The sequence below is a fragment of the Platichthys flesus genome, chromosome 7 (assembly GCF_949316205.1).
Source record: "Platichthys flesus chromosome 7, fPlaFle2.1, whole genome shotgun sequence".
Lineage (NCBI taxonomy): Eukaryota > Metazoa > Chordata > Actinopteri > Pleuronectiformes > Pleuronectidae > Platichthys > Platichthys flesus.
The window spans coordinates 11,466,001-11,536,255 of NC_084951.1; the positions used below are offsets into that span (position 1 = coordinate 11,466,001).

General features: G+C 42.4%; 7 protein-coding genes across 7 annotated transcripts in view; 3 read left to right on the plus strand and 4 right to left on the minus strand.

Moving 5' to 3' along the window:
* The first annotated feature begins 573 nt into the window (after positions 1 to 573).
* LOC133957021 (uncharacterized) lies at positions 574 to 25,105 on the plus strand. The gene is made up of 26 exons (XM_062392424.1): positions 574 to 664; positions 794 to 828; positions 4,379 to 4,576; positions 4,724 to 6,965; positions 7,054 to 7,257; positions 8,067 to 8,187; positions 8,804 to 8,897; positions 9,252 to 9,338; positions 9,961 to 10,077; positions 10,204 to 10,302; positions 10,937 to 11,088; positions 11,712 to 11,850; positions 12,095 to 12,217; positions 12,297 to 12,494; positions 13,041 to 13,645; positions 13,805 to 14,254; positions 15,723 to 15,972; positions 16,231 to 16,320; positions 17,378 to 17,704; positions 17,811 to 17,981; positions 18,099 to 18,276; positions 18,370 to 18,486; positions 20,760 to 21,041; positions 21,404 to 21,642; positions 22,584 to 22,642; positions 23,076 to 25,105. The coding sequence occupies exons 1-25, from the start codon at positions 574 to 576 to the stop codon at positions 22,620 to 22,622; spliced, it is 6,648 nt and encodes a 2,215-aa protein (XP_062248408.1). The 3' UTR covers positions 22,623 to 22,642; positions 23,076 to 25,105.
* A 759-nt stretch (positions 25,106 to 25,864) lies between these two features.
* Positions 25,865 to 35,775, plus strand: LOC133957418 (protein-glutamine gamma-glutamyltransferase 2-like). Its single transcript, XM_062392980.1, has 15 exons — positions 25,865 to 25,973; positions 26,315 to 26,500; positions 26,933 to 27,166; positions 27,367 to 27,485; positions 27,629 to 27,757; positions 30,211 to 30,379; positions 30,542 to 30,674; positions 30,830 to 30,933; positions 31,490 to 31,578; positions 32,145 to 32,298; positions 32,964 to 33,052; positions 33,770 to 33,953; positions 34,178 to 34,338; positions 34,823 to 34,959; positions 35,273 to 35,775. Exons 1-15 carry the CDS (start codon positions 25,964 to 25,966, stop codon positions 35,418 to 35,420), a joined length of 2,046 nt encoding a protein of 681 aa, XP_062248964.1. The 5' UTR covers positions 25,865 to 25,963; the 3' UTR covers positions 35,421 to 35,775.
* A 354-nt stretch (positions 35,776 to 36,129) lies between these two features.
* Positions 36,130 to 42,317, minus strand: rprd1b (regulation of nuclear pre-mRNA domain containing 1B). The gene is made up of 7 exons (XM_062392398.1): positions 41,654 to 42,317; positions 40,948 to 41,077; positions 40,069 to 40,202; positions 39,454 to 39,575; positions 39,208 to 39,334; positions 38,549 to 38,724; positions 36,130 to 38,177 (listed from the first exon to the last, which is right to left on the minus strand). The coding sequence occupies exons 1-7, from the start codon at positions 41,802 to 41,804 to the stop codon at positions 38,028 to 38,030; spliced, it is 990 nt and encodes a 329-aa protein (XP_062248382.1). The 5' UTR covers positions 41,805 to 42,317; the 3' UTR covers positions 36,130 to 38,027.
* Positions 42,318 to 43,980: 1,663 nt separating this feature from the next.
* Positions 43,981 to 48,129, plus strand: LOC133956932 (taste receptor type 1 member 1). The gene is made up of 6 exons (XM_062392302.1): positions 43,981 to 44,283; positions 44,425 to 44,731; positions 44,812 to 45,582; positions 45,677 to 45,895; positions 46,179 to 46,299; positions 47,111 to 48,129. The coding sequence occupies exons 1-6, from the start codon at positions 44,093 to 44,095 to the stop codon at positions 48,031 to 48,033; spliced, it is 2,532 nt and encodes an 843-aa protein (XP_062248286.1). The 5' UTR covers positions 43,981 to 44,092; the 3' UTR covers positions 48,034 to 48,129.
* A 3,828-nt stretch (positions 48,130 to 51,957) lies between these two features.
* Positions 51,958 to 53,150, minus strand: her12 (hairy-related 12). The gene is given in 3 exon segments (XM_062392425.1): positions 51,958 to 52,870; positions 52,978 to 53,096; positions 53,099 to 53,150. Coding segments are annotated over 3 exon segments (600 nt in total). The 3' UTR covers positions 51,958 to 52,441.
* A 3,622-nt stretch (positions 53,151 to 56,772) lies between these two features.
* On the minus strand, positions 56,773 to 59,121 carry LOC133956245 (transcription factor HES-5-like). The gene is given in 3 exon segments (XM_062391144.1): positions 56,773 to 57,906; positions 58,021 to 58,108; positions 58,110 to 59,121. Coding segments are annotated over 3 exon segments (684 nt in total). The 5' UTR covers positions 58,277 to 59,121; the 3' UTR covers positions 56,773 to 57,477.
* Positions 59,122 to 59,761: 640 nt separating this feature from the next.
* Positions 59,762 to 70,255, minus strand: part of LOC133957295 (uncharacterized) — a 10,582-nt gene continuing 88 nt past the window's right edge. Inside the window, exons 1-4 of the mRNA XM_062392798.1 lie at positions 70,127 to 70,255; positions 67,732 to 69,973; positions 67,440 to 67,643; positions 59,762 to 61,291 (exon numbers count right to left, since the gene is read on the minus strand). The exon at positions 70,127 to 70,255 is cut by the window's right edge and continues 88 nt beyond it. Coding sequence (XP_062248782.1) covers positions 61,266 to 61,291; positions 67,440 to 67,643; positions 67,732 to 69,574 — 2,073 coding nt within the window. The 5' untranslated portion in view covers positions 69,575 to 69,973; positions 70,127 to 70,255 and the 3' untranslated portion in view covers positions 59,762 to 61,265. The remainder of the gene's footprint in view (positions 61,292 to 67,439; positions 67,644 to 67,731; positions 69,974 to 70,126) is intronic.

Here is a 70,255-nt window from a genome sequence, read left to right on the forward strand (position 1 = left end):
GACTATTTCTGTTTCATAATGACACTGGACAGAGATATTCAAACTGTCTTCTGCTCCCACACTGGGACATCTTATCCACAGCAATGTGAGCGTCGTCATTTATTTCAGTGGCTGAGGGAGAGAGATCCTGGTGTTTATATAGAGCCGTGTGAATCTGCAGCAGCAGTATGTCGCCCGGGGCCGAGAGAAGGGTTCATATACGACCCCCTCGTACACAGCATACCGGAAATAGAGCCTCAAATAAACACTTTATTAAAATACACTTATACACACATAACAAGGCATTAATGGTTTCACAGTGTTACATTTTCAAGTCTGCCTTTAAATCTATTAGTGTGAGCAGTGACCAGTGCTGCTTGCCACTGACTCATATCAGCAGAGATAATCAAATTAAGATTTCACTCTCATATTTTTGAGCTTCAAGCCTCTGTGTGTTTAGTCATTGTGTTTGCATCACTGCTGCCAACAGACAGTTTCCCTCTTCGGCCACATCCACATTACTGACCCTGTGTGAGTTTGAAAACTCCTGGGCAGCGTTTCAGTCTACAAGCAGAAACGAGATGTGTGGAAGCGATGGACGGTCACGAGGTGGCCTTCGTCAGGCCGCTATCACATGACCCTCTTCCAGGAGACAACACAACCACCATTAACCTTGGCTACCAGGGTAGAACCCAACATGGGTGATCAATTACAAGGTTGCTGACCCCTTTGTCTTTGCAGCTGTTGTATGGACCAATTTAAATGATTGGTCGGCATACCTGACTGTCACTAACTGACCCGCCTGCCTGTGCAGACCCTGCCGTGCTCTCACTGTATGACCTGAGAGACGTACACTTCCAAAATCATTAAAGGTATATGAGCTGTGAGTGGAATTCGCATATTATTCATTTTGTGCTTTTGAGCCGGCAATCATCCTCGTGCTTCCGACTCCCTCCTCCTCCTCCTCCTCCTCGTCCGGCTCCTCCTCCTCCTGCTCCAAGTTATCACAATGACCATCGCTGTGTTTGGTCCCAGCAGCAAGGTGTGGCAGGACTGACCACAGACCTCTGAGTTACTGTGGGGGCGGCACGCTGGCTCAGGGTCCAGCGTTTTTAGAAGATACTGTAACAAGATAAGACCGAGAGGGTGGTGATGAGCATTGTTGCTTAAGAGACAAAAAGAGAGAGAACAGGCTGTAGGACATACTTAAGAAAAACATAACCATACAGGGACAGAATACAAAGTCATATCATGCAGTGACAATCCTGCACATCTTAAGGCCAGTTGAAGACAGAGAGTGCTGTGCTCCTCCTTTCAAATGTGCAGAGGAGGAGATGAACGACAGATAACACGGCTGGAGAGGCCGTCTGCCAGTTTTTGGTCTGATGGGACACAATACATGAAGTACCCCCCCTCTCTGTTTCCATCATCCATGTCCATGTTTGTTTTTCTTTGTCCATACAGCTGGGAACATGCGGAATGATTTATCCAAACAAAACCGGAGTGGAAGATAAAAAGGCGATTTTTAACTTTTTTTAATACGAACTGGATACTAGAAAATGTTAATTCACAGTTTTGAGAATTTTAAGAAAAGATCGATAGCACTGTCCTATTTGAAAAGGAATAAATGAACGGCTCTTGAACCTCGGAGCATTTCCATCTGGCTACACTGCCTCTTTCCTCTGACACGGACATTGGTGTAATGTCATACAACACACACTGCACCTGGGAAAGAAGGGAACCGACATTCATACTACAGTGCCTTGGATAAATATTCACCCCCCTTGTACTTTTCTACATTTTGTCATGGTATAACCACAGATTAACATTTATTTCATCGTGATTTTATGTAATGGACCAAAACAAAATAGTCCATCATTTGGAAGTGGGGGAAAATATTAAATGGATTTCAAAATTATTTACAAATAAAAATCTGAAAAGTATTGAGTGCATATGTATTCACCCCCTTTACTGTGAAACCCCTAAAAACAATCTGGTGCGACCAATTGCCTTCACAAGTCACATTTGCAAGTCACATACTTAGTAAATAGGGTCCACATGTCTGCAATTTAATCTCAGTATAAATACACCTGTTCTGTGAAGGACTGAGAGTTTGTTATAGATCATTTCTGAACAAACAGCATCATGAGGATCAAGGAGCTCACCAAACAGGTCTGGGATAAAGTTGTGGAGAAATATGAAGCAGGGTTAGGTTATTAAAAAATATCCAGAGCTTTGAGTAGCTCACGGAGCACCATAAAATCCATCATCAGAAAATGGAAAGAATATGGCACAACCGCAAACCTACCAAAGCAAAGCCGTCCACCCAAACTGAAGAGTCGGACAAGGAAAAAATTAATCAGAGGAGCAACCAAGAGGCTCATTGTTACTCTGGAGGAGCAGCAGAGATCCACAGCTGAGGTGGGAGAATCTGTCCACAGGACAACTATTAGTAGTCTACTCCACAAATCTGGCCTTTATGGAAGGAGGGTGGCAAGAAGAAAGCCGTTGTTGAAAGGGAACCATAATAAATCCCATTTAGAGTTTGCCACGTGGGAGTCACAGCCAGCTTGTGGAAGAAGGTGCTCTGGTCAGATGAGACCAAAATTGAACTTTTTGGCCTCAATGCAAAACGCTATGTGTGGCGGAATCCCAACACTGCCCATCGCCCTGAGCACACCATCCCAACAGTGAAACATGGTGGTGGAAGCATCATGCTGTGGGGATGCTTCTCTTCAACAGCTACAGGCAAACTGGTCAGAACTGAGGGTAAGATGGATGGAGCTAAATACAGGGAAATCCTTGAAGAAAATCTGATGCAGTCTGCAAAAGATTTGAGACTGGGACGGAGGTTCCTCTTCCAGCAGGACAATGACCCTAAACATACAGCCAGAGCTACAAAGGAATGGTTTGGATCAAAGCTTGTTCATGTCTTAAAATGGTCCAGCCAAGGCACAGACCTAAATCCAATTGAGAATCTATGGCAAGACTTGAAAATGTAGGTTCACAGCCAGTCGCCATCCAATCTGACTGAGCTTCAGCTTTTTTGCCAAGAACAAACATTTCCATCTCTAGATGTGCAAAGCTGGTAGAGACATACCCCAAAAGACTTGCAGCTGTAATTGCAGCGAAAGGGGGTTCTACCAAGTATTGAGTCAGGGGGGTGAATACTTATGCACCTAACAGACGACAATTTTTGTTCTCATTATTGTTTGTGTCACAATAAAATATATTTTGCACCTCCAAAGTACTATGCATGTTGTGTTGATCAAATGGAAAAAAGTTTATTTAAGTCTATTTGAATTCCAGTTAGTAACAGTACATAATGGGGAAAAGTCCAAGGGGGGTGAATACTTATGCAAGGCACTGTATGCGTTGACATTCACACATCACCCTTCCTGCTGCCATATATCTCCCCAGCAGAGTCGCTGCGCATGAATATACATTAACCCCTGAGGCCTGTTACTGTGGCCTTTGGCGGGCTAAATAAAGCAGGGCCTAAAAGTGGGTAGCGGGCCATGAGTTCAGGTCAAAGGGAATGTGAAACCATAAACCGGGAGGCTAGCTAGCCTTGAGACCAGCCATCACACACTGTGTTTACTTGGATGTTTGCTGTCAGGCGGGCGGACTATATGTTTAATGATGAGCACGGATTGTTTGTGTCTGCGTAGCTATTCTCTCAGCAGTCGAGGTTGAGGACAAGGCCTCTGTAATGTACTGTAGGACGTGAGTCAAATGAAAGTGACTCACTTAGTGTCTTGTTGTTTAGCATTGCCTTACATAACAGCGGATTTAACTAAATGGATTGTGTTGAGATCTGTGGTAAAAAAATTATAAAGACACAATTTATTTGTAGAGGAGAAAAGACTAGAATGGCACATACCGTTAACACCAAGGCCCAACATTCTCCTTAAATGGCACACATTGATAAATATCAATTATTTGGCCATACCTAATTTATTTTCACGTTTATTCTGTTGGAAATTAGTGAAAATGTCAGAAAACGCCCTTTCTGTCCCATCCGTCCAGCAAATTTCGTGGAAATCAGTTCAATAGTTTTTGAATAATCCTTTTCTGAAAGAAGAAAACTATTTCACTAAAGCCTCAAGACTGACTTTTGCTCCTTACTGAAGATTGTGCTTATTAATTCTTGTTTTTTTTGGAGCAGGGAATGACAAACACTTGATAAAAATCCAAAACATTTAACGAATCTGAGTGATTATCATTATGTGTTATGAACTCTTATTATATTGCTGTTAATGAAAATGATATTGTAGTAGTTATTGATATTGTTTTGTCGCTCAGCCCTGGATGTAATTACTGACTATTGCACATCTACCTTCAAACTGATGAACAATGATTTCCTGATGCCTCTTTTTTCTCCTTCCTGTGTTTCCAGAACTTTGATTCTCTGGAGGACTCGATCCAGAACCTGCTGTCGGTGCTGTACCCCCCCTTCGAGGCCACCGCCCCCACACTCCTCAGCCAGCTCTTCCACATCATTGATCGTCGTTATCGGGGAGACGCCCTGCGCTGCCTGCTGGACTTTCTGGTCCCAGCCAAGCACATCTTAGACACTGTGCAGCAGGCTGCATGCGTAAGTCCCTGCCTTGTGCACTGTGTGAGACTAAAGAGACAAAAAAAAACATCACAAAGCCGAACAAAGATCTTATTGTTGGACTTAAAATGTATTTAAATATATTGATATACTTTCTGAAACCACATCCTTTCCTTGTCTTTTTAGGCTCAGTACTCTGATGCACTCTTCTGCTGTGAGGGCTGGCCTCTGTGTTTGCGTGACCAAGTTGTCATCCACCTAGCTCCCATCAACCCCCTCATACTCCTGCCTGGTGACTTTTACCTACAAGTGGCCCCATATTGTGACCAATCCGCTCGCATCGTGGTGTGCAGCCTCCTGGAAGAGGAAGGGCTTAGAGTGGAAGTAGTTGAGGAGACCCCGATCCCTGAAACTTCCTACCCTTGTATATTCAGCTGTGATTGGTTAAAGGAGATCAACCAGGGCCGCCATGGAACGCCCCTGAGCCGATGCCTGCTTGCCACCCAGCAGGGAGTGGTGAGGTTACCATGGGAACGGGTGGCCACGCCTGATTTGGTGGACGTACCACAGTGTGCTGGGAGTAGTATGGCCTCTGTTCCTCCTTCATATCCTCCTTTACCACCTCCTCTTCCTCCTCCACTTCCTCATTCTTCTGAGAAATCTTCGTCGAATCGTTCATTTCTTCTTTCGCCTGCAAAGAAATCTGCACCAAAAGAGTGTAAAGTTAACCTTCAAAATTCAATCCCAGTATCTTCCTCACATCCCAACGCCTTCTCTGTGGAGACAAGAATATGTCCAGGGAAGCACGGCATCGCTGTGTCTCTCTGCCGGGTGGATTCCACTGCTGCCTCCTCATCTAGAGTTGTCAAAGTGAAAGAAGCTGAAACAGAGCACAAGCCTATTGGCTGGGTTTCCCCAAATACATGGGACAGCCGCTTTACTGGGTCAGGTTCAGACACAGCGGCAAAAACAAGTGCTGCTTCAGGTACAAATACACACAAAGCTGCAGATAAGAGTCTGATTGTTTGTGAAAATAAAGATACAAGCAGAGGGGAGCCAGCAGGCCAAGCTGCTGCTGAGGGGGAATATATTGATATTTTGCAGGCAACTATGCTTTTTTCTAAAGCTCAGTCAGTGACACAGGAGCAACAGAAGTTAGATGTACAAAGGCAACCACGCACACAAGTCGAAGCACAATTGCCAAGATATCCACAAGGACGTGGACAAATGCAACCACATGCACAGATGGAGTCTTTCAGGCAAACACAGAGGCAGCTAAACCCACAGACCTCACAACCTCAGGCAAGTTCACCACCTTGGGTGCAGATACCTACAAAACCACAAACGCACAGTCATTCTAGATCAGACGCTCCAGTATCACGGACACCGAACATGGCTGCAGAAACAGGACCTCCATCTGCTCCCCACCATTCCCACCCTGACTCCCTGGATCCCTCTCAGTGTGTCCGCACCCTGCACTTCTCAGAGAAACCCTGTACTCCGTGCATGAAGAGGAGACAAGGCGGACAGGTCTCCCGAACTCAGGAGCTGAGGTGCCGATACAGGGACTCCTACCAGGCTGCTATAGAAAACCCTGTCACCTTTGGACAGGAGAGAGAGAGAGGGAATATGTTAGCTGTGGTGGAGGAGGATGGTGATTTCTCACAGTGTGACGACAGACAGATGCCACCAGGGACTGAAACAGAGGATCCATGGTGCAATGTACGAGGAATGTGGTGTGATCCTGGGATCCAAAACCAGCCTCCCTCATCCGTCGGTGGAGCCATCTGTAAAGAGTCGGGAGAAAAAAACACGGTTCCATATTGGAAACCAGGAGATTCTACCACTGCCCCCCTTATGGAGTACAGGTGCACCAATCCTTTAAAATATGTCGGGGTAACAGAGCAGCCGGCCGAAAAGAACACTGTGCCATTCAGGGAAACTGGGAACACACACACTGCCAAACAGGGGAACGGGAAACCTTTAGCAACTGGAGCGAGGATCAACAATCAAATTTTGTCCGATTCAAAGGATCCTCAACAGCCACACGTGACCTCTGCCAAACACCATGGATTGCAGTGTGGTCCAGGTGAAATGTCAGGGACGAGCCTGACCCTCAAGCCTCGTGAAAGATTAAGAAACAGAACCAGTTCCTCTGGGATGAGTCCAAACGTCACAAAGCCTCTCACAGCGTCACAAAACAGACGAGGATCCACGTCAGATGGAAGGTGTTCGTCCCTCTCCACAGCCGTGGTGGACACCTCAGAGAAGTGTGAACTGGTCATTGTTGAAGGTCAAAATGTCAGGAGAAGAGAAAATAAAAGCTCCTGTGCAGAGGTTCCCCAGCTGCATGTTGTCAAATGTAAAAACAGCACAGCCTTTGGGCTGGTGTCACCCAAGATCAACAGGAGGAAGATGGTCATTCCAGGTAGAGTGATGTTGTTCTCATTACATTTTACATGAGCTTGCTCTATTCATTCGGGCTCAGTTTCAGATTAAGCCTCCTCTCTCTTCAGATGGTGCTCAGCCCAGCAGTACATCATTAACCAGCAGACACTGTCACCAGAGGGAGAACCCGTCTCAGACAGATCCACCTCCAGCAGCAGAGACACAGAAGATCTCCCAGCATGCCTCTGCTCGTCCCAGACCCAACCACCTCCCCCTGGGATCCCCAGATCCCAGAGACCACCCCCTCTATCTGGGAGTAGCATCACTCACAGGTAGGTTAGAGTTAATGTTAAATACATCAACTGTCACAATAGGCATTATAATACAAATAGCTGGTTGGGCAGCTGTTGACGAGCCACATACAGTAGTTCTTTACAATGATTAAAATGAAAACTGAGGAAAATAAGATTAAATGATAAATAGGTATATAGTTAATACTGTGAATCACTAATAGACTAAATGAGTGCAGAAAGATGCTGATCATACAAAAATTTACTGAATTTAGAACAAGGTTCATTATATATTCTACTGATGTATAGAGCTCCCAAAAGGTCTAGGTCTCATGACAATATGTGTTATCTTGACTCCCAATACTTGTTTTCTATTCCTTCCCTTAACCTGAGAGAAAACTTAACAAGCCTGACGTGAATTCGGATGCAGTGTAACAATCAGTCCAGCCAATGTACTCGACCTGTTTTGAACCCTAATATCATTTTTAACTTTTAGCTAGAACCCAGCAAGGCCTGTCAGGTCCCGGTGGGCCCTGGTTTGGTATCCACAGTGTAATATGGAGCCCATTTAGTATTTGTATATGATGGCGGATTGCATCTTTTTACCTGTCGATATGAATCGAGGGAAGTCTATCTACAGTAAATACTTGTATGAATATGGAAGAGGTGGTTGGGAGGGAGGAGTTGAATAAACCAGGTGCTTGCCCTCGAAAGATTGATAAACTACATTTATTTCTCTTCTCTTCTTTTTTTTTAGATATATCAGGTGTTTGGTGAAAACCCTCACAAAGAGATAACAGCATTTGAGCCGTTCCTGATCTCTCCCCCCTCTCTCTCTTTAACCCCTGCAGGCGGCAGAGACAGGACAGGCCGGGCGATAGTTGAGCTCTATGGAGAGCACCCAGGCTGGAGATCAGCTGTAACAAGCCAGGAGATCTTCCACATGCTGCTCTACTTCCACTTGATCGTCAGGTAACCTGTACTCCTTGTCCATATGCCAGTAGATCAATGAATAAAGCAAGAAGAGAATCAGACTCAGATCCAACTGATCCAGTTAAAGATTACCAAAACACTGTATTTATATGCAAAACTGAAGGGCCGTATCTGTGTAGCTCAATTTTATCTTTCAATGCCTCCACACCTGGCGATACCTAGTGTCGCCAGGGGCCAGAGGCATTGTGTTTTTGGGTTGCATGTCCCCCAAAAGAATTTATATTGTGAACACTATATCTCAAGAGTGCCTTATGGAAATGTCTTCAAATTGGGTACAAATGTTCACTTAGACATAGGGATGAATTAATTAGAATTTTGTGGTTGAAGATCAAAAGTCAGAGTGACCTCCCAAAACATGTATTTGGCCTCTGGATCATGACAATTCATAGAGAATCATGATCAATCAATTATTTTATTTTTAGACAAATGGTCAAAATATGATCATTCCAAGATAAACTGATTCAATTCCAGTGCTCAAAGGTCACAGTGACCTCATATGAGTCTGGAGAAAAAGTGTATGTATTTTAAAACTGCGCAGGTTAGTGATGGTATACAACCACAGGGCAGTCATTTAATTTTGTCTCTCTGTATGTAGGAGGGAAATCAGAGAAGCTGGGATGACTCTTGTATTTGATGCGAGGAAGACAAACCCTCAGCCACAGCTCTACAAGGCCTTGATGACGCTTCAGGTAAGAAGCTCACACATTTTTGCTTTCAAGCAGATAAGATTTGTTCACGTTCACCAGTTTGTCAAAACATGTAATGATAGAAACACTTTGTGTATTTGTAGTCAAACATTTGTACAATATTATACAATATTATTGAATAATTATATGCAATGTGATGTTGATTTGAATGACAGAATATATAGCTCTTTATGTAAGTATGATAACATTTTCTAGCATAAATATCAATTTTAATTTAATTAATTGACTTTGGTTTTCTATTTTAATTAGTTTTTATGATAAATACATGTCTGCAACCCCAATTTAAACATATAAGATTGTGGTTGATTGGGACTACTAAGTATTAAACTGATGCAGGAGCAGAGTCCACTGGTACTGAACAGTTTGGTGATGCTGGTGGACAAGGACAGCCGCCTCCGGCCTGAGAGATGTCCCGGTGTCCAGGTGAGCTCTTCCACCCATCACAACATTTATTTTAAAACACTGCATATTGAGAATCCCCTCTGTCTAGTTCACTTTAAATCAGAATAAGCTTCATTATTGTCTCTGTTCAAAGTGTATTTCTAGTTTTGCGTTTTTTTCTGGCCGTAACTTGAGAAATTATAACTCTAAACGTTTGAGTGAATTTTTAAATTAACACGTTTTTAAGTTAAATTGAATTACAAGTATTGGATTAATTGCTATGAATCATATGGTTTTTAGAGACTTTTCTTTGCAAAATGTATTAATACCATTTAAAGTCATATCTTTTTACCGTCTGTTCTTTAAAATATAGCCTTGGTGTCTCGTTAGACTTATGGTTTCAATTATAAAGATTCACTAACAAGTAAAACAACGATTCAGATTTCAGGCACTGGGGAGCAAGGAGGTAATGTTTTCACTCCTATCCGTTTGTTGGTTGGTTTGTTTCTTTGTTTCTTTGGAACTGATTTTCATGAAACTTCCATGATGTGAAATGGGTCAGTGAAGAATCCTTAAATATTAGTGCAGATCCCCATCCTGGGGCGAGTGTCATTCTTGCAACACTCTGTGCTGGTGTTTCTCTGACGTTTGTCACCTTGAGCAGACGGACATGGTGACCTCGATGAAAGCCTTGCTGAAGCTGGTGGAGGGGAGTCAGCTGAGCTCCCGGCTGGACGGCACACTGTCTCACAGCCACTGTGACTGGATAGAGCTGCACCAGGTGAGAGGGTGACCTCAGAACAGTACATTACCTGTTCCTTGCTCCTCCTCTTTAATCAGGTGGGGTACGAGTTGACTCTTTTCACCACTCGCATATTAATCCCTGTTCACATCTCTCATCCCCTAGAAACTTTTCCCATTTGTTTCTGATCTTCACGAAGCCTCCTGCCTTCTTCTGAATGCCATCAGTAAGGTAGAGGAGCCCCAGAGGACAGACACTGTGCAGGTACTTTAAAGCTATAATTCTTCTTTTAAATGTCTAAAATCAACTAGACCTGTTATATATTTGATTGACCTGTGAACTTACGTTATCCAAAATGTTTCCATCAATAATTAAATTCCCAATTTTACTGAAAGTAAAAGAAAATTACGTTTTGTTTGCCTATGAACTGCATCATATCCACATTACCTGTAGCTTTGCCTGTCTCTGATAGAACTTGACGTATGACTAAGGAAAAACAACCTTGTTGTAGGTTCTACCAGTCTGCAGTTTTTCTTCCACTGTTTACTTTGGTCACTCTATTGGAAAAACAGTTCCTGCTGTTTGCTGCGAAACTTGAGTAAACATGAATTCATCACCTCATCTGTAAACATGTCCACCTCAGTCGCGTCAGGTAGATTTTCATTGGCAATGCTGGTTAAGATAATAACTCCCATGATCCCACACTGCTTCTGAACGTCCTCAAACTAGGTATTTTCTTATTGTTTTAACTGAGAGACCCTTAAGCTGTCGGAATTTCATATTCTACATTTTGTGCATCAGTTTCCACTGGTTCCACTGAAGGAAAAGCATTCAGGGTCATTTAAAAAGGAGTCACTGCATCATGTGCTGATGTTTAGATGAAATTTTTGTCTAACAGACTGTGCAGCAGTGCATGATGGATCAGAGGACTCTGATGAGGGACGTACTGGAGGACAGCAGATTGGTCGGCCTGCAGAGGGAGGGTGGGGCCATCTTGGCGAGACTGAGAAGGGAGAGTGACCTCAAATACCCTCACTGTGAAGACCTCAGGTAAACAGAGGAACTTACCTGCTGTAATTACATGTGCAGAAGAACCTGGTCTGCAGTCTGATGTGGGTTTAACTGTTCGTGTGGCCTGTTACTCCTCGTGATTCATCGATCTTTCTGCTGTAAAATAAGCCTCTGAGCGAGAAACTATTTCTGATAATACCAGACACGACACATGCAAACTGTAAAATTAAAGTTTACCACCAAAAACCATGACATGGTCCAGCAAGACTTGTTTTCAAATAAACCCAGGAACAACATCACATATGACTCTGAAGTGAAGTCAAATATAAAACTTAAAAAAATGAGTTTTAATAATATATGTTGCTCGGTAGATTTCTTTCAGCCAGTGATTGTCTTCCAGTTAAATAACAAAATAACAAATATGCAACTATTTATTCTATGAAACTTGGATTTTTTCTGAGACTGAGATTTAAGGGAGAACATAATTATATTGCAATATTTATTGATACATTATTTAATGACTAAAAAACAATAATACAGTTCGACAAAGTAGGAAACAGCATGAGGTATAATATAAATACAACTGCTGAATGACTAAATAAAAGGACAATGCTGTCCAAACTTCCAACTTTTAGCCCTGATCTGTCTTTCCCTTCACGCAGTGATGCAGTAGACTCTGTGACGAGTCTGTACAACCACATGGAGGAGCAGGCTCATGTCCTGGTGCTGAGGTCCAACGTGTCCCTGGAACACCTGGAGTACCTGCTGCAGCTCCGGGAGTTGGAGGGACACTTCACCCAGGTACTGCACGTGAAACTAACTGACCATCAAATGTTATAGCAAATGGTATATGACAATAGAGGTGGTGGTTTTATAATGTGAGGGAGAGAACCACCACTACAGTTTACATACATAGAAGACCTATTCAATTCATGTTCATTCATAATTCATCCAAATTAAATTCATGATTTTATACAAAGTAAAAGATTGTATATAGTATACGAACTAAATAAAACACATAAGAAGTGTCTTTCTGTCACTGCAGATGCATCATTGGTTTCATGTAGAAGGAGAGCGCCACCTGCTGGAGGCTGAGTCTGTGGAGGACTCTGGGGACAGAATGGAGCAGATCCTCAACAGCTTCACTGGTTTCCTTATTGAGGCAAATGTGCGTCTCTGCATGTGTCTGTGTTTGTGTCATTGCCGTTTGTCTGTCTGCTCTGAACGTCTCTCCTCTCCCTCCCCAGGACCGAAGGCACCACGCCATGTTGCTAGTGTCCGAGGCCGAGCGGCTGCAGCAGAGCGGCCACTACTACCCAGAGACGGAGACATTCAGGACTTTTGTCTGCTCCTTCAAGTCAGGCCTGGAGGAGTTCCTGTGCAGGGCCGAGGCCTGCGGCAGAGAGCTGCAGATCATGGTCAACGTGTGTGATTTTTGTGAGCAGGTTTGTATAAAATCTGTGTTCAGAAACTCTGGAGCCTTGTCTTTACAAGTTGACATCTTTGTTGGTGTCTTGTATGTCACCTTCTTTTTAGCCTGAGATATTTGTATTCTTTTTGGGGTGTTTTTACTTTTGTGTCCATCGCGTGTTGTCGATACAACATCATTGGTACGCCCACTCTCTGAATGTTCATGCATTTCCCTGCTGTACACTCACATGGGCTCACTCAGACATTTACTACACATTTTACTAGGGGTTAATTACTTTAATTAACGTAACATTTAAAGCTCTTAAGAGAAATACAAATATCTTGAAATAGTTCTCAAATAAATATACTTACTTACCAGAGATTCCGTGTGAGTTACACATGAATGAGACTTTCTTTGTAAACTTCCCTTGTTCTCATGCAAATATCAATCAACAGGAAAAAGTTTTCAGCATATGAACAATGTTACTGCTACATCAACATTTGAGCCGGTAGCTTTATAAAAACAAAGAAAAGGCAGTTTTGTTTTTTGTGTATTAAAAGAGAACCTCTCTTGCACACAGGCAGCAGCCCTGGCCGGCGAATGCATTGATTACCTGGACCTGAGTCAAACAAACTCTCAACAAAACCAACAAGACGGTACAACCACCAGTGCTTCACTGTCAGGCAACGACAGCGCAATTCTTCAGACTTTTCAAGAGCGGTTTCTCCAGTTCAGCCCGGAGAGGTTTCAGGAGGTGAAGGCTCAGGCCAGCGCCCTGCAGGGCACCAGGGGGATGCGGGTGTGGAACGTAGCCTGGCTCAGGTGTCAGGAGGCCAGGCAGCAGCTTCAGGAGAGGATGCAGAGTGTGGATGAACTGCACCACCAAAACCCAGAGTCGAGCAGCAGTTATGAGTGTCACTATGTAGATGTGGTGAGCACTAATATTCAGACGGCGTCACCCGGTGGACAGAATCTGGTGGTGCAATCGACCCCTGGTCCTCGGCACCCGCAGTGGGAGGGGATCGTGTCCGGGGCGGTGGATTTAAGCAAGAGAAAGCCGATCATGGGCAGCAACAGCACTAACTCAACCAATGTAGCTGGCTGTGTCATCGTGGTCAAACCTGAGGATCCCAGTGATGCTGGAACCAGCCAGGTGTCAAAGGTCCCTCCCCAGTCACCTCACAGGTAATACAACTCATTGGTGAGTGGACTCATCTCACGTGATTTGGATTCAACCAGAGTATTTCATTCAAACAGGGGTGTGGAGCCTTGATCTCCTTTTATCGTGAATCAATTTCTTGCTGCAGCACTTGTTTCCTGACTCGGCACTTAATTTTCGAATAGATCAGGAAGGAGACCAGAGAGAGAGGCTAGGAGGAGACAGACGAGCAGAGCGAGGAGAGAGCGGGATGCTGCCGCCCTATCCCAGTCCCACACCGTCGGCTGCCAGTGGTTTCCATGGGCGCGAGGCCTCAAAACGAGGTCGGTGAGCCAAGACTCGGGATCCACGGGGGCGGCGACGGCAGGGTCCTCCACTCCTCCGGAGCAGCGAGTCCGACCGCCGTCGTCCTGCTCCCACCACGGTCAGCCGTCCTGTCGGATTCTCAAGGAGGCTCAGAAGTTCCAGATCTCCCGCCACGGCAGCTTCTGCTCAGAGGACTCCTGTCTGAGCGAGCGGGGGGCTGCAGGTGGTGATGGGTCTTCATGCTCGAAACACTCCAGCCTGCCCATAGGTGGCAGATATGAGGGGGCCTTTTATTTGGCCAATCCTCAGGAGAGTGCCAGCAATGCTCTGTAAGTTCATCACATCTCCTCTGGGAGAAGATGGATTTAAATATATGAAAAATGAGAATTGAAAATTATATTTTGTTGAGAAATTCATTGATATATTTTCATTTCTCTAATGTTGTTGAGTCTTAATGAGATTCCATGCACTCTTTTCTGTCTCTAAGCTGACAGTGACGTGCTCCAGGTATCTCTTTGCTTCTCTTTTTTAATTCAGCCACATGGATGGATTATCTAACAGGCCCACGATGCACTATCCTGTAGCTCAAAGGTCTTTCTAACAATGAGATGTGTCTCTCTGCAAAGTGAACATGCTCAGTCAACAGTGAGAAGAGGCTTCACTAATCCATAGTGTTGTCCTGTAGGACTTTAGCACAGCTTTGCACTTAATTTAGGCCAAGATCAGGGGGGGGGTTTCTGGCTCTTTTCACGTACAGATTTCGTAAAGTTTTCACTCAAAACCCTGCGCTTGCAATGAAATATATACTGCTTCTCCTTCGATTTTCTTTGCTTCAGCTCTTCTGCTCGTGGATTTTTTTGTGCAAAGATTCAGTCAAAATTCCCCAACCAAAAGAATACAAGATGAATCGATGTCAAGTGAAGTTGTCCCAGGTTCTGAGTTAGATCTTTATAAAATCTTAACATGAAATCAATAAGTCCTGCCCTCAAAGTGAAAGAACTGATTTTAGATAGTATAAAATAAGAATATTTTTAAGGAGCCACAAACTGTGCAATAAGATCCCTCCTATTTGTGTGCCCAGGGACCTGTCATCTCGTAATCCATCCATGTTCAGCATGTTTCTTTACTATCACAGTGGGTGTAGAGAGAAAAGGACAATGTGTTGATAATGATGCATTAATTAAGTATATATCACTTCATTCTTCATTCGGTGTGGAATAGGAACAAATACTACTGGACAAAGGTGACGGTCACTGTTATAAAACATTAGAATTAGTGTGCTAATAAAAAAATTCTCATGGGATAAAATTATAAAAGGGTGACGTTTCGTATCAAATAGGTCAAAGGTCATCTTCACTTTGAAGTCATATGGTTTTGTGAAAACACTTTTCAAGGCATCATTCAAGTAAGAAACATAATGAACTTATCTCGTGCAACTCATTTTAAAACTCGTCCCAGGACCAGATAGCAGGAGAACATGGAGAAACTAACAGTAAGTTTAAAATGTTTTAAACTTATTAATTTATCAATCTTCTTCCATCAATGTTTCAGAAGACAAAAAAAGCTTATGCCGATCTAACTAATCAATAAGTTTCAACAAAGACAGGGAAAAAGATTTTAAATTAGAAAACTTCCTAGTATTATCTGGATTGAAATGATGCAAAAAACAACAATATGAAATTAATTATACTCGCTAATAAATATTTCATTAGGTATCATGTTGAAATGCTTTAATATGGATAAGGTTATTGTCTGTGTTTGAAGTTGAATAGATCTGGGTTGTGTTTGTGTCATCAGGAGGCTGAGGCGTGTCCTGGAGGAGCTGGTGGTCACGGAGAGGGAGTACGTACGATCGCTCAGCTACATCCTGACCAACTACCTCCCCCTGCTGGACAGACCTGACATCCCCCAGGACCTCAGGGGCAAGCGAGGCGTCATCTTCGGGAACCTGGAGAAGCTTTACAACTTCCACAGCCATTACTTCCTGCCAGAGCTGGAGGCCTGCCAGAGGGAGCCGGCCATGGTGGCCCGCTGCTTTCTCAGACATGTGAGTAGTCACTGTGCAACTATCATCACATCAACTGTGTATGTTGTATTAATTTTTTATTAATATGAAATGTAGTTTAATAATACTTTTCGTTATGTGAGGAAACAAGAAATAAACTCGTACAGTAGCAAGATTAGTCTCACAATGTCAATGAAGATCAATTAATCCATTTTATAGCACAAGAATACGTGGCTGTTAAATCAGGTGTTTTAAATAAAATGTGTTCTCTCATATTTCTGACGTTGGTTGTGTCCACAGAGCGAGAGCTTTGGCCTGTACGCTCTGTACAGCAAGAACAAACCTCAGTCCGACGCCCTCATCCTGCACCGACGCCACGACATCTTCAAGGTCCGATTTTGTCATCCTGTCTCTCTCTTAACGCAGCAATACAAGAGGTTTAGTTTTCCTTCTCCTCTCCAGCTTTCCTATGTTTTTAGAAAATCTTTCATTTCAAAATTTTGTAATTTGAAAAACACACTCTGATGAGAGCAGTCATTTGGAGAGGATGATCTCATTTCTTGTTAAGCAGTTTCCAGTTATCTATCACTTGACCACATACTTCTTTAGTGGATTCAAAGTGACATACAGTTTACGTCTTGTAGCTGCATGGGCCAGCACTACATTAAAGCTTTGATAAATGACACATTAGCTTACAGTACATTGAGTATATTAGAGATTGTGTAATATTCTAAACAAAGGCTGTGCCAAAAATCCATACGACAGACAGTTACTCTGTAGAGAGCAGTAAATTGAGATCATCTGTCATCACTTTTTTTATGCTACTGTAAGATGTGATGCAGTGCATTGTGGGATTATGGCAGAAATCCTTGTTCATGCCTTTACACATGTTTAGACAAAGTGAAATATGACACTAGCGTTTTCAGATCTTCCTCAAGCCCTAAAAATTATTTTTTATTCACGTTTTCTTTGGTGTATATCATGGTGTGTATAAAGAAGGACAAAGTCTCAGCCGTCAATCATGACATATCACCCAGTTTTTATACCAAGTAACACATTTAAACCAATCCTACTGGAAATAGTATCACTTGAACAATTAGCAGTGTGATAAGTCCACAACAAAAACGACAGATATCGTATTTGATTTCTTTAGTTTTTTTAGATTTTTTTTTAGTTTGGTTCTCCCATCTATTACCACGGAGGAGGCAGGGTTTATAACCTATATGGCGATTAGCCACCAGTGGGTGATCAAGACGATTTGGCTTCACTTTGGGGAGCTGTCATGTCGTCCATCTTGATAAACAGTTTATGGCTTCCTGCAGCTTCACCTGTTCCATTTCAATCGCCAGGAGTTAGTCCGTTTGTTGAACAGGTTCTGACCCTGTGAAAGCATTAGCGCCATGCTTCATCTTCTCAGCTTTGCAGTCTACTTTGTTTCCCCCCACAGAGGAAGCAGCAGGAGCTGGGAGACATGATGGATCTTTCATCCTACCTGCTGAGGCCCATCCAGAGAATCAGCAAGTACAGCCTCCTGCTGCAGGACATGTTGTCTCTGGCCGGCTCATACAGACCAAAAGACATGCTCCAGGACACACTTCTCGAATCTTCTGTGTGCGCACAAAGCGTCTGTGGCCAGGGTGTGTCTGTGCCTGATCTGACGAGCAGCGAGAGGGAGCGGGAGAGGTCTGAGATCCAGGCTGCTGCCGACCTGGTTCGATTTCAGATGCGTCACGGCAACGATTTGCTCACAATGGATGCCATCCAGGACTGTGACGTAAGATACTAAAAAGTTAGATCAGACATTGTTAATATACAGAAGTTAAATGAAGTTAAGCGTCTTTTCCTTTCTGCCCTGCGGCTGCTCTCCTCTGTTCTCGCAGATGAATTTGAAAGAGCAGGGCCAGCTGATTCGTCAGGATGAGTTCACAGTTTTCTTTAGGAAGAAGAAATGTGTCCGCCGCATCTTTCTGTTTGAACATCTCGTCCTCTTCAGCAAGACCAAGAGGACAGATATCGGCAATGATGTGTATGTCTACAAGCAGTCATTCAAGGTCAGCACATAGAAAGCCTCGATACTCAACCTCGATGTTTTGACATATTTACTTCTCATAGTTCTGAGTTACACTTCAGTCAGACATTTGAAGGTATCGTTGTGTTCTCTCTTCCAGACGAGCGACATTGGGATGACCCATAACTCTGGTGTGAGCGACCTGTGTTTCGAGATCTGGTTCCGCAGAAGGAAGAGCGAGGACACCTACACCCTGAAATCCACCAGCATGGAGGTGAAGAAAGCCTGGACCACCGATCTGGAGAGGATCCTGTGGGATCAGGCCACTCATAGCAGAGGTTGTTAAAACAACACCATACTGTATATTTTCTTTCATTTAGCAGTGCTTTGTAGATCTAGAAAACATATTGTGAATATACTTAATGTTCCAGAGCTTCGTATACAGGAGAGGGTGTTTATGGGAATGGCCAGCAAACATTTCATGGACATTAAACCCAGCGATGCTGCGATTTGTGACCGAGCCGTCAGCTGTGGCCTGCCTGGGAGAAGTAAGGCGCTGCACACTCAAAATTTTGCTCTTCAGATCCATCTTAGCTTTTCTGCCTCCTTGGTCTAAGATGAAATGACTTTTCATCTTGCGCCATACTCAGGTCAAAATTTGATTTCTTGATTCCCATCAGCCTCAGCTGTACTTTGTTTTGTGATCTTTTGCAAATGTAAGCATGGTCACATGCTTAACTAAAATGGTGAACACGGCAGCAACATTGGCTCAAATCTGCAGATTAGCATGTCATAGACTGTATATAAAGATGGACGACACATCTTCACTTCCTCCCACTGTCCAGAAGTATCGAGGATACAAACGCTACCAAGCTGGGCATCCGTGCAGTAGCTCTTTGGGCATGAAGCTGACATAGTGTGGTCACGATAATGCACAAGGTCGACCAATCTCGAGTCAGACTTAGCTGTCAGTCATGACACTACACCCTGTATTGAAAGCACCAAATAACAAATTAAACCAAATTTGGTTGGAAAATGATCAATTCAAATCAAATCAAATCAAATCAAAGTTTATTGTAACATGCACCATCGGAGCAGTGAAATTCTTATGACAAGGCAGGCAAACATCTACGCAGTAGGCGACTTTACAAAATGACAAAAAAATAACATACTATGTAACATAACATATAACATAACATTGTAACATATAACCAGTGTTGGGCAAGTTACTGAAAATAAGTAATTAGTTACAGTTACTAGTTACTTCTTTTAAAAGTAATTGAATTACTTCACCAGTTACTGTATATCAAAAGTAATTAGTTACTAGGGAAAGTAACTTTTAAGTTACTTTTATGTCTGCTTTTTGAATGTAATGAATATGAATAGTACAGAACAGTTAAACACAATAAACATATTTTTTGTAATCAACAGGGCAACAGGCCTTCAAATAAAGCAGTAGTACAAAAATCCCTTTTAATACTTAACTTAATACAAAATAACTGTCTCAGTCATTTAACAGTGTTTTTTTTACCACATTAGGCCCAATGAAATAAAAGTGAGGAGAGGCTTCTTAAAGTTATGATCTGAGAGCCTATTTCCTCTTTGGAGAGAGAATCAGGCTCACCTTGCGTAACTGCCTGTAGCTCTCACGGAGCGGACAGATTTAATAGACACGCCAACGCTGTCAGTGTTTCCCCTAGGTTTACAGCTTTTTTGGTTGGGGGGGGGGGGGCCGCGGAAGCTCTCTGTCCGCTGGTGGGAGTGTGCTCACCTGTGTGTGTGCGCATCGGGATGGAACTCCGCCGTGAGCGATACAGAGAGCAGATGAGTAATCTAAAAGCGCGACGGGGGGGGGGGGGGGGAGAGAGCGTGCGCCGGAGAGTCCTCATGACTGCCTCTTGTCCAGTGCGATCGCCCCACACTTCCCTCGCGGTCGACCGGTAGATCGCGATCGACGTAACGCGAGTAACGAACTCATTTAAATTTCAGTAATTGTAACTGCGTTTCAGTAATTGTTACTTGATTTAAAAAAATACCTCGTTACATGCTCGTTACCGCTAAAAGTAGTGGAATTACAGTAACGCGTTACTTTGTACTGCGTTACTTTGTACTGCGTTACTCCCAACACTGCATATAACATATAACACAGTCAAGTGAATATTAAATTAAGTAATATGAATATATGTATAACATATAACATACCGGTAGTCAAATTAAAGTCAAAGTTAAATGAGGCAGCAGTTTACAGGGTGAAGGAGTGGGGAATATTAAATAAAAGAATATGAATATATGTATAACATATAACATAGTCAAATAAATTCAAATGAAGCTACAGTTTTCAGGGTGAAGAAGTGGGGAATATTAAATAAGATAAGTATATGTGAAGTAAGTGTATTTGTATGATTCGGGAGCAGACTGTACATGGTTGTTGAACATGTCAGTGTGACAACAACTAGCTGACATGACAGGAACCATCTTTGAGAAAAAAATTTTAAACAGAGCTTGTGACCTATACTGCAGCCAGCCACCAGGAGCTGCCACATCGTCCATCTTTATTTACAGTCTATGTCATTGTCAGCAGAGCATGTTAGCATGATGACATTAGCATTTAGCCTCACTGAGACACTAGGCTTTTGTTGATTCTCATTCTTTTAATTGAACTACCTTTTGACAGATTATAATTAAAAACTTCATAAGTATTTTTCAAACTGGCTAACAAAGAAACTACATTTAACAAGTGTATTTGTGAACTAACTACAAGTCATGCTTGTGTCCTCATTGCTCACTGACCCAGCGCATCATTATCTATGTGTGTCGTCAGTCCCTGTGGCGTGTTGTTCTCACAGGGGCGTAGACTATCCACGGCCTCACTCCATTGGCTCTGGCAGCACGGCCTCCACCACCCTCAGCCAATCATCTTCCTCCTCTGGCCGGGGCTCGTTGCCCCCTGCTGGATATCCCGGGAACCAGTCGCAGGGATTGGACAACGGTCCGGCCATCTGCTCCTTCCCTGAGGCAGTGACTGACAATGAACTCAAACATCAGCATCTTCAGCAGCATCTTCATCGTAACTGTGAGCAGTGGAAAACTCATCATCCTCTATGTGAGTTATTTTTGTAGTCTTTATAGTTTTTAGAAGACAGTGGGGTCTGTTGGCTGTTGTATTCTTTCTGAATCCATTAATGTTTCAATGATAATCATTTGAAATTCAAATATGAGAAGGTTTTTGTTAATTAAATGTAGATGTGTTAATTCTTTGGCACTCTCTGGCGGTAGCAACAAGATTGTCACCTGCTAACAGAAAGACATGCACTCCCACTGATTTGTCCCCAATCAATCTATTTAGTGTCTGGACGATGTTATGGATCTTGAACTGATCAAATTGGATACGTTTTCTCATTCTTTCCAAAACTGCACAAGCTTCAGCCTTTTCTGTTTCTCAAAGTCTTTGTGTTTCTGTGTTAGTGGACAGCACCGAGTCATCTGGGGAAAACATCAATGTCTTGAGCAGTTCGGACCCCAGCTGCCTGTCTGCCATTGGTGGAGAGGCAGTGGAAAACTCCTCCTCCTCGTTCATGTCCCAGAATTCAAAGCTCCGCCTACCGCTCAGTCGGACGCCTAGCCTGAGGAGTAACAGCTCACCGGTGATCATCAGAAAGAATTTGGGTGTCGCACCCAAACCTCAGCATCTAGCTAATGCCCAGGTACAAGTGAATCCATGATAATGAAATCTGGTAAATTGATATACGTGCAAGCTGATGGCTATGGTCTCTGTCACATGAGGCTCTGCTATAATGTCTTAAAGTTTGAAAAAAAGGTTTCAAAACTTGCTCATGAATAAATTAAGTCAAGTGTTTGGGATTTATTGCAACCAACTGAATATCTCGTACGCTATCCTCCCCTTCCAAGCCGGTAGTAGGAGAACCGGTCCCGTCCTCTCCAGAGCCAGCGTTTGGTCTGTCTGCTCTTGACAAATGTAGAAACATGGGGGTGCAACATGACCCAGTTGAAGAACCGCGCTAAACTATTAAGTCTTAAACATAATAATTTTGAATTGTATGCACTTTCCCCTATCGTATCTTTCCAGCAGTAGAGTCTTGTTGAAGTCGATGTTTGAAGAGAGGAGACGCAGACCCAGTACTTACAAGTATAATGTTTATTACACAAGAGTATTACAGGTCAGTTTCCTAGAAAACTCGGAGATAACACACAGGCCGAATAGTGAAAATCCGTTTTATAGGGGAGTTGTTTACCATAAACCTAGAGATTTAATGACGTCACACAACCGGGCCTTCTGCCTAAATTTGGGAATGTGTCATACCTTAAGATTTAAGGACTCACTGAAAACCATCTCTCCTCTTATTATTCCATAGGCAGTTCAAGGATAGTTCAGACAAGGAGAAACACACTGAACACATCTTGAGATAATACTTAAAGGTTTGAACTTAAGATTCAAGGCACCTTAAGATATTAACATGTCATTATGATCTATACTTATGCTAGAGAAACTCAGTAGCTGAATATTAACTTACCATTTATGGTTTGTAACTGTGCTATGGATATATATTAGCTAAATGAATATACTACATCCCCTAAATCATAGTCACAGGTATTTTAATAACAAACATGTTATCTTGCATTTCAGAGTGAAGAAATTATAATCGTGAAATCAACAGAAGTTTAACCCCGGATTCCCCACAGAAGGTAAATATGTCCTAAATTAAATAATAAAAAAAAAAATATTAAAAGTATATAAAGTATCTGGTAAAGAGGTTATTCTACATCTTTATTGTGAGTCTTTGCTTGAGAAACTTAATAGGGAGAAACAATAAAAACAATAAATTATTTATTTGATTATAACAATTTTTTGTCTACATGTGTAAGGGTACCTTACCTACTATTGCTATAGTAAGTTTATTCAAAAAATGTAATCCCATTTTAAAAAAAAAAAAAAAAAGAAAAAGTACACTGTTTCACGAATTAATCCTTTCAACTTAAACATTTTAAATGGTAAGTTCATTTTACCAGTGCTTTCTATCCAGCTGACATGTGCAAAGTTTTTAAAATAGAAAGAAAGCCATATTTTATGATTATTATTATTATCAGTGAACAATTTGTGCTTTAAATATTGTTGCAGATTTTGGGACGGCTGGAGCCATTCAGTCCGGCACATCTTCTGGTCTCTGAGGGAACTGGAGGGCGCTCAGAGAGCATGTACCTCCACTCCGCTATTTTGAAATCGTCAAGAAAGTGAAGAAAAACAAATCCAGGATTTACGGCAAAATTGGTCCGATCCTTCCATCCCGTTTCGTGGAAATCTAGTCTGTCATTTTTGCATAATCCTACTGACAAACAATCAATTAAATCAAAGGACAGGGAAACACATTGTGTGGCCAAACAGTCATGAGACACAGCTTTGTGTGGTCACATGTTCTGGTTTGCAAGCCATTACAACACATTACTTACAATCTTAACCAGTATTCACAGTATATGTGTCTTTGTCCACAAAAGGTGCCTGGGATCTTTACTGCAGCAGAAATATATTCCATCCCCAGCCATTTTAATATTGAACCAAGCTGAAGATGAACCAATCGGCTGCTACAGCGTGAGTGGATTAAACATGAAGAACATAGTTTATTGACATACTCAGCCAAGGAACCTGTTTGTGTGTTCAAGCTAACCATGTGTTTTAGGTGGTTAGCTGTCATCTGTTAAATTTCAATATTTACTGACTATACTGTTGTTTTAGAGTGAAACATGTTCTGCATACACATACATGAGTATCAGGTATATGTGTCATGCTACAATAACACAGAATGAAAGAGTTTGTGGTCAAGGGATACATTAGGTAATGCATGTTTTTTTAATCTTTTGTACTGTATAGTCTGTACAGTTAGCAATGGCAACTGTATTTGAGAGAAGGAGTCTTCAGGTCTGAGACAAATATGAAGTGTCTCTTTGTGCTGCTGTGCTACTTTTCATTAGATTAACCTGCAGGCGAAGTGTTGCTAAAGAAGCATTTGTATCAGCTGGACTATAAATGTTTTGATTACGAGATCAGAAGGGAAATTGAGGTTCAGTTCACGGCAGGAGCTGTGGAGTGGTCACATGCCCAGGACTGGCTGCAGACCCAGACTTCAGGAAAGGAGAAACACGTGTACAGTGGTGTAATAATAAATTGAAATGAATTAAAATATTATTATTTCTACTTTTGAGCCATTTTTTTCTAACAGTAGTTCTAGATCAAGATGGACAGACCACTGGCTCATGTGTTTTCACATCTGGATATTAACCATTACAGTAATTCATTCTCTTCCTCAATGAAGCAACACAACAACTTCGTATTAACAGACAAAATACGTCCGTTCGATTACAGGCAAGCACCACTTCCTGTTATTAAGGGTCCACTAATTGTTCCATACTCATCAATGTTCCAGCTTCACCCAAATGAAAATGACCATTACAGAAAAGGTGTTTCTCTGATTATTTAAATACATTTTGTTGTATTTTGTTTGTTGTCTTTATTTTTTAACAAGTTATTGATGGAAGGCATAACTTTTAGGGGTTTATTCATGCTAAATGTACAATATGCAAATGATGACTCGATCTTTGATGGTCACAATGTCGACTTTTATTTATTTTTCCTAATAACCACTGACTTTTAATGACCTGGAAGATCCATGTGTTTTCTGTGCTCTGTAACTCTCTTAATTTATGACTTCTTCTGTTTGTGTAAATGCAGTGACGGTGCAGTTGTTTTTTCTTTCTTTCTTTCTTTCTTTTGTTGGATTGTTTTAGTGGAATTTGGAGAAGGTTGTTTGGTTTCTTCCTCTGAACTTTGCACTACCTGTTGGAGGTTATGTGACAGACTGCATGAGGATGTGGCACCAATGTGATGATGCTTCACTTCCTTATTCCACGGAGTAATTCTTCAGACAGACGGACAGCTGCAGACACTTGTTTCAAAACTTTTATTTGCCACTGTGCAGCTTTTTACTTTGGCACAAACACCACTACCAAAAATAGCAAATCTGTTTTTTGTATTCTTTCTTTTCTTTTGATCTGCAAAGGGATTGATAGGAACTGGATATAGTCGTGTTGCAGTTGTATCACCTTTTTCACAACCTCCTCCAGTAATAAAAAAAAAAAATGAAAGTGAAAAACTTATTCTGACTTGACAAAAATGTGTGAAGTCGTTTTCTGCCTATATTGAACATATTGAAACAAGTTTTCATAGTTGGACATGTTCCTGCTTTGCATTATAACATTTAAGCTGTTATGACTCATTTGAATTTCAACATTTTGTTTATGTTGAATCATAAAGTAATGTATGGCATAAATAAGCCATGTGAGAAAATAATTCGGGGGTGGATTCTTTTTCATAGTTACAGAAAACATTAAGCTGTATAAAATGGTTTCATTTAGTTGTGTAATGCTATATTTTGTTAGATTCATTCATTTATTCAACCTTTATTTTAACTTGGAAACAAATTGAGGAAGAGACCTAATTTGTAATAAGTGCAGAAAATACACAAAACATTCCATGACAACACAAATAAGTAACAGTAAATTAGCAGAATAGGAAGAGTGAAAATAAAAGCCTCAGGAATAAATACAATGCATACAATTACATTTTAAGCAAATTAATCAATTAAAACAGAGGAATATTAAGTATTTAAAAAAACTTAACAAAACAAAAATGTAACTGTGACTGTTCAGTGGCTGACAAAGGAATAATCTTGGTTACATGAGTTGTGAGTATTTCAGCAGAAAGTATTCACAGTTGCCCTAAAGGCTGTGAGCAAATAGGAGAATAAAGAGGAAGGGGTGTCTCTCTGCACGCCCCCTGACTAAAAACAGAATTACTGATGTGATGACTAGACAGATGGGGGCGTCGCCGATCCGGTTTCACATGCTACAAATATCCTTCAGGGGTCGTTATACTACAGGGGCATTGGCCAATAATCACAGACTGAAGCTGAAGTGTCACTTTCCAGAGGCCAAGCGAAGGACTTTGCTGCAGCCATGAGTCAAGGTATGGTGAAGAAAAGTAAATGATTTCTGTTTAATTTTGTAGTTTGCATGTTTTCACTGAATTGTATTAAAGTGCAAATGCAGTTTTCTCTGTGTTACTTCGGTAACACAGAGTCAGATGACTGGTAAGTATCAGATAGAGAGTGGTGTGTGAAATGTGACGAGCAGGAATGGTGGATGACATTAGATATGTTAGATCATAACTTGTGTAACACTGTATCTGTCTGGATGATTACTGGTGATTTATCATTTTTGAAGACATTTTGATAAAGTTATCAAGGAACTTTTTTTCGTGTGTCCATGAGATTTATTTAAATGTGAATGTTTTGTCTCTCACCACAGTCTTGGACATTGAGCGCTGTGATCTGAACATTAAGAGCAACAGCAGCAGTCATCACACGGAGCTGTATGGAGAGGAACGTTTGATTGTCAGGAGGGGACAGCCCTTTGTCATCACTTTACATCTGAAACCTGGCAGCAAAGACTTCAGACTGAGTGACACAAGCTTCTCACTCATCGTTGAAACAGGTGCACCCCTTTTCTCCCTGTGATCAGGTCTACTTGTGTGTGAGAAAGAAACATTCCAAGTGTGTGTGTGTGTGTGTGTTCGTGTGTGTGTGTGTGCTCGTGCATGCATGGGAGCTGCTGTAGTGGATTGGAATGTGTGTCTCTCATCTGGATGTAGATTTGTGATAATACGAATTGGACTTTATAAGTGATATTTTTAATAAGATGAGAGAAAGTAAACTAATTCTAAACCTGCAATAGAAAGGAGTTATGACAATGATACTAGGAGAAACATGTAATATGGAAGGGATGCAAATGATATTGAACATAGTATAAAGCTAAACATACTAGATTGGCACATGAATAGTTATATTGCACGTTTAAAAAAAACAGCTACCATTGTATTGGTGTTGGCATCATTTTTTCTCAGATGTACTTTTTGTGTCTCTCCAGGTCCGTTGCCCAGGAAAGAATCAGACACCATGGTCACGTTAAATCTCGGTGACACCACAGTGGATGATGAATGGAGCATGTCGGCTATAAAAGATCCCTCTGGAAACACAGTTTCTGTGTCCATCAATTCCTCCCCCAACAGCCCCATAGGAGTTCATTCTCTGACTCTGGACCAGAAAGGACAGAGGACAAGTTTAGGACAGTTCACTCTGCTTTTTAACGCCTGGTGCTCCAGTGAGTACATAATGATTTGTGTTCCACATTGTGTTGTGTTGCTCCTGCAGCTTGTATTCCTTGGGTCTGCACTGTGGTTGCACCACTTAGCGTAAAAATAGGATCTATTGATTGTCGGAAGCCTGTAGCTCAGCAATAGTATCACATCTGAACACTGATACTATCATGCTTGTTCTGAATGAGTCTGTGCTGATTCACAGGAGACGCTGTTTACATGCGCAGTGAGACAAAGAAGCAGGAGTATGTCTTAGCGCAGCAGGGACAGATCTACAGGGGAACACATAAACGCATCAAAGGGTTACCCTGGAACTTCGGACAGGTACACGACGTGTTAAACGTTATAGTACAGTCAAATATCCACTGAAAATGATTCTTTACTCAAAATGAAAACATAATAACCAAATAACAATGTAAAACGAGTGAGATCTTTATTTGACCCTCACTTGTGTCCATCTTCGGCAGTTTGAAGCAGGACTACTAGATATCTGTCTGAAGATCCTGGATGAAAACCCCAAATTTGTGTCTGATGCTGACAAGGACGTCTCTGCCAGGAGGAATCCCATTTATGTGACCAGGGTGCTGAGTGCCATGGTAGGTGTCAAGGCTTTAGTATGAGTTGATTCCCTGTGTATGTCTTTGAACCAGCCTGTGAAGTCTTTAGTTTAGCTGTTCAGGCGGTGGTCACCATGGTGAAGCAGAGAACTCCCTCTCTCTTAGGGTCAGGGCCTCCCTCCTTTGGAGACCATCCCTTCTCCCCCTGGAAACCTTTGTGATACAAAGCTGCAACTAATAAAGGGAGTTTTTAACATTCCAAGCTGGTGGCAGATTAAAATCCAAAGCTGTTTCTACGGGGTGTTGTGATTCAGTAGCTGGCACCGCTGTGTGTAGTTTATATGACCAAAAAGATCTGATCCAAGAACAACAATGGCCCTCAGTAAGGCACGTACCTCTGCCAAGGCCCAACAGTCCCCTTACTCAAGCTGCACCTAATGTCCCACACTCATAGATACTGACCCCTTGGTAGTATTGGTTGACAAACACAGATAAAAACCATCTCTTTGGCTGAGGGAACAATGAGCTCTGGATAGATTTTGTTATTTTGTTAATAAAAAGTATTTTATTGAAGAATATTTGTATTCAAATTCAGTTTTTACAGGTTTTGTTGTTGTTTAAGAGGGAAGAATTCCTAACACCTTAGGACAGAGGTCTTCAACAGGGGGTCCGCGACCCCTAGGGGGTCCGCGGAGGTACTGCAGGGGATCGCGAAATCTTAAAAAAAAAATTCCCCACATCTTTAATGTCTTTGAATACACATTTACATTCATCCAACATATTGTGAGGCTGATATGACCCTCTTCATGACAACCTCCATCCGTCTAAGATTAGATAAGTTGTGTGCTACCCATCAGGGTCCGACATCTAACTAATGTGGCCGTATGTGTGCCATCCACAGATGGCTAGAGGATTCACTGTCTCTTCTACATGCATGTTTAAAATAAAACAGGAATCTGTGAATTACTTTTATAGCTCAGTGTTGTATGCAAGATGTATGTTTATAAATGGCAGTGGCATGGCCACCCTGTACCTTGCACATGTTTAATTAACAACATGAATAAATTAACCCTTGTAATATTTGATAAGCTTAGTATTGATGCACAATAACAGGGTAGCTATGTTTATACAAGGCACTAGGCCCAGTTTAATATAAGACACTATTTTATAAGGGAGAGCGGGGTAATGTGGGACATCAGGTAATGTGAGAAACGCCCTGTATCTAGGCAACGGAACACATTTGTGGTAATTTGACCAATATGTTTTCAAGCCCCTTCCATTCCCCCCTTGCCACGAAGGCGGAGTTGGTGCTGGTGCTGTGGAAAGTATGTTTTTTCACCCCAAAATTTTGTTTGCATGTAAAAGTACATTTTCTTGCTTTGAACTTAATCAACTTTCATTATTTATTACATTATATATGTTTTATTTTTAATGTCATAAACATTGTAGAAAAGTCATCATGCCAAGAAACTATACACCAGGAAGACAACCTGGGGCCAAACACCCCTCGCAGAGATGGAGAGTTCAGCCGCTGAGGTCATGCAAGGAAAGAAGTCCTTAAGAAAAGCTGGAAGGGATAGAAATATTGACAAGACAACCCTCAAAAGATTCATAAAGAAAAAAGAGAAATGGAAAGTAAAATCAGTAGCCTGGGGTGCAGTAGCTGAGGTAAAGAGAATATTCACAGATGAGATGGAGGAGGAGCCAAACACTTGAAGCAACTAGCTGACCAGTTACATGGCCTTGCTCCAGTTAAGTGCTGTGAACTGGCATTTGAATACGCAGAGAAAAACAATATCCCTGTCCCTGCCAATTGGACAGAGAAATAATGTGCAGGTAAGCTAGGGTGTGCAAGAGATCACATGAATCATAATAATCATAAATGTGCATAATTGACCAAACCTCATGATTCTGTTACTAGTCCAATATTAGTGGTTGTCAATCTAGCTGTCGGGATTTTAATTATTACAACATGTGTTGTTATGGTAGTTTTAAAATGGAAAAACTAAGTGGACCACTTTACCCCGTAGCTGGGGTAAAGTGGGACACAAGACCACTTTTTTTAAAACAATCATATTTTCACTGCCCTTTGTCCTGAAGACATGCTGATCATTTCCATTGCTAGAACACACCCTGAATTAATGGGAAATGTGTACATTTTACTGATATACCAGTTAAGCTTGCCTAGGGGGGAGCAAATGTAAAAAATGTCCCACATTACGCCGCTCTCCCCTACTGTATATATATACAGTAGGGGGTCCCTGCTCCATCTCTTCTCCTCCATCTCTTCTCCTCCATCTCAGTTTGGGGGTCCTTGGCCTGAAAAACGTTGAAGACCCCTGCCTTAGGACATCTTGTACATACTCATTTTAGGAAAAAAGAAAATAAATGTTCAGGAGAATCCCTCCCACTCTCTTCTGTGACTATAATAAAGTTATGATCCATTAATGGCCCCTCTCCCCCTTGTGTCTCCCCTCTGCCTGTGCCCACAGATCAACAGTAATGATGACAGGGGGGTGCTGGTGGGAAATTGGGGAGAGATTACAAATGGAGTCCATCCAGGAACGTGGATCGGCAGCGGGGACATTTTGAAACAGTGGGCTGAAAGTGGCCCTGTGCGCTACGGCCAGTGTTGGGTCTTCGCTGCTGTTGCGTGCACAGGTTGGAGTGCACGAGTGTCACTGAGCTAAGCCCCTAAATTCAGAATCAACTTTAATGATACTTTGTATCTTTGTTACATATTCTATGATAACATAGTATTTCATTTTCTCTAGGGCATATTCTTGTGTAAGGTTGTGTGAAAAGCTGTTGTTCCTCCCTCAGTGTCTCGAGCCCTGGGCATCCCCTGTCGAGTGGTCACTAACTTTGGATCCGCTCACGATTCTGACGCCAACCTGCTCATAGAAAACCTGTATGATGAAAATGGAGAAAGAATTTCTGAAGGGGATTCGATATGGTGAGTTTGTGGTAGACATTTGCTTTTGCACATGCATGAACACAAACTTAAAATACAAACTGCATTTTTTCTTGTTCTTGTTGTCTGTCATTATAAAAGTCTTTGACTTTTTTGGCATAAAGCAGAATGGCCACATTACTGTCCTTCATTCCCAGGAACTTCCATGTTTGGGTGGACAGCTGGATGACTCGTCCAGACTTGGACTCGAAGTATGATGGGTGGCAAACCAGCGACCCCACTCCACAGGAAACCAGTGGAGGTGATGAGAATTGTCTTTAACTGCAACTAAACTGCCTTAAAGGTGCATTATAGAGGTTTTCGGGTCATGTGTTTAACCAGGGTGGTAAGTTTCAGTTTAAGTCACATGTTTGGTGTATGATTGTGGTCGATGGCTTGTGACTGGCTGGTGAGTTCACATGGTTCCTCTGGGGACTGTCCTCCGCAGGTTTATTTTTACGAAATCCACTCAGATGATGCAACCTCTATAAAGATTTAATTGCTGTCACCATATCAAATGTGGGTAGATGAGCAGCCTTGGCCTTGCCATGCTACTGACTGGCATCCAAGTAATATTAAATGTTTTTAAATGTGATAATGTGACCTCTAACCTTTAACCTTTTGGTGTTTGGATTATTGTGGCTACATTTGTGTTCTGCTACTTAAAATGTTCAGACTTGTCCATTCGCTCTGGAAACAGCATAGCATGCATCCACAAATATATTATTATAGAAGTGTTTTCTGTTATACTTTAAGTATTCTATTAAGCGTGCCCTGAATACTGATAATGTTAATGTCTGTATTTGAATGCTTTTCAGGTGTTTTCTGTTGCGGACCGGCCTCAGTGAAAGCCATCAAGGAAGGACAGCTGACCAATAAGTATGATGCTCCCTTTATTTTTGCTGAGGTGAGTTTAACCAACATTTAAAAAAAAAAGCACATAGACAAATATACATGTAGTTAACTAATAACTATTTAGTAAATAGTTTAAAAGCCATGGCCAGAGTAAGTTGAGAGTAAATTTCTGATTCAACAAGACTTTCTGTTTTCAAGAGAAAAAAGATTTTTCATGATTAACATTATACACTACCTCAAAATTCCTAAATAAGCTATTATTAAGCATAGAGAGCGTTTAAGCAAACATGTGCCAGGTGTGTAGTATGATCCAGTTCTAGGTTCGGGGGGATACTAATGTCTAATATAGAACCTGAAATCATACGGCACTGTTGGAATCTCAGGCCGATGAACAACAGTAACCATATACATAGCACAGGATTTCAAACGATTCAGATAAACAGCAGATATGTTTACACATGAAAACAGAAAATCCTCTCATTAACTCAGAGGAAATTTATGTTTCTCAGGATTTAGTGAATATACAATACACTGACATGTTGCCTATATATGTATGGGTGTCAAGAATCTCTCTATGTAGTGCTAGCTGATGTTTTTCCATTTCATGTGTGGAAACAGGTCAATGCAGATGTTGTGGACCTGGTGCGTCTGTCAAATGGTGAGATAGTGAAGTTCAGCGGCTCCACAAAGAGTGTGGGTCGCTTCATCAGCACCAAAGCTGTGGGCTCAGATGACAGAAAAGACATCACATACCAATACAAGTATCCAGAAGGTACTGCAGCCGAGTTGCATGTGCACCGACACACACATGACCAACTGTACATGCAAACATTCTCACACTCTACACAGGCCCGTTACACAGATGTACTGATGATGCACAACACATGCTCTATATACCTCAGGGACAGCAAACATCAACACTTGAATAATGCTGTGTCATAATGACATCATCATGAGGTAATTTAAACCAGTGGTTCTCAAATGGGGGTCCGAGGCACACTGTCAGAGGGTCCGTGAAAGGTTTCCAGATTCATCCATTAAAATGATCATGGTATATATATCTTTGCTGACACAGTAAAACTATTTATAAAACATGCCTAATGTCTTTCTCACACATTCCTCATGTGTTGTCCTTTCATAGAAATACATAGAAGTGTCAAATTATTCAAATTATTCTCTGTATCATTTGTGGATTTATTTTGAGAAATGTGTTTTTTGGTTCATATTTTTGTTGAACTTGATCTTTGACTGATCAGCTCCAGATGTTAATTATCTGGAGATGCCCTCCTCAGTAATGTTACAGTTTGGAGATATGTTATACACACACAGGGGGGAGATAGTACCCCACTTTCAGCTAGGCCAGCATGCATGGTAAAAAATGTTTAATTCAGTTGCTTGAGTAAACACAAACTCATCGGTAATCTCGATGGTTTTCAGGCTCAAAGGAGGAAAGGCAGGTGTATGAGAAAGCCCAGCACCACAACAAGCTGCAGCAGCGAGGAGAAGAGCCGGGCCTCCACCTCAAGGTACTTCTCTTTACAGTCCTTAGATAAACTGGAAGCAGAGGTATTTACCAGAGTTACACAAAGGCCACGTCATCTGTTCCTGTAAAGTGTAGTTTCAGCGGTTAAAAACACAAACAGAAAACAACTCAACAGAAATAGTTTCAGTAATAATGCTTAAACGTGCAAAACAGTGCTACTTTGCGGCAGAGCAAAGAGGAACAACGATCACAAGTTGAAATGATCAACATGGGTGTGACTGACATGCAGCACATGTGGTTGTCACACACTCTTCACTGACATGAAGCCGAATATGAACCACTGCACGTTTGTAATTTGTACACATCAAAGATATGTGTGTCCACTCTTGGTACATACTGTTTGTGGATGGGTGGGGTGTTAGATAGAAGACTCATTAGGATTTATTGTGTTATAAGTTGTACTAGCTTTGAAATTCATTTGACAGCATTCATCAAGACACACACCATCCAGCACATACACACCTTACACAGCTTCTGCACATCTGTAACACATTGCACATATTTTACACATTTTCCAATTTGTGTTACTTTTATTTGTATATATAGAATTTTATGTTATTGTTTTTTATATATTATTCCCATAACATAATTTTAAAGATCTACCTGCTAATAAGAATTAAAGCATAACTATGTATAATGTACTATATGTATTTTTATTATTGTATATTCCACTAATTATGTTAAATGAATCATTTTCAAGATCAAGCTCTCTGACAACATGATCGTGGGCTCAGACTTTGAGGTGCATGCTGTCATCACTAACAACCACATGGAGGCCAGAACCTGCACCGTCCTGTTCTTCGCCAAAGCCGGCGGCTACAATGGGAAACTGGGAGACAGCTGTGGGTTCACTTCAGACAAAGTGGAGGTGCCGTCCGGAGAAGGTTGGCTCAGATCTCAAGTGAATTTAATGATCTAGTGCAAAGACTGAAAGTGTCCGTTTTGTGCCTGAACATTTTTTTTTATTTACCAATTCAATTACTTTTAAATGTGCCACAGAAATGTCTCTCGGGGTATAATACCTTCCTCTGCTGCTTCAGACCTGGTTCATACACTGATAATGATTGAATACACAATAACCTTTTTGTTACTAAATGTGTATTTTCAGTTAGGCGCCTGCCCCTCAAACTGGAATACGACATTTATGGATCGGTGATCACCTCTGACCGGCTGATCCAGCTGACTGCCATCACCATCGACAAACAGACCATCGACTACAACAAGACTGAGAAGACCATCGTCCTCGACGAGCCAGAAATAGACATCAAGGTATGGATTGGATGGATTATTCACGAGAAATTGAAGTGCCCACTTGTGTTTTGCTTTAGATTCTACAGTTTAGAAAAAAACAGAATGGATGAATAAATACATTTTACTCATGAGTTAATTACATCATCAAAGGGAACAAGCAATCAACTCAAAATACAGAGCATGTTGGAAATCACATAATCCCACAATGTACAGAGACAAATAGTATTTGTGGCAAATCCCCTGTCACCAGTAGGTGCATTAGATTTAGCAAATGGTCCATTTGCTAAATCCCACATGTTGGAACCCACTGGCTTTCACCGGGGTGTATGACCAGTGGTGAAGAATGAACCAGGCCTATCTCAGCCCTCATGGGAGATTGTTTGCATTATTTGACAGATGCACCTTTTCATTGACTTGTGCAGGTTTACTATGACATAACGTTAATCTGTATTATACCACCTCTCACATGATGAAACCTGTTTACCTGAACCCGTCTCTGCAGCTGGTGGGAGAGGCCACGGTGAAGCAGCCGATGATGGCCGAGCTCACCTTGTTGAACCCTTTGCCAGAGTCACTGCAGGACTGCAGCTTCACCGTGGAGGGGGTCGGCCTCACCCACGGAAAACCCATAACAGAAAAGTATGTCAGCTCCGTCTGCAAATGTTACCAGCGGATTTATTTATTTATTTTTCTATGGTTGCACTTACCTCTGTATTACCATCGGTATGTTTAGATTTGAATGCACAAGATGGTGTATAACTGGGACTAATTGTGATGAAGCTTAAAGGCAAAGCCAACAAAAAACGAATATAGCATTTATACAATAGATATCAATGTGTAGCCCTCCTTCTGTGCTGACTGAGTGCAAGAGAATAGAGATCAGCATTATCCAGAACCCTCGCCTCTGGTTGCTTTGAAACATTCTTCCCACTGTTGCGCATGATTCTTGCAGGATTGGAGTTGTGGGCCACAAAGAGGCGGCCAAAGCCAGAGTGGAGTTCAGTCCCACCAGTGTTGGCCCCAGTGTACTGCTGGTGAACTTCGACAGCGACAAACTGAAGAACATCAAGAGCTTCATCAATGTTGTCGTGAAGGAGTGAGTCGGTCCAGAGTTTGAAATCAGGAAGAGCTTTAGTTTATTAATTCAGGGGCCGCCATAAAGCTTTGTGTAAAAAAAAGTTCACATAACATTTGAATCCGACCGTTATTCTAGAATTTACTACGCTGTTGTTCAGAGTAACTAAAAGCACAACAATCGCCATCCTCTAACTCGGTTGTACATTGCCACTGTTGTAGGATAGAGCTCACACATTGAATATAAGTTTGTTTTTAAGTTTGATTTTGTTACATTTGAATGTCACAATAACCCTTGTTTGGTTGATTTGTTTTATTTCAAGAGAGCAGCACTTCTCACCTATTTTGCTTATGAAAATAAAGATTTAAAAAATAAAGAAACCTGAAGGCTGTTATTGGTTGTCAGAGGGATAATGCCATCTCCTGGACTATCATTGTGCATCTTCATTTGCAGACTTCCATGTTAAATGACTGAATTACCGTTTATCATTTTAAGTCTCTTTATGAAACTGTAGTGAATTGTGTTGTTTCAATATATCGCCATGGGAATGATACTGGCATAGTTTCAGTGATGTTATGGAATTGTACTTTAAAGGCTCAGCCAACTGTCAAAAAAGACACTTCAATGTTGTAAATAAGTGGAACTTGGTTCAATTCATTTTCACTTATGCAGGGGGTTTGGGTTCCTCCTGTGTACTTACCTTCTGTTGACTCCATGTAAAACACACATGTAGCAATTGTTCAAATGGTTCCAGTTTATTGGCATCCACCGAATTACTTTCATTACAGAAAACTAACGGGCAAAGTCCTGGTGGTACAGTGCGAGGCTGCAGATATCACACAGCAGGAAAGTAAGAAAAGACCTGACTCATAAACAGTATAGCACAGTGGGTCAAAATGTTGCTGAAGTCTTTCTGGGCAAACAGAACCCTTCTTATTATTATCTTTAATAGTTGTATTATTTAAGATTTAAATGTTGTATCAAATATCGATCAGGAAGTTGACTGAAAAAGATTTGTAACAGCATTACTCGTCCCACGCTTGTTGCATCAGCAGGTGAGTAAGTTTTTTGTAAACGCCTTTAACTTTAGAAAACTCTCATGTCGGCAGCAGCAGAAGTTGCGAATGGCTCCTGACAGCTTTACAAAATGAGGACTTTTTCTCTGTAAACATCTCACCTCGTTCTACCACAAAACTTCTCCATAAAGGATTCTTTCTTGCTTGCATACAGACAACTGAAAATCAGATCAGGATAAACAAATGATAACTAAAGTTTTGGGTTTGACGCAGTTCACAAAATCCTGCTGTACCGAACATTACTTTGGGAACAGGTCTCCTTATAAATTAAGGGGTTTATACAGTGGTTTTTAAATTTGTCTGAGGCAAATTTTTTTGTAAAATATTGAATCTTTACCACAGGTGGGACAAAGAAATATGACTTAGTTATTCTTCATATTTTTATAAAGTTAATTTCACAGTCGAATGTAACTTGTTTAGTTTTTTTAATTTTCCTGTTCTGACCTAGTTTTCTTAATCTTTCTTTCCCTATTTCCAACCCAACACACACTAAAACTAATGATTTGACACCTTTCTTCAGTTTTTCTTTCAGATGATACCGACATTTTTTTTTAATTTTAGCATTTCATAAACGCTTACATAAAAACAAAAAACCAACAATGTTTCTTAGAAAGCAAACTGAATTGTTTCCTCAAACTTCGACAATTTGTTTCCCAAAACTCAAAGCTTGTCTAGTACACATGAACACAATTAGCCTTCTCAAGCATCTGTCCAAAAAGAGTGTGATAACAAGTGGGTTCTTTGAATTTTCAGTTTTAGTCTTTAAATGAGGAAAAACTAAACAACCAAAGCTTATGTTGTCAGGATGATGAGACTGTTCCACAAATCCTTTTTCATCACAGACTATATGGTGTTATTAATACAAGTGGGTTTTGCAGCGGCCGTCAAAGACGACTTTACATGAAATATCCAAAATCCAACATACACTGAACCCAATCTGGTATCTCCTCTAATTGTACACACGCATCCAAACCATCTATCAGACTATGTCTCAATAAAAAGCCATTAACTGAAAGCCCCAAAAAAATAAAACTAATGATGCATCCTATTCACAGTGTAGTCACAAACTCTGAGAACTGGAGAGCAATTGGCCCACCTTCGCTCACTCGATACAAATGAAGCACACAGAAAGACACAGATCGACACGCCCTGAAAACCAATATTAATGTCTGTGAAAGATTTGCTTCTTTACTCCTCCAAGAACAGTGACATCTCCAGCATTAAAAAAATAAAAACAAACAGGAAACAATCTTGTTCCGAGCTGGTGGGGTGGAATCCTTGTTGGTTGAGCAAGAAAGGGAAAAATCAAGAATGACAGAGTCTCTGTTCTCCTCTGCAGAGCATTTTGATTTCACCAAACCTTCCCTCTTGTGTCCCTCTCTCCCTCTTGTCGTGCAGGTGGGCTGACTACTCTGCGGTGAGAGGTGTGACCATGTGTCCTCTGGTGGGAGATATAGCTGCAGTATTTTTGTGAATCGATCAATGGGCTGGGTTAAGGTGGGGAGGAGGATTTGGGGGGGGGGGGGGGGGGGGTAGTTCTTCAGGGCAAAGACCCCTTAGTCGGTGGAGAAGAGGTCTCCAGCCGAGGGGAGCGGGGCCAGACCCCCAGTCACATTGGGCAGAAGAGAGAGGTCGGGGAGACTCTGGATGTGGGACTTGAGCTCCTTCCTCACCTGGGTCACTCTCGCCAGTTTCTGTTTGTAGTCCTGCAGTGGACAAGAAGCTGAAAATTATGAACTGACTACAAAGCACTAACTATGGCTATGGTTTACATCTGTGTCACAATAGAGGGCTTCAAAGATAACGATGGTGTATTACCAAAAGTTTTTTTTGTTACTTATTCAAGCCATCTTTTTTATCTCTTATAATGTCATTGTATTCCTATTTGTTTCTGACATCTGGAAACGTGTACAGTATGATCAAGATAAATTTAACAACTTAATTTAAAACTTTAAACATATATTTAAAAAGGTATGAAGACACAATATCTTTTTTAATCCATAGTAATTGTGGACATGTGATGTCTCAGTTCTCTGTGTGCGGCTGAGATGTTAGGTTTGTGTATGTGGTGTCGAACCTCTAGTTTCTTCTCTCTCTCCATGAGCGCCTCCTTCTGGCTGCCGATGTATTCGGCCAGCATGCGTGCCAGCTGCCTGCGGTCCTCGAGTTCTGCAGCTAGTCGGCCGTTGTACTCAGCCAGTAGCAAACAGGCCTCGTCCACCGTCTTCGACAGCTTGTCTGCTGCCTCCTTGTCTGGAATGATGTCAAAGGGGCTTGTTGAAGTCACACGTCGTGACTTTTAACGTTAGACCATTTAACCTCTTTTCAAAACCTTGCTTTCTGTTCATTCGAATCATTTCTTTTTACGATTGAACATTTGTCCCGATACCTTACTTTCCGTTTGTTAAGTGTTTTTTCTGATACTGGTCGATATGTTTTATTACTCAACCTGTCAACACTGCATGGTTGTGTTTGTTGTCCTTCTCGTTTCACCTTATGAACTTTCTATTGTGTGTGTGTGTGATTTTTTTAAACTGAATTACATGACTCTTGTCAGAATCTTCTCATTATAAACTCCTCTGACAATCATCACCACAGTTGAACAGAGACGTTCCTATTTTGATACAGCACATTAAATTATAATAGGGCTTTTAAATATAAAGATATAAAATTACATAATGAGAACAAACAATAACCCTGCAAATCTATGCTGAAAATAAATATTTCAGGTCTTACCAGTGATCTTCTCCAGCAGTGAAACATCCTGGACCTCCTGTGGCAGCGAGGCGATCTTCTGACGAACAGCTGCATCACCTGAAGCAGCATTCTCTAAGTCCTGCAGGGCCTTCACCAGCTCCTCTGTCTGAATAGTTGTTTAGAAGGAGCAGGGGGAGAAAGTTAATAAGAGTCGAGGAGATGAACCATGAGACATTTGAAAAGGAGGGATTTTGTGTGGTTCAAACAAAAAGCTGGCCTCCTCACCAGCTGAGTTGCGGAGGCATCTGTGCTTCTGGGAGAGTTGTGGCATCTGTAGTCGTCATCCTCGTCATCTTCTTCTTCATGGATCTTTTGGTAGCTTCTTTTCACTGGCTTCTTCGGCTCCTCTGCAATGTCAAGTTGAGAAACCACAGATGAGAAAAAACACCTGTGTCACATAGCACAAAACTAAAGTTTTTAAACCTACATAAGGATAAAATGTTGTTGTGCCAAAAGGTTTATTGTGATTTTTTTTTACCCAGAGAAAACCAGAGAGGGAAATGCACTCACTCATACGACATATTCTACAGGTATAGACATTGCAACTCTTGTGAAAGGTGTATAGTTGCTGGTATAATGTCAAATTGACAGTGAAATGCACACAGCTCTTTAAAAAAAACAGACGAGACCCCACGTATGCAGCAGTTTACAGCTACTGTATGTATGGTACACAGTAATAATAGGAGGGTTGACAGCCCTAATTAATATAGGAATAAATATCAGGTATCAGGTTTTACTCATTGTCTTATCAAGAAAATGTTTGTGGTATCACCCATCCATGAAAAAGACTATATATTAATGTATATGCCGAGGAATGCGATCGTGTAACAGCGGTCTAACCTGAAGGCCGGGGGCTGTTTGAGTCTTCTATGGCCAGTTTGAGCTGCTGAATGAAGTCGGCTCTGTACAGGGCCCTCTCCTTCCAGATATTCAGCAGTCGCTCCATGTGCTTTTTACAGCCGACATCTGCTTCACTGCAGGGAGGCAAAGGGGCAGCACAGCTCAGCAGAAGACAGTAACAGTACATTCATACTTATAAATATACACCTAATTGAAATGGTATGCCAATGCATTTAGACCAGCTCATCTTCTTCTAGTATATGTGAAAAAAGGAAAACAAATATATGTCTTTCTCCAGATAACTGGTAAATGTATACGTTTCATACAAACTTGGTCTTTGTGCATCATCCATACTTTCAGAATCAACATCTTTTTTATCTTACCAAACAAAGAGAAAGTAGAAAATAAAACTAAGCTTGTTTTCAATATAGGTCAAAACCCAACAACAAATGTGAGAACATGAGTAATATGAGAACAGATATTTCGTACCCTATTCCCTGCTTTCTTTTTATGATAAGGTTGTTGATGTTTTCATTAAATTTAGTTAAACGAGGCTCCATTTTAGTTTGAAAGCTGAGACAAAGCTATTTAAGAAGTTTGGCAACCTTTGGTGGTCCAACAGAATTTGATCGGATAACCAGATCACAGTAAAATGTTTCACTACCGAGCAGATTTCCACCTTTAAAATAAACTAATCATTTCAGCAGTAGTGTTGGATTTTAAACAAGGATTTTATCAAGTACTATTTCTCAATACGGGTCGGGGCATTAAGCATGGACATATACAGGCCCACTCACAAACACACACTCATTAAATTAACCATTACTTGCAGCCGCCCGAAGGCAAACATGGTCATTCATTGGGCGCATCATTGTGTACCTGGCCACATGGGAGCAGGCATCGACGAGGACGGTCTCATAGTCTTTGGCGAATTCTGGTCCTTTTTTCTTGCTGTTCTGGATGACATCGTTGGCCAGATACAGGAAAGTCAGCTTCCTGGAGCTTTTAGCTGGACAGAACATGACAAAAAAACGTATTTAATTCATCACATTACACGTTACGAGGAAATATAGTTTTTACACTGGATACATCACTAAGACACCTGGTGGATTAACTCAGTGGGAATCAGAAGAAACCTAATTAAACTTTGGTGCGATGCCAGACCAGGAGACAGATCGGGGAACAAAATGAACTTTCTTTAACATGCTTTTTTTTTTTTTTACAACATTATCACTGGATTCCCAAGGAATAGTCCATGGATCTTCATGAAACATCAAAGCTTGTTTAGGAGACTGAGCTCTGTGATCCAAATAAACATCTGGATCCAGTGGATTTAAATGTTGTTTTACAAGAGGACTGTTGGTGGACGCATGTACTTTTCTGTGTATTCTCTCCCTTAGAGAAGTGGTACGATTCCTCATTGAGAGGCGACAAAGCTTCTCTTTACCAAACTACTGAAACTCCAAACTCCAACAATCAGTCAAAATCCCCCACACTGACACCTGTCTCCATCTTTGCATGTCAACACCCCCACCAGCACCACTGCCCCTCCACCTGTGGCCATGCACCCTGCAGCAGCACTCACCTTTCTTCAGCTCTCGGTGCCACACTTTGACGATGAGGGCTGAGTGCTTGCGGTGGTGGATGATCCACAGAGACAGGGTCTGGACGCTCTGCTGCGAGCTGCTCAGCTCCGTCAGCTTCTTCTCCAGGGCCGACTCGGAGAAGGACGACATGCCGCCGTGCAGGAGTGTGTTCGTGCCTCAAGTGCTTCCCCCCGGACCCGCTCTGAAGTCACTGAGCTCCGAGCTGCTTAGGAGAAACTCGCACCGTCATCAAAACTGAAGTAGTGTGGAAAACATCCGTGCATGTTGCATCTAAACCGGCTCCTGCTGCCCTCTCCTCTCTCCCGGTGTTGGCTCTGTCCCGGGCCGGATTTTAGGACCAGAGATGCGGACTGTGCGGAGCTTTAGCAGCAGCAGCGTCTCCTCCGTCTCTGGTGTTTGTTTACAGCCGCAGCTAGTGTTAGCCCGCCGAGCTAAGCAGCCATCTGCAGACCCGTTTAACGCCTGCGCCTCGAGCCGAGGTCAGAGAGACGGAGCTTCTGTTGAAGCACCTCCACCGCGAGTCCTCCGCTGGTCCACGGGCTCCAGCACACCGTCCAAAAGTCACTGAGAAACTCGCACTTCGTCTTCGCTCGTCCAACTACTCAGGAAGATTTCTACGGGGGAAAAATGGCAGCCGTGCACTTTCACCTCGACATGTGCGTCGCATATTAGTGACGTCAACAGAGCGAGCCAGGCGGGCTCAACCCCCGAAACCCCATGCAGGGTGAGCCTATGTCTAACAGTGAGGCCATAGTGTGACCTTTATACACAGAGGTAGGTTCAAGGTTTTGTACATTAAAAACACACAGACACAATTTATAGAAAACAATTTAAAATGTTTTGTCAGTTATTTTTTTTATGACTGTAACTCATACTGTAACTCATACTCAATTTTAGTAAAATTATCTGATGTGAAAACCTTCTGATAGACAACATAACTATTAGGGAAATCAGTTGCTTCGATCTCATGTTTGAATAGAAATGCCCATCGAAGTTATTACTAAATCAATTTTTCTATTGAAAATGGGAGAGCTTGCACAATGCAAATGTTTTGTTTTTCCACTCAAATCGTTGTGTTTGTGCAGACGTGCGACATTTACATGTCTATTTGCCTGCACGATACTGTGGTTAACAAAATGCTCCATATACCTGTCAAAACAATTGGTTTTGGTGAGCATCAGGCAAATTGTATGTTTGTACAACAGGTGTGTTTCACAAAATGAGCTTCAAATATCGACCAAAATGCAAAATCAGCCACAGCTGTTTGTCAGTCAAAAGCATGTGAGAGTGGAAAATTAAAGATTCGTATTAAATCAAGTCACCTAAAAAGCTGCTTCTGTGTTTGAGTTTTAATGATCAGGGTATCGACACATTTCTCACACTGTTTTGTTCCCCTTAAAAATAACTGGCTAAAAACAATAGTTTCACAAATATGGTGTCACACCTTGGGAAACCCTTTGAGGCAAGTTGTGATTTATGGGTTTTAGAAATAATATTTGATTGATTGATTTTTTTCCAATGGATTAACTGAGGGTATGATATCTGACAACTGGCTTGTTATAAACAGTAGGGCAGTGCATCAGATTTGGAGAGAAACGTTTTAAAAATATGTCACAAGCTACACATAACAAACCTATACAAGAGTGGCTGTATACATTTAATTGAAAATAATGTTTTCCAACTGGTATATCAAGAAGAATCAAATTCTTCTTGATTTTTTTTTTTTAATTTTTGAAGTTATATCTCATTACTATCAAGAACAAATCTATTAAAGTAATTATTTTATTAGTTTCTCAAAAAACGTATGTGGCCATAAAATCACATTTGTTTCTGGTAGGAAATGTCTCTTACACTGGACCCTAACACGATGAGCTGTTCATTTTTTCCTGATTTGATGCTTTGGATGATCCTCTCAAAAGTAAAAATAGCAAGAAAAAAATAGATTGTTAAGTTAAGTTGTACATAAAGATCCTTGTAACAGAAGTTTTGTAAAAGTGAGACTAAAAATCATATAAAACAGACTCAAAAGTGATAATGTAAACATTCTTGATGAAGTGAAACAAAAGCTTCATAAATCTGTTATGATTCAGTCAGTGTGTGAGACGAACTGTCTGCTTTTGCGCTGGCTAACTGGCTCATGTCTCTTGTTAAAGATTAATGGTAAAATAACACCAGTCTCTCTTTTCATGGCCCATTACATTCATGCAAATCATTTTAATGAGATGGAAGCTCTACGGTCAGACAAACAAATGAGAGATGCAAATACACTTCACTCGACCAACACTTCCCGGAAAGATGAGAAAGCGCTCCCCTCATCCCTCCCCCCATCTCTCCAAACTTTCAAATACAGCCTTTGGTCCGTTGCACAAACCCCACTGAGCTCTGACAGCAGCGAGTGAGTGAGGTGGAGGTAAAGAATGGGTTTGTTTGGTGCCGTGTTTCTGTCCTTGGGCTGGCTGCTGGTGCAGTTAGCTGCAGGGGAACTAGATTACATCTCTAAGGGACAGGGGATGCAACTGCAGGGTGACTTCTCCATCGCTGGACTGTTTCCTCTCCACAACACAGACGAACCAGCTGCTGGTTTGCCTGCTCTGGCTCCATGTAATGAGTGAGTTGAACTGGACAGTGAACTTCCAGCTCCACAGATCAAACACATTTCATTGGCGGTGCGGATCACTGTGACTCTTGTATCATTGAGAGTATTGCTTTATATCTTTCATCTATGTTTCCTTTTACATTACATTTTTAGAGGTCAACCCAACAAACATGGCTTTCACCTGATGCAAGCCATGAGATTTGCTGTGGAGGAAATCAACAACGGCAGCAGCCCACAGCCTCTTCTACCAGGAGTGAAGTTGGGCTACCAGATGTACGACATCTGCTCCATGCCGGCCAGTGTCCTGGCCACACTGGACCTGCTGGACCAGCAAAATCAGAGCCCCTCTGGAACTGAAACACAGGGAGACAGCAAAAGGGCAGTAGCAGTGATTGGGCCAGACAGCAGCAGCAAAACATTCACCCCTGCTGCTTTACTGGGGTCCTATCTCATACCACAAGTATGTTTTAATCATTAGCCTTGAAATGTGATCTGCATGCCAGTCTCATCCCTCACATCCTCTCCATTCTTCCATTCTAGATCTCTTATGAAGCATCAAATGAGTTGCTCAGCAACAAGTTCCTCTATCCATCCTTTTTACGCACGATCCCCAGCGACAAGAACCAGGTGGAGGCTATGATCCAGCTTTTAATACGTTTCAACTGGAAATGGATTGCTCTCTTAGGCAGCGACAACGACTACGGCCTGCAAGGCATGCAGAGTCTCTCCAAGGAAGCACCAAACCACGGTATCTGCATCGCCTACCAAGGAGTCATCCCCTCATTCAACGATAAGACCATCCAGACCATGAGGAACATGGTGGATAGCATATTGAAGACCAAAGTCAACACCATCGTAGTCTTCTCTAGCAAGTCAAAGCTCAGTGGCTTTATCCCGTTTGTCATCGAGCGCAACGTGACAGGTAAAGTGTGGATCGGGACAGAGGACTGGTCTTCAGCTACTCTTATATCAGGGATACCTGGGATCAACACCATCGGCACTGTGATTGGTGTCTCCATCAAATATGCAGCTATTAATGGTTTTGAGGACTTTGAGAGAAAGGTTTTTGAGGCTGCGATGCAACAGAGGGACACCCAGGAAGTCTCCAATGACACCACGAGCCAAGGAAATGACTGCCTGCAGAGCACAGACCTGTACAGCCTGGCCAGGAAGAAATTCTCCCTGGAGAAATATGACATCACCTCCTCCTTCAATGTGTATACGGCCGTGCACGCTGTGGCTCGGGCTCTGCACCAAACTCTCGGTTGTGACTTGGGAGAGTGCCAAAGGAGGAGGGTGCATCCATGGGAGGTGAGCATATGTTGAATATGGTATTTGTGCCAATGAAACAAAATTTCTCAGAATCAAATTTTGTTGAGCACTGGCGTTCCCCTCTCCTCTCCAGCTTCTCCACTGGCTCAAGCAGGTGGAATTCTCTCTGGGCAACACCTCGGTGCACTTCGACATGAACGGGGACCCGAACACTGAATATGACATCGTCTCCTGGGTTTGGATGGGGACTGAGTGGTCTCTCAGGTTGGTCGGCTCCTACAGCAATGATCCTTTCATGCTCACTGTTGATGAGGACCAAATTGAGTGGCACGACACGGAACATGCAGGACCAGTAAGACCAATATGTTAACTACATTGATTGTGAAGGTTACAGATTTATTTTTTAAATAATAAAAAAAAATGAGAAAGAAATTAATTGAATCACTAAATTCAACTTCAACTAAAATAAATAAATTAAAACTAAATCACCTCAATAATATCAAATTAATTTACATTGAGTATTAATTAGTAACAAATTGAATTAATTTGATTTCATTGATTTAACCTATACACGAAGCTTGATTATATAATTATTTTATATTTAATCTTTCTCAAACCCTGTTGCTTGTGTCTAGGTGCCGCTGTCTATCTGCTCTCCACCCTGCCCAACGGGTCACAAGAAGCTGCTGACAGGGCAACACACCTGCTGCTTCGACTGCGAGGCTTGTCCTGCCGCCACATTCCTCAATACAAGTGGTACGATAAAGACGTATATATATATATATAAATCATTAAAATGGCACAGAGTGGAGCGCATACCTCCACCAATGCCCAACAGTTCCCTTAAATTCAATCCAGATCCAGTTAAATTACAGACACTCATATACATCAGTTCCCTCAATACGTTTGTTTGATTCTTACATTTTTTCATCAAGAACCATGAATAACTCCCTGGGAAGTCAGTGGGAAAACATTTTAAAGCAAAATGAAACAAACTGTCAATATCTATTTTACTATAACTTTTATGAAACTTTTTAATTTATGAAACTGAGCAAACCTTGTCCTTGGTGTAGATGGGTAGATAGTGGATGGGGGGGGGGGATTGACTCCCTTATCACGCATGACACTATCTCATCCAATGTTATACATATCACACATTATACAAAAAACAAACAAAACATGTAAAAAAAAAATCCCAAAACATCTTTTCCTATTAAATTCTATTTGAAACTGTGCTCACAACCACTTTTTGAAAAAAGTGTTTGATCAAATGAAGGAAACTGCAACGCTCAGCAGTAACTTTTCGCTGTTGTGTGTTAGGTTGACCAGCAGGTGGCGTATGAGGATCATACAATGTGCTGATTTAGGTGAAGGAACTGACGCCAGGTCCTTTTGAAAAGAGTCACTGTGTCCATCGACATGTAAACAAGTGCTGTTGTGTTTTCTCTGCTAGTCTGTAACATCGCATGCTGTAATGACTCACTTACAGATCTTGAACCTCAGCTCAGATTTACATCCCATGTTTTCTATCTTTTACATACAGTATATGTTGCTTCTCCCACTACAGAACCCACTCTGTGCCAGCCATGTCTGCCAGAGCAGTGGGCCCCCCCGAGCAGCGATCAGTGTCTGAATAGGACCGTCCTGCTGCTGGCCTGGGACGCCCCCCTCTCCATTGCCCTGCTCTTCTTTCTGGCCACCTGTCTTCTCATGACCTTGGGCTCTGCTGTAATCCTCCTGCTTAACCTGAACACACCAGTGGCCAAGTCTGCTGGAGGCCGCACCTGCCTCCTGATGCTGGCAGGCCTGACTGCCGCTGCCTTGAGCTCTTTGTGCCATTTTGGCCCGCCGTCTCCACTGGCCTGTATCCTCAAGCAGCCTCTATTCATCGTCAGCTTCACTGTGTGCCTGGCCTGCATCACTGTGCGCTCCCTCCAGGTTGTCTGCATTTTTAAATTTGCGTCCAAGCTGCCGCCGGCTTACGACAAATGGGCCAAAAAGAACGGGCCAGAATTGACCATTTTCGTGTTGTCTGTCACTCTCTTGTTCATTTCTGTGCTTCGTGAGGCCCTCAACCCGCCACAGCCGTCCCAGGATCTTGTCTTCTACAAGGACAGCATTGTCCTGGAGTGCAGTAACACCCTTTCAGTAGGCGCGGGCGTGGAGCTAGCTTACGTCTTCCTGCTCAGCATGCTCTGCTTCTGTTTTAGCTACATGGGGAAAGACCTGCCGGCGAACTACAATGAGGCCAAGTGCGTGACCTTCAGCCTCATGGTGTACATGATCTCCTGGCAGTGCTTCTTCACTTTATACCTGATCAGCAGAGGCCCGTTCACCATGGCCGCACATGTGTTCGCCATACTCTTCAGTGTCTTCTCCTTCCTGTGGGGCTACTTCGTGCCCAAAATTTATATTATTGCTCTGAAGCCGCAAATGAACACGAACGCTCATTTCCAGAACTGCATTCAAATGTACACCATGAGCAAATAAGTTCATCTGATGAAACAGAGAAAAAGATCAAATACAAATGATGTGAACAACACAGGTTGAGCTTCACTTTTATGTTCATCTCACAACTGACATTGTTTGTTGTACGTACACAAATAAAGTTGTATTGAACTGATCTCACTTGAGGAATTCTCTTTTCCCTGGAACTCCACTGAGGTCAGAGCTCATGCTCTCCTACAGATCAACAAGTCTTACTCTAGAAATGAATCCTAGAGGATCTGAAACTTTCAATTATCCCAAAGTAGAATAATTTGTATTATCTTTGAACCATATGCATATGTAAACAGATTTTGTCATGAAAAGTCCTAAATAAAAACTGATCAAATGTTCATATTGAGCAATTAGATATTTCATGCACTGTTACTAATTAAAGGTTCAGTGTGTACAATAGAGAGCGTGGCCTAGGGGATAGAGCGGGTGTTCTGCAACAAGCGGGTGTTCTGCAACAAGAAGGTTGCTGGTTCGAATCCCACTCTTTCCCATCTGCATGCCTAAGTGTCCATGGCAAGATACTGAATCCCTAAAATGGCCCCTCATGAATGCTGAGTGATCTAAAAAAATGTAAGTCGCTTTGGACAAAAGCGTCAGCTAAATGACATGTAATGTAATGTACAATGTAGGTGAAAGGGCTCTATTGGCAGTAATTGAATGTAAAATGATCCTAGTTATGTTTTCAGTACAAACTAAAAACATTTTCAGTTTTTATGACAACTGAAGACTATCATATGTTCTCTTTCATGTTTGTCAGTGGAGGGTGAGGTGTGGGCTATCCAGCTGCAACATGACACTTCACCACTAGATGTCACTAGATTTTACATATTGAACCTTTAAGTGACTGAGGTGATGTAGATCAGTGGTTAGGCAGAGAAGTTGTCCTTTATGTTTTTCCATTTTACTTATTTTTGATCATACACTACTAAAATTAATTTCCCATTTATATCACAGGCTTTTAGATCGAAATATCATCTGCTATCACTCCATCAACAGAACAATTAAATCATTCTTAGTTAATATATTTCTAATCCGAGAAGTAACCAAAGAAAATATTCCTAGCACCGAGGTAAGGAGGCTTTCACCGGTAATTCACTGAGTTTCCCTCGTCACAGCTCCCCCTGGTAGTCGTGGTAGGAACTGAAACACTTGATTTGAACCTGATCGTTGAAATTACATATTTTTTGTGAACATGAGTAAAGAACATTTCTAGTATTTGGAGACCATTCACGTTGGAGGGGTTTTTTTCTCAATGAGAATTTAGAACATTATCCAAAAAGTAACTATAGAAGGTGAGTTGTAGAACTAAGCTCATATCTACCTGCTGTTGATTTTTATGATGTTTGATGCTGGGACCTATAAAGACTTTATAATGTCAATAAAACAAGTTGCATGATCATATTTCCAGAGCAGCAGCATTATCATCGCTACAGCTTTCACAAAGTACACAATCAGCTTGTGTTTTTGTGGATAGGTTGGTAGGTTGTTAATAGGTTCTCTCAGCTGGCAAAGAGCAGACAGTAACTTTATGATTCACATCAGTATTACAAATTATTTCAGATTTAACCCTCTTGTGATGCTGACTTTGATTTTATACCGGTGTGGTGAATAGATCAGAAGCTGATGGAGAAGAGAGCCATGTGTGTATATATGTGAAGTGAGCGATCCTTCGGGATGACACTGTCAAATCTGCTGTGTCTGAAGGAGCCTCTCATCATTCTATAGGGAGACATTAGCATCACAAAGCCATGTGACCGAGACCTGTAACAAATGGATGCACATCAATAACTCAGAGGTGAAGCAATCACAGTCTGACCAGTGGAGATAAAACCGTTCCCAAGATATATATCAGCCTGTGAATGATGTGCTGTCAGTGTGTTATCAGGGGCTGCTGCTTATCACACACTCCAGCTACACATCAGTAACACAAGCAACACCTGATGTGCGCCAAGGGAACATTTATAAACAGGATTTAATGCATTGGTGGCATTTAGGATAAAAATGCATTTAAAGTGTAAATTAATTTAATACTGACATTAATACACCCATTCTATTATTCATCAAAAATAAATTCTATATTTTAGATTTTTTTCAATTGTAAGTTCTTATTTCCTGTGTGCTCTAATAACAGAGCTTTTTTAAGATTCTTTTTTGAAAATTTGGTGGTGGTCTGATAAAACAAAAAAATCTGGTTTCAGGATTAAATGGCGTCAGGTTGCGAGGATACGGCCAAAAATGAAATATCACACAATATCGTTGAATTATCACTATAATATATATTTTTTCTTTTAAGTCTAAAGACAGATTTAAGCTCCTGAGTGAAGTTTGTGGTTTTAAAGTCTTCTTAATGAGCAGCGAATGAAAAACCAATTTATTGGTGTTAGTAATTTAACAGGACAACAACCACCACACAAAACAAAACAATCCACAAAAAAAATGAATACTCAAAAATCAGGAGATGACATTCTGAATGTAGTTCCGAAACAGGAACCAGTTTTTAAAAAACATACATTTTTTCCACAGGAGCATGTTTACTTTAAACATTACTAATCCAGAGTAGTGTGAGAAAAAAGGTTCTGGCTTAAGATGAAGCGCACGCGTGTTAAACGTGTGTGTGATGATGAATGCTAATTTTCTAAAATGCACTAGTTCACAGACCCTTGTGAAGTAAACCTGCTAAGACCTCACCCTGGCGTTTGGAGTGCTGACAATAAAACCCCTGCTTGTTCACCCGTGGCACACTTCGACTGTTGACCGGGGGTATTAAGCCGTGAGTGGACAGAGAGACTGTGGGAAAGCCAAGCTCGTATTCTACTCACACATCCGACGGTCAATAGCTCTGACCCTCAGCCACAAAAGGCCTTTTCATCTCTCCTCTCAAACAACAGCCCACAGCAGCACTGTGACTCCCTGTGTGTGTGTCTGTGTGTGTCTGTGCGTGTGTGAGTGTGTGTGAGTGTGTGTGTGTGTCTGTGCGTGTGTGTGTGTGTGGGTGTGGGTGTGTGGGCGTGTGGGCGTGTGGGCGTGTATGTGTGTGTGTGTTTGTGTGTGTGTGTGCCTGTGTGTGTGTGTGTGTGTGTGGTTTGTTTTCATATGCAGGTGCTGCCTTTAACCTGAGGACGTCCACTGGGACTCAACCGGGAAAAAAATTGTGATCCCCACGTGTAGAGACCGTTTCTTGAGGATTGACTTGGTTTTAGGATTCAGGTTACAGTGTGTGTGTGTGGGTGTGTATGTGGGTGTGGGCCAGCATGTGCGTGTGTTGGTGTGTTGTGTGGCTGATGTCGTTTTTAACTTGGTTTGATTATTCATAAAAAGATTAGAAGTGATTAATTATAATTAATATTTACCAGCACCAAGGAGGATATGGTTTCATCCGTGTTTGTTTGTTTATCTGTTACTTCGCAGGGTTACACTAAAACTACCGGACGGGTTAACATGAAACCTGATGAAGGGATGTGGTATAGGGATTTTTTTTTTTTTCAGTTTCTTTAACATTGTGAGATCGGATGTTTCTCCACCTTTTTGTTGATTTCTCAGACATGAATCTTAGTGGAAAAAAAAAGTCAGGTATGATTCAGGGACTGATTCTGGTGGAGTTCTAAATAAAATAATCTGGATTCAGTGAATTTAAATGGTTTCAAAAGGTGACTTATGACCTTCTGGATCATACATTACACAATCATCTCCAAAATAACGTCAAGTCTCCTTATCAGAGGTTTGCTTGAGAACTGGTCAAAAGTAGTGTGGCCATTTGTTGATTTAAAAGTAAGATGATTATGGAGACCAGTCTTATGAATACAATTGAAATATAAAACATTTCTGAAACAGTTCATGAAATAAAAATTTGTACACAGCTTTTCTTTTTTTTTGTGATTGTATCTTTTTATTGTTAATTGTCATACAAATGTTTAAAATAAGTTTTAAGAGCTAAAGGTAATAGCATAACAGCTATATTAACATACCACACATATGGACGTCCACTTGCACACTCACACACACCATCTTCATTCACATCCATAAAATTTGGCATATATCATTTGTAACGGAAGAGAAATATTCTCAACAGCAGATGCATTAAAACACAGTATGTACTGTAACGTTGAGCAGTCCACGGATAAAACTCCACTGGAGTAAACAAATACTTCATAAGATTTGACAAAACCATCAGAACTCAACCTCCAGCTTAAAAACGTAAGGGAAAAGCAAACAGATCGAAATCAATAATCAAAGCAGGACAGTCTTAAAATAAGTGAGATCCTTGTGCTTAATACTACTTGTCCATCAATGTGATGCGACAATAAAGAAACCCGCCATGAATGAGCAGGCTGGAAAATACATTTCCTACATAGTGAGGGAGCGGACAGATTCCCTCAAGTCTCAGTGTCTCAGTGAGGTTCTACCAAGGCCTCCACATGGGGCCTCTGGTGCTGCTGATGTTGCTGCTGCTGCTGTCCTGCAGCACGGTGGGCCTGATGGTGGAGCAGACTGGGGAGGAGCTGCTGCTCTTTTGGACCTGACGGAGCTGCTCCTGCTGCTGCTGGAGGCCCCGCAGAGGAGACACACAGGCCTCTGTCTTGGAGCCAGCAGAGAGGAAGTGCAGCGAGTCCCTCCAGCAGTGAGAGTAGCCCTGGTTGTAGTCGCTGTGACAGACGCCCGGCTGCAGCTGCTGCCTCAGGAAGCTCACGGTCATCTCCAGGATGTCGGCCTTCTCCAGCTTGGAGTTGGGCTCCTGCTTGTGAAACTCTTTCTCCAGGATCGCCTTGAGCTGCTCGATGCAGGTGTTGATGCGATCTCTGCGCATTTTCTCCACGACAGGTTTTCTCATCTGTGGAGGAGCAGACAACCAGGTCAGTTCATGATCCAAGTCACACAATCAGATATTTGTTCTGTTCAAGCAGCTGCAAAACCACTGAAATCCTCATCACCACTCACCTTAATGTTATCCTTCACTGAGATCGCAATATGGTGCACTGAGGAGTAGTTACTGGAGCAGGGAGCCATGTCTGTGCAGGTGAAATGGGCAGCTTCCTTTCCTTCTGGGCGGCAGTGTGAGCTCTGATGTGTCTGGAGGAGCCGCTCCTCATTTTATACTGGTCCATTAGCATAACAAAGCCATGTGGCTCAGGCAGGGCTGGGGTTCCCACACTCTGACCAGTGGGACTCCCAGCACAACAATAGAGCAGGTCAATAACTCACAGGGCATGTATCTGTGCGTGGCATGTTTCCCAAGATAAGCAACAGGTAATTAACACTTTACCAAGCCGTCATCTGAGGATTCATCAGGGAGCGCATGTCTGAATTACACTTTGTTTTTCAAACGTTCGATTAAATAAAGACGAGTGATGCACACATCTTCAAAGGGCTCGGCTGCAATGAGAGACCAAATGCTTCACTGCTGTAAAACAATATAAACTGAGGGCTTTCATTTTCTCTTCAAAGACGGCTGCACTTCCTCTAAACGCATGTTGGTGCACAGGCAGGAGCATCCGAACACAGGAGAATTTCCGTTTTCAACAACCTTTTAATATTGTTTTTTTTTGTGTCACTTGCAGTGCAATAGAGTTAGGTGACCAACACACACATGCAGCACAAACAAGAGGAGAACTAGAATAGACCACAGCAACGACAACAGAGCACAAACAAAGAGGAAACAATAAAAGCAAAGATGGCCTAGTCAAAAAAAAGGAAGGTTCTCACAGTTTGGTTATATTATTATTAATATGAGAAAGAGAACCCGATGAAGGACAGAGCAGGTAGAGAAGTCTTCAGGGTCAGAGGTCAGAGTGACATCATCTGGCCGCAGGGGAAACATTTCTTTTTCCACCTGTTGCTTTTACAACTTTGTGCTGCTGCTTAAACTTCAGGCTGCTAAACACTGGGACAACTCCTGGCTTTTTGGTGCCCAAGGCAAGAATAGGATTTGATGCATTTGCTTTATCTCTACTCAAATAAAGGAATGTTTTACTGGTAACATGTAGCACAATATACCTCCATATCTGGCTTTCACTTCCCCTTCCTCTTTTATACATTTTTAGTGCCCATCCCTGACGTCTAATATGAAAACACAATAAATTCACTAAACGTATCATCATCATAACATTTGCTCTAAGTGGCCCTACACAGAAACCAGATTTGAGTTTATTCAATGTTGTCATTGATTTGTTTAAAAGAACTGTTTGTTATTGTAGAACTTGGATTATTGCTGTTTTTATTAGACTCAGTCCCAGAAAACAGCAGTGACTGAGTTCTGCTAAAACAAACGCAGACTTTAATTATAAGCTCTCGTCGTCTTCTCCTGAGGGTCTGTTGTTAAGTGAACAGTGTCAAATTATAGTGTCCAGTTAATGGCATTATGAGAGGGCTGGCAGTGTGCCTGTGAGGGCCCCCATCACGGCCTGGCCCCAGATGTGAAGCCGGCCCCGCGGGCGTAGTGTGAGTATTCCCGACTCCAGAGTTTCCCACCAGTCCCCAACATCAGGGTAAATGACCTACAAAAGCCATGTCAGTCCTCAATGCTCCACTGGGAATGTTAATTGATCTTTTGTTGCAGGACAAACAGCAACTCTATGTCCCGGTCCATCTGGGAAAAATCAAGTCAACTGGCTTCAGCGCTTTGCCACAGACTGGTCTGTCTTTGGTCTGCGTTGACTTTTTTTTAATTTAGGATGTTCAGCCAGCCATTTACAAAGCTGAGAGAAGCGCATTAAGTTTTAATTAAGTCAAAGAATTCGGGCCAAAACAGAAATATAACTTCATCGCATGTCAATTTAAAAAACAGATCTGAAGCACAGGTTGATGAAAAGCTAAAGGATCTGCTGTTGGGATTTTAAAATTTTAGCCACTGGAAACATTTCTACACCAGAAAACTGAAAGCATGAGCAGTACAATGTACACAATAATGATTCTAATTGAGATGAATGGACCTTGTGAGAGTGCTGAATTATTAACGCACCGTCTGGTTTCGGGGGGGGGGGGGGGGGGGGGGTCAAGTGAAAGTTTTCAATTCGAATCAGTTGAATGGTCTAAATTTAAACAATATCAAATAGATGAATAAATAAGAGTTTTCCACAATGCAAGTATTAAAAGACTGAACATTATTCTAATCATGTTTGAGTGAATGTACACATGTTTGAATGGTATTTCCCTCCTGTCTGCAGCTGAGCAGGTTTGTGACCTGTTGAGTGTCACAAGTGTTTTTTCACATTTCTGTTGAAGCACCTGCATCATCACTGTATTTAGCTCTTCAAACACCACTCTCTGTTTTTTCTACATCTACGTACATTTGCATTTTGAGGAATGTGATAAACGTCTTTTCTATTTCTCTTCGCTGTATCATCTGAAAACACTGTAACTGCCAATCTGTCCGGTCGCGTTCGCGTTTGCCTTTATCATCTGTCCTCGCCATTGATTTCATTGTCGACATGTTTGTGTGAATCTGGGCCTCCCTGAAAGTTAGTGTGCACTACACGGCTGCTGGGGGTCTTTGTCTACAAGTGTGTGTGAAGATGAGTTCCCCTCCCACCAGCTCTGAAATCCTGCCATAAAGTCTCGGCCATTGCTCAGACCTGCGGCGGCACAGGGCGGCTTCCATCAGCCATCTCTCTGTGAGTGTGGTATCTCCTGTTTCCCACACTCTGCGCCTATTCACTGGCCCTGGGACGGGAACAATAGAAGTGTGTCTTGTTACACATCACATTAGCTACGGTGTTTGATCTCCTTGTTGAAGGGGGAGGGAGGCGGCCTCAGCCAGACCATCTGGCCTGGCCAACGAGACCCTGAGAAAGTCCCAGGCAGGCCACATTCTCCACAACTTCTGCACACACTAATAGTTGTGAAAGACTTTTGTGGCACTTGAGACCTAATTCAAGCACTAGACAGCATGCCACCACCACCACAACAGAAGTGGGCCATGTGACACAAGTGGAGCAGGGGTGTCTCCGCACAGCCCAAGGCTTTCAGGGCTTTTTAAACACCTGTGCACCAGGCAGGTCAGATAAGATGTAATGTTAATGATCCCTGTGGGAAACACTGGATCAGGACAGAAAAAAATTCCCGGGGGAGAAGTGTGATCGCCCCCCCCCCCCCCCCCCCCCCCGCCAAATTTTTTAAAAGGTTGTTCGATGATGTGAATAATGAATTCTCTCAATAATATTATTCACATTATTTCATGTATTTTGATCTTGTGTTGAAATAAAATGAGATCAGACCAAAACACTGATGTACTGTCATGGTAGTAAGAAATATTAAACCACTGGATTAACAGAATAAATTTCAAAATATCCTAAAATTCAATATCGTAAATATATGTAGTTGTATATATGTAATATATGTTGCTCCTTAAATGGCGGAACATTTTAACAGTTTTGTGATTCTTTGCAAGCGTTAGTGGAGTTTTCTCACAAATGTGAACAAACTGAGTTAGTTACACTGATCTGACTGATCTCATATTTTTTGCATTGGCCAAACAGACCGCTGCAGGATTCAAACTCTACTTCCTATGCTGCTGTTCCCTTGAGCAAGCCACTAGGGATGCTACAGTAAGTTGATGCTGTGCTAAGGAACTATGTGTGATTGGATTTACTGAAGTATGAAGCACTTAATTATTGATTCAGTCATTAGATAAATATAGCTGAACACAAACTACATACTTTAAAATAAGATCTTCTCTGTACTTTGTCCTCTGACTCAGTACTGAATATTTGTATGAATAAAGTGAAAACATCGGTGTTTATATTTGCAGAACTTCATGTGAAGTTTCTCATTTATTTTTTTGAAACGTTCAAAGGTAACTTCCACAGGAAGCAATTCAACAGATTCTTTCAGTAAAGATTGATGTCAACATGAAGTACCTTCACAAAAGGTATAAATGTGGAGGTGAAAAAAATTTCAGCAGTTAACACACAGGCCAAATAATGGTTACACAAAGTCACAATAAAGTATAATCATCACAAGATTTACAGTAAAAGTGGATCCATGGGATCCATTTATGTCATTTAGCTGCTTCATCAGCACCAAGCTGATGAGAAGCATCAGTCAGTGATACTCAGTATCAAAGATAAACAGTGGTTCAACACATCAGATAAACAATGTCTCAGACATTTAGTTTCAACCCAACATGGGTCTTAGAAGAAGATCATTCAGGGATGTTTGTAGAACAAACAGGATCTGTTGTTCCACAGGAACAATGAACACAACCACACAGTCAACACTCTAAATTATAAAGAGTACAACATGTGTACACATGGTGTAAATAAACAGTAGAGCCTGATTCTTTTCAATCCTTCCAAAGGATTACTGGGACATTTACCCCATTTCCATACACTAATAAAACCCTCAAACAATATTGATTCTTCTGCCAAAAAGCAAACAGACTTGAGTGAGTCTTTAACTTTCTGTCCATGACGTTCACAGACGTAGTTTTCTTTCTCCGTCCTACCAGGGCCTCCACAGACCACAGCTGGCCTGACTCGGACCCTTGTTGGAGCTGGCTTGGTGGTGAGGAGAGCCGGGAGGTGAGAGGCTGCAGGGACTGCTGGACCCCTGCAGGCCCTGGAAGTGGCTGAGCAGCCGCCTGTGGGCCTGGGTCTGGACGTCGCAGAGGGAGAGGAAGCTGACCGCCTCCTGCACGCAGCGGGAGTAGCCGTCGATGGCTGTTGTCGGACCGGAGGTCAAGCTGACCTGCTGCTTCTGCTGCTGCTGCCAGCCTGTCATGTAAGACACAGCCATCTCCAGGATGTCAGCCTTCTCCTGCTTGGAGTCGGGCTGCTGCCTGAGGAACTCTGGGCCCAGCAGGGATTTCAGCTGCTCGATGCAGATGTTGATTCTGTCTCTGCGCAGTTTCTCAACCATCGGCTTTCTCAGCTGGAGGAAACAAAAAAGAGAAAACATTTAGTCCACTTGAACGCATGAAAACCTTTTTTAAATGTCATATGAACAAACTGATTTGATATGAGTCCTAATAGAAGAGATGTTTACCTTATGAGCAGGAGTGAGATGCTCCTTAGAGTAGTTTGTTTGTCCAAAAACGGTGGGAGCCATTGCTGTAGTGTCAGAGTGTTCCTGTCTGAAGAGCCAGTTGAGTCTGAGCTGCCTTCTCCTCTGCCTCGGCCCTGTATTTATACGCCCACATCTCCATATGAATGTGTGGGTCTTGGGCTTGTTGGACTTTCTCACAGTCCCTGGGCCAATGAGAGCGCTGGGAAGGGCTTTGAGGAACGCAGGGCTGCCACATGCTCAATGAAGTGTTTATAGCCGTGGGGACAATGAGTGTGTCTCTGGGGAGCAGGTGGAGGAATAGACTGGGAAGAGAAAGAGCCCCCGGGTGCAGGGGGGGGGGGGGGGGGGTCGTATAGAGCTGGGAGACTGACCCAGTGTGCTTGTGTTGATATGGGAAAGTGGTGACCCCAGAGGGGGAGCACGCCGCTGTCTCATGTCATCTCCACCGCCACGTAATTGAGCACAAAGTGCCTCCGCCACCAGGCACACGTGGGTGTTACAGAGGGGCAGCCATTAGAAAAGATCAACATGCAGCCACTTCCACCAGTTTGACACGGCAGACTTCCCTCGTGGAGCCCGTGTGCAACAGTTCAGACGTCCAGGAGAGGAGCCCATTCAAAAAAGAGCTTTTGCACTGCGAGTTGGAAGAATCAGAACAATAAATACAAACTTGAAGGAAACCTGTGGATTTTAATTTTTCTAACCGAGCGATGTGTGTTTACAGTGAGATGCCAACTGTCAATCAAATCTCACCCACACAGTTCAGAGGAACCAGGTTATTTGACGTTTGGAGTTTGTTTTAAAGGACATTATCAATATATAACTAATGATGTCTCTAGAGTAGATAGGTATAGACATGTATTGGTTATATACTTGGAAACTTCAAACAAGTATCATTGAAAGATCAATCTGAATATCGGTTTCTTTTCCCGAGAAAAGGAGCCAGTGCCAAAGTGTTTGAAGTTCAGTCGGCTCTGTCGTTTGATGGTGTGTGACTGTGATGTGTTGAGGTGTTAGACAACAACTGTAAACATCCCAACAGCCTCCACACTCCGAGCACATGTTCACACATCAGGAGAATCACCCACACAGACAGACACACTCCTGCTCACTTTCCCGCTCACTTTCCCTCCCACACACACAAACACACACACACACACACACACACACACACACACACACACACACACACACACACACACACACACACACACACACAGCTGGCTAACCCGCCTGCTGCTGGCCACGTCTCAGTCACACGCTCCCTTCCTGCCTAGTGTGGAACGTGGGAGCTACTGTGGTCCCAGGCTTCCCACACTTCAGTGTTAATGACACTGAGGCCGGCTGCACAAAGGAAGTGTGCCCCATCCAACAAAGATTGACTGACCAACCCCCCTCAACACACACACACCCAGGAAGACAGGGCTGTCAACAGGGCTTCCAGGCACACCATCTGGACGGATCGTACACTATTGTCAGCCAATCAAGCATGGGAGACGTTCACCGTGAGAATTGGAAGGGATGAAATAGAGACAGAAAGTTAAATAGGAAGAATAGGGGTGTGTGTGCGTGTGTGGGAAACTTTGAAGATAGAGTTGGATGATGTTTGTGAAGGAAACTGTCTACATATCAAATATTGTTTGACATAAAAAGTGAAAAAAATACTTTGTTTAAAGTTTAAGTTTAACAAATAATAACATCACAAAGTTCGTCGTTCATTTGATCAAATCGTCTTTTAAAGGCACTACTTCTTATAAGTTTATTGAAATTCAGCACATATTGAGAGTAAAAACATGGAAGCTTTTAGTTTTAAACTGAACACCTCTCTCCACCATGTTGTTACACTGGACAGATCTCTTCTTCATGTGAATTTCACTCTTCTCTGTGTGGGTCTTCTTCAGGCAGATGTTTCTCCTCCACGTTCCCACCACATATCAGTCCACACAATACCAAGGATACCTCCGCATCAGCCCAGTGACAAGGGGCCCGGGAAGGGCCCCTCCCACCTGTTTGTTTGGTTTAGGGGCCATTGTACCCCATGAATTCAACTAATTCATTCACATCCTATTGTCATAACGCTGCTTTGTGATTGGCCAAACACTGTGAGAACCAGCATCGCATTAAATCGATGGGAAAGTTGGTTTAAGTATATAAAGGATGGAAGAGTTGGTGAAATCAGAACCGTGAACGCCTCTCGTACCACCACAGGCCTGGACTGACCGGACGCCGTCACACTACACGTTCACCATGAGGGATCAACACACAACGTAAGCTCAAGTTCATGTTGCTTATCATTTGATCGTTTTTCCTTCTTCAAATCCTCTCATTGAAGGTTGTGAAGGGTCAGGAGTGTTTAGGTTTGAACAGGTTATCAAGGCTCCGATTTTTGCTCTGTTGGTGATGGTGTTACAAAATGATCTGTTCAAGGGTCATTTCAACCTTATCCACCGAATAGACTTTCTCACTTACCTAAGATTTACATTTTCATTTGATCAGGTCATATTCAGTCTTCACTGTCTATTCTTTTTATATATATATATATTATTTTTTTTATTTACATTGCATGTTTACATATTTATTTATCCACTTTGCTGCTGCAACGCACTTATCTTATGTTATCTAATGTTATCTCAACTTATCTTATCTGTCACCTGTCTCATCTTATCTTAACTTAACTGATTCTAGAAATAATATTTCTTTTGAATTTTCTAAATTTTCTATAATGCATTTTTCCCAATGGTTGGGAGCACCACAAGCGGAATCCATCTCATTGTGTGCTGTAGCAACAGGAATCCCACAGATGGATGAGAAAAATATGAACAAATAAAAATATCAACATTAATGGGAACAAATATATTTTCTTGATTTCTGTGAACAGGCCCTTTAAAAAATGGCTTTAATACCCGACATTAATCTGATGTTTCTCTTCTCGTCCTCAGCCTGTGTAAGATGATGAAGATGGAGAGGAAGTGCACAGACAGGGCAGAGAGGCTCCGCTCGGCCCTGGAGAGCCAACTCGACTCTGGGGTGTCCAGCTCTGACGTGTGGGACAAGACAGTCTCCTTCTTCACTGTGAAGAAGGCCTTGATTTTCCCCAACGGCTACACCCGATCCTCCAGGAAAGCCATGAGGCTGTTCCCTTCACCTGCCGAGGACGTGGCTCCACTGTGCTGCCAGTGAGGAGTGGACACATGATGCAACATGAGGGAGAGTGTGTGGAAACATCAACGCGATCTGAGGCCCTGAGCATCTCCACGTCATGTCAAGAAGAAGAGAAGAAGAGAAAGGAGGGAGAAAAGGATGTTTTTACTCAGCAATAAGTGTAAAACGTTGGAGAAGATGGGAGTTTTACACTCCTAGCCTATGACCATGCACACTGTGATGTTATTGGTCCACAAACGTGCCTAAAATGTGCATTTTATGCCTTAAACCTAAAAGTAGTTTTCACCACTGGTCACTGAAAGACCTTGTTGTCGAGGACGTGTTCATTTAGAGTCGTATTCCTTTGTATAAAGGTGAAATGTTTATGCCAATGCATATTTGTTTTGTAAATGTTTTTATCACATTGTGAATGATATAATTTTTTTATGTTAAGTATAATGTGTGAATTAAGTGCCATGAATGAAATGTGCAATATGTGATTTCAGATACGAGTTGAAAATAAAGTGTTTATTCTTTCTTCAGTGTCTGTGTTAGAAATTATTCCCACTTCATTCTGACCAGTTGAAAACTGTTTAACAATTTACCAATCTCATATCCCAGTGTCACCATCTAGTGGTCACTTTGCTGCAATACATCAAAATATGATCCACAGTTGCAGCTTCTTCTCCTCGTTCCCTCATCATCATCATAACAAACCTCAGAATGTCCTTGTCCTTCAGTCAAATAACTGCATTTCATTCATTCTGTATATTTTAATAGAAAGTCAAGTTAATCATTTGATTTTTACACCTTGTTAAGATACTTTTAGGATTTAAATACACTTTAAATACACTACAAATAAAATAGCTTGTAGAAAATGTGTAACTTAGCGCGGAGATAAATTACGATTAGAATGTTAAAATAATCAGGTGAAAATAGATTAAAAAAACGGGCGTTTGTGCGGTTCTGGATTAATTAAAAAGTGTTAAGGGTTAGGGTTAGGGTTAGTTATAAACAGGTATGTTATATATGTTGTTGATTTGTTCATTTACATTAACTAAAATGTTTCCAACCAAAATTTTCATTCAAATACCAGTGCATCTGATGCCATTCGAGTTTCATATGTGAGGAAGAAAGTCATTGAATGTAGCGATTTAAATAAAACATGTTCGAGAACAATTCTGCTTAAGGCACCTAAGCTAGATTTTCTTGTCATTTTTCAACAACGACAAAAGCACCACTTCATCACATCAAACTATTCCCTCCGTTGTCATTATTTTGATTCAAAGATCCCCAGTAGAAGTTACAAATTTAGGTATTACCCTGCCACAAATGTTTATGTTAAAATACAGGCTATAATAAGGAAAATAAAATGTATAAATGGACCTGAGCCACCTTATTTACTTTACTGAGTAAGATGTTACTCTTCCCCCTAAGGGTTTTAATTTATTATACAATATACATGTCTAAACGACTACATGTCACCAATTATAGGAACATAGTTTATTCTTTAGTCCTTATTCCCCAGTGTTGTGCAAGTTCACACCTCTCATGAACTAGTTCAAAGTTCAGTTCATACAAGTAAACATGAATAGTTCACGTTTATAGTTCACCATTTAAATTCTGACCTAGTTAAGTTCATTTCATAGTTTTTAAACTGAGAATGAAAGACTTAACTTGTTAAAGAAAACCTTATTCATCACTACCCCTTGCCTTTACTGTCGGAATGTTTTTCAGACAGTGTGTAAAAATCCCTCAGATAATAATAAGGTGCATCGGATCTCGGATGTAGTTGCTGAGTCTGCGTCTCTGCTTTCTCTTGCCCTCTGTATATGAGACAGAGAGCTGTTGTGTTGCAGGTATGGCCTGCCCCTTTAAGGAAAGTTGTAGTGTGTGACGGTGTGGACCAGGGTATTGTGGGAAAATACGCTAAAAGTGTGTTTATACAGAGAAGTGACGGACCACCTAAAGGGGATGCGTTGCTCCTGCTGTATGTCAGAGAAATAAAGTGGCCGCAATCAAGAAACATCTCCTCCTCCTTCTTCACAGAGCGGTCCGGACGGCTGGTTACCGGCCAGACAGCGAGCCAAGATAACCAGTGTCAGGGGCGGCTCCTGGGACAGGCGACGTAGGAATGTAAAACAATACGTCACACCATCATCCTCTAACCCCGGGGACGCACCGGAGGTAGAAGCGCTGCGAAAAGCGGTCCGCCTCCTTTCCTCGCCCATGTTAAATACTGTTCGCACCGGCAGCGTAGTGCTGGGAAGAACCAGGAAGCGCCGCGACCACACACACAGTTACATTATCTCCTGTGGGGTGGCGGCTACAGGCTAGCGTAGGTCAGTCACCTGTGAAGACCAACATCATTAAAGTCTGAAACATGCTTCTGCGACTGCGACTGCGTCTGCGTCTTTTCACGCCGCTGTGGCGCATGACTCGTTGTCATTCATGCTTCCCCAACCGTTGCGCGTCTTACAAAGCAATTCCGCGCCAGAACACTAGGCGGAGTAATGCTTTTGTCGAAGACGACCTGAGCGACGCCTTCTTTGTGGGTGTGTCAATCGTTGTTGACTGTTTATTTACCTTCTACCAGTCGTGTTCTCCATTACAAACACACGGTGAACCATGGCAGAGAGTGTATTCACGATTCCAACCGAACAACAATTGATTGAGATGGAGCTGCTGGACATTGAAGAGCAACTTCTTATAATTAGTCATCAGGAAAAGCGACTGGAGAGGAGACGGAGGCGTAGGTGGTCTGTACGGCTATTAAATCAATCGGACATCGACGGGTTATAAAGGTGCTCATATTTTCGGACCTCTCCGACAGGAGTTCTTCGCGGTTGTCCATTCTTCTTTTTAAAATCTTCCGTTGTTTCTGCCTGTATTATGGGGCATGAAACCGGAAATGCAGCTCCAGAAGGGATGTAGAGCAGACCAATCACAGCCTCGCGGGCTGAAGGCCAAATTATAGTCGGGTTGCACGCACGCACGCATGGACGCAAGACACGCAAAACACCCCTTTCGAGCCCTCTGGCGTCTTGCGTGCGTCCGACAATTTTTCTAACTACACGACAAAGCGACAGAGCCTCGCGCAGCCCGCAAGGCTTGTGATTGGTCTGCTTACTACATCCCATCCGGAGTCTAGCTTCCGGTTTCATGTCCCACAATACGCAGAAATCACGGAAGATTTAGAAGAACGAATATGGACCAAATAGAAGAGCACTTGGCAGAAGAGATCCGAAAGTATGACCACTTGTATAACCCGTCACTGACTGGCCGATTTGTCCGCCAGAAATAAGCTATGAGGAGCCGGAGTGGCGATGTAAATAAACAGTCGACGAAGAAGAAGACGTCTCTTCTTTGTGTGTTTTGTTTTCGAAAAAAAAAGTTACTCCGCCTAGTGTACTGGCGGTGAATTGCGTTGCAACACGCGCAGCACGTCAGTGAAGTATAAACCAAAACGAGTCCGTCGATGCAGCTGCGTGGCCTTGCGCGGTTGCAGTCGCAGGACTATAATTAGGCCTCGAGTGAGCTTGCGGAGCTTTGCCGTAAATTTTAAAAAAGTGGGGCGACGCCCGTCAGCACGTAAGAAGGGATACATAAGCACGTAAAGCCTGAAACATGCTTCTGCGTTTTCACGGGCCTGTAAGCGCAAGAGCCCTTCCGGGTCCCTTACGTGCTTATGTATCCCTCCTTAGGTGCTGACGGGTGTCGACCCCCTTTTCTAAAATTTACGGCAAAGCTCCGCAAGCTCACTCAGCCCGCAAGGCTGTGATTGGTCTGCTCTACATCCCTTCTGGAGCTGCATTTCCGGTTTCATGCCCCATAATACCGGCAGAAATCACGGAAGATTTAGAAGAACGAATATGGACCAAATAGAAGAGCACTTGGCAGAAGATATCCGATAGTATGATCACTTGTATAACCTGTCACTGACTGGCGGATTTGTCCGCCAGAAAAAGGCTACGAGGAGCCGCAGTGGCTATGTAAATAAACAATCGATGAAGAAGAAAGAAGGCGTCTCTAAGGTCGTCTTCGACAAAAAGCATTACTCCGCCTAGTGTTCTGGCGCGGAATGGCTTTGTAAGACGCGCAACGGTTGGGGAAGCATGAATGAAAACGAGTCTTGCGCCACAGCGGCGTGAAAAGACGCAGTTGCAGAAGCATGTTTCAGGCTTAAGGGACCCGGAAGGGCTCTTGCGCTTACGGGCCCGTGAAAACGCAGAAGCATGTTTCAGGCTTTACCCCTGAACCAGGGCGGAGAAATAATGAGGAGGAAATGTAATACAAAAAATTTAAATATAAAATTAAATATAAAAAAACTTAATTAAATGAAATTTATATTTTTTTAAACTAAATGAAATGGGGGGGGGGGGGGGGGAACTGCACGCGCACATCCTGAGCAGAAGCCCATTGCGCAGGAATTGCGCGCGCAGGTTTTTTTAATTTAAAAAAAATTTAATTTTCCCTGTTTTTAGTTAATTAATTTAAATTAACATAGTGTAAGATATTTTGCAATTAATAGGAGAAGTCCTACCAATATTAAGAGTTTAACATATTGCCAGCTTGAAAATGGGGAGGAGTGGGATTCAAAACCGGGTCTCTCTTTTTAGAGACCGAACGCTTTACCGACCAGGCCACTTAGGCTGCTGGTTACTACACTGAACTAAACACACCAAGGTATATTTTTTGAGAGAAGATTCAAGATTCATTCACTATACGCAGGGCCAGCCCTAGCACATTTGGCGCTCTAGGCAAGCTTCACTCCTGGTGCCCCCCCCCCAAAAAAATATTTTTTAAAAACGATTTTCCAGGAAAACTTAATATAAAATTATTTCTTTCTTCTTCGAAGTTGCTCGGAGACTGCTAGCTTGTTCTGACAACACTAAGGAGGTACGTACCTCAATTAATGCTTCATTTTACCCTAATTCTAGAATAATTTTTAATATCTGAATATTGGTTGGAGATATATGTTATGAGTCCCAAAATTGATAGCACAGCAACAAAGTATATCTGTAGAATACAGCATGAATGCAGCAGCAATAACAACACGGAGCCTTCAGTTCCTCATCCAGACTGCATCTTATTCAAATTACACACAATTTCAAGTACAAGTATTTCTCTGAGTGTAACTGCATTTTAAGTGCATAAAACATACATTCAATTATTATGGTTTCTATTTCCTCCAAACATCTTAATATACATTATCACTCATAAAGAAATATAAACATTTACAATATAGACCTATTGAACATAAGCTTATAACTGGTCTTTATAAGGCACAATAACAATACATGAATTACAGAGTCTGTGTGTGTCGGAGCTGAACTACACACTGTAAAGTAAACAATATACTATCGCGACCCGCCTGCAAGACGACGCGCAGGTAAAATAAACACCTATACAGGCGAATGTAGCCCCGCCCACCTAGTGCGCGAGTGTCTCTCCTCACTGCCAAGCAGAGTTTCTAAGTTATTACCAGTCTAACTCTAAGTAGACAATCAAAACAACATCAACATGTCTCAATGACACCCGTGGTGATCAAGCGAGGCTTTAGGAGCTAACGTAGGTGACTCTCACCCACTACTACCCTGTAGAATACAGGATGAATGCAGCAGCAATAAAGACACGGAGCATTCAGTTCCTCATCCAGACTGCATCTGACAGTACGGGGTGAAACTGCTCCCGTGCCAAACGTCCCACCTGAGTGCTGCTGTCATTCACTGATTTCTCTAATGAAACTACTTAAATTACTTAAAAGTAATTAAAAACAATAATTTGGGCCATACCCCATATAGAAGGGCCGCAAAAAACTCTGCCCAGCAAAAAAAATATATATATATTTTGTCTTATTTTATTTTTTATTTTTTTGCTCGGTGCAGTTTTTGGCGCCCCCCTCTGAGTGGCGCCCTAGGCAACCGCCTATGTCGCCTGTAGGAAAGACCGGCCCTGATTGTCATGAGACCTAGACCTTTTGGGAGCTCTATACATCAGTAGAATATATAATGAACCTTGTTCTAAATTCAGTAAATTTTTGTATGATCAGCATCTTTCTGCACTCATTTAGTCTATTAGTGATTCACAGTATTTAACTATATACTTATTTATCATTTAATCTTATTTTCCACAGTTTTCATTTTAATCATTGTAAAGAACTACTGTATGTGGCTCGTCAACAGCTGCCCAACCAGCTATTTGTATTATAATGCCTATTGTGGTAGTTGATGTATTTAACAGCAACTCTAACCTACCTGTGAGTGATGCTACTCCCAGATAGAGGGGATGGGCTCTGGGGTCTGGGGATCCCAGGGGGAGGTGGTTGGGTCTGGGACGAGCAGAGGCATGCTGGGAGATCTTCTGTGTCTCTGCTGCTGGAGGGGCATCTGTCTGAGACGGGTTCTCCCTCTGATGACAGTGTCTGCTGGTTAATGATGTACTGCTGGGCTGAGCACCATCTGAAGAGAGAGGAGGCTTAATCTGAAACTGAGCCTGAATGAATAGAGCAAGCTCATGTAAAATGTAATGAGAACAACATCACTCTACCTGGAATGACCATCTTCCTCCTGTTGATCTTGGGTGACACCAGCCCAAAGGCTGTGCTGTTTTTACATTTGACAACATGCAGCTGGGGAACCTCTGCACAGGAGCTTTTATTTTCTCTTCTCCTGACATTTTGACCTTCAACAATGACCAGTTCACACTTCTCTGAGGTGTCCACCACGGCTGTGGAGAGGGACGAACACCTTCCATCTGACGTGGATCCTCGTCTGTTTTGTGACGCTGTGAGAGGCTTTGTGACGTTTGGACTCATCCCAGAGGAACTGGTTCTGTTTCTTAATCTTTCACGAGGCTTGAGGGTCAGGCTCGTCCCTGACATTTCACCTGGACCAAACTGCAATCCATGGTGTTTGGCAGAGGTCACGTGTGGCTGTTGAGGATCCTTTGAATCGGACAAAATTTGATTGTTGATCCTCGCTCCAGTTGCTAAAGGTTTCCCGTTCCCCGGTTTGGCAGTGTGTGTGTTCCCAGTTTCCCTGAATGGCACAGTGTTCTTTTCGGCCGGCTGCTCTGTTACCCCGACATATTTTAAAGGATTGGTGCACCTGTACTCCATAAGGGGGGCAGTGGTAGAATCTCCTGGTTTCCAATATGGAACCATGTTTTTTTCTCCCGACTCTTTACAGATGGCTCCACCGACAGATGAGGGAGGCTGGTTTTGGATCCCAGGATCACACCACATTCCTCGTACATTGCACCATGGATCCTCTGTTTCAGTCCCTGGTGGCATCTGTCTGTCGTCACACTGTGAGAAATCACCATCCTCCTCCACCACAGCTAACATATTCCCCCTCTCTCTCTCCTGTCCAAAGGTGACAGGGTTTTCTATAGCAGCCTGGTAGGAGTCCCTGTATCGGCACCTCAGCTCCTGAGTTCGGGAGACCTGTCCGCCTTGTCTCCTCTTCATGCACGGAGTACAGGGTTTCTCTGAGAAGCGGAGGGTGCGGGCCCATTGAGAGGGATCCAGGGAGTCAGGTTGGGAATGGTGGGGAGCAGATGGAGGTCCTGTTTCTGCAGCCATGTTCGGTGTCCATGATACTGGAGCGTCTGATCTAGAATGACTGTGCGTTTGTGGTTTTGTACGTATCTGCACCCAAGGTGCTGAACGCGCATGAGGTTGTGAGGTCTGTGGGTTTAGCTGCCTCTGTGTTTGCCTCACAGACTCCATCTGTGCATGTGGTTGCATTTGTCCACGTCCTTGTGGATATCTTGGCAATTGTGCTTCGACTTGTGTGCGCGGTTGCATTTGTACATCTAACTTCTGTTGCTCCTGTGTCACTGACTGAGCTTTAGAAAAAAGCATAGTTGCCTGCAAAATATCAATATATTCCCCCTCAGCAGCAGCTTGGCCTGCTGGCTCCCCTCTGCTTGTATCTTTATTTTCACCAACAATCAGACTCTTATCTGCAGCTTTGTGTGTATTTGTACCTGAAGCAGCACTTGTTTTTGCCGCTGTGTCTGAACCTGACCCAGTAAAGCGGCTGTCCCATGTATTTGGGGAAACCCAGCCAATAGGCTTGTGCTCTGTTTCAGCTTCTTTCACTTTGACAACTCTAGATGAGGAGGCAGCAGTGGAATCCACCCGGCAGAGAGACACAGCGATGCCGTGCTTCCCTGGACATATTCTCGTCTCCACAGAGAAGGCGGTGGGATGTGAGGAAGATACTGGGATTGAATTTTGAAGGTTAACTTTACACTCTTTTGGTGCAGATTTCTTTGCAGGCGAAAGACGAAATGAACGATTCGACGAAGATTTCTCAGAAGAATGAGGAAGTGGAGGAGGAAGAGGAGGTGGTAAAGGAGGATATGCAGGAGGAACAGAGGCCATACTACTCCCAGCACACTGTGGTACGTCCACCAAATCAGGCACGGCCACCCGTTCCCATGGTAACCTCACCACTCCCTGCTGGGTGGCAAGCAGGCATCGGCTCAGGGGCGTTCCATGGCGGCCCTGGTTGATCTCCTTTAACCAATCACAGCTGAATATACAAGGGTAGGAAGTTTCAGGGATCGGGGTCTCCTCAACTACTTCCACTCTAAGCCCCTCCTCTTCCAGGAGGCTGCACACCACGATGCGAGCGGATTGGTCACAATATGGGGCCACTTGTAGGTAAAAGTCACCAGGCAGGAGTATGAGGGGGTTGATGGGAGCTAGGTGGACGACAACTTGGTCACGCAAACACAGAGGCCAGCCCTCACAGCAGAAGAGTGCATCAGAGTACTGAGCCTAAAAAGACAAGGAAAGGATATGGTTTCAGACATTTTAAGTATATCAATATATTGAAATACATTTTAAGTCCAACAATAAGATCTTTGTTCGGCTTTGTGATGTTTTTTTTTGTCTCTTTAGTCTCACACTGTGCACAAGGCAGGGACTTACGCATGCAGCCTGCTGCACAGTGTCTAAGATGTGCTTGGCTGGGACCAGAAAGTCCAGCAGGCAGCGCAGGGCGTCTCCCCGATATCGATGATCAATGATGTGGAAGAGCTGGCTGAGGAGTGTGGGGGC

Coding starts and splice junctions, on each gene's coding strand:
- LOC133957021 (XM_062392424.1), top strand. CDS start 574: ATGGACGGTCACGAGGTGGCCTTCGTCAGGCCGCTATCACATGACCCT. Junction 7,258..8,066: donor GGGAGTAGCATCACTCACAG/GTAGGTTAGAGT, acceptor TAACCCCTGCAG/GCGGCAGAGACAGGACAGGC. Junction 18,277..18,369: donor TCAGGCCACTCATAGCAGAG/GTTGTTAAAACA, acceptor TTAATGTTCCAG/AGCTTCGTATACAGGAGAGG.
- LOC133957418 (XM_062392980.1), top strand. Junction 27,486..27,628: donor TACCCTGGAACTTCGGACAG/GTACACGACGTG, acceptor CATCTTCGGCAG/TTTGAAGCAGGACTACTAGA. Junction 33,053..33,769: donor AGCCGGGCCTCCACCTCAAG/GTACTTCTCTTT, acceptor ATCATTTTCAAG/ATCAAGCTCTCTGACAACAT.
- LOC133956932 (XM_062392302.1), top strand. CDS start 44,093: ATGGGTTTGTTTGGTGCCGTGTTTCTGTCCTTGGGCTGGCTGCTGGTG. Junction 45,896..46,178: donor ACACGGAACATGCAGGACCA/GTAAGACCAATA, acceptor GCTTGTGTCTAG/GTGCCGCTGTCTATCTGCTC. Junction 46,300..47,110: donor CACATTCCTCAATACAAGTG/GTACGATAAAGA, acceptor CTCCCACTACAG/AACCCACTCTGTGCCAGCCA.
- rprd1b (XM_062392398.1), bottom strand. CDS start 41,804: ATGTCGTCCTTCTCCGAGTCGGCCCTGGAGAAGAAGCTGACGGAGCTG. Junction 41,078..41,653: donor GCACCGAGAGCTGAAGAAAG/GTGAGTGCTGCT, acceptor TGTTCTGTCCAG/CTAAAAGCTCCAGGAAGCTG. Junction 38,725..39,207: donor ACTGCTGGAGAAGATCACTG/GTAAGACCTGAA, acceptor ACATCATTCCAG/ACAAGGAGGCAGCAGACAAG.